General features: G+C 37.8%; 2 protein-coding genes across 3 annotated transcripts; one reads left to right on the forward strand and one right to left on the reverse strand.

The window, feature by feature from the left end:
- The first annotated feature begins 13245 nt into the window (after positions 1-13245).
- On the forward strand, positions 13246-14914 carry LOC122289441 (serine/threonine-protein kinase WAG1-like). The gene has a single exon (XM_043096425.1). The coding sequence runs from the start codon at positions 13350-13352 to the stop codon at positions 14823-14825; it is 1476 nt and encodes a 491-aa protein (XP_042952359.1). The 5' UTR covers positions 13246-13349; the 3' UTR covers positions 14826-14914.
- A 6469-nt stretch (positions 14915-21383) lies between these two features.
- Positions 21384-51999, reverse strand: LOC122289442 (ribosome-binding ATPase YchF). 2 transcript variants are annotated; one of them, XM_043096426.1, is made up of 11 exons: positions 51699-51998; positions 43467-43655; positions 43245-43298; positions 37078-37188; positions 32397-32459; positions 31208-31462; positions 30856-31002; positions 30749-30776; positions 30326-30396; positions 24615-24674; positions 21384-21760 (listed from the first exon to the last, which is right to left on the reverse strand). In XM_043096426.1, the coding sequence occupies exons 1-11, from the start codon at positions 51918-51920 to the stop codon at positions 21692-21694; spliced, it is 1269 nt and encodes a 422-aa protein (XP_042952360.1). In that variant the 5' UTR covers positions 51921-51998; the 3' UTR covers positions 21384-21691. The 2 variants fall into 2 exon arrangements, with proteins under 2 accessions (XP_042952360.1, XP_042952361.1); XM_043096427.1 differs by lacking the exon at positions 32397-32459 and having other exon boundaries at positions 51699-51999.
- Between the last annotated feature and the right edge of the window lie 20090 nt (positions 52000-72089).

Raw genomic sequence — 72089 nt, forward strand, 5'->3', positions numbered from 1 at the left:
AACAACCATTTTGAGCTATGATTTTAAGTAAGAATAGCTAGGGTTTTCATACCCAGATACATACAAAAAGCTAGGATTTTGAACAAGAACAGATCTCCAAATACATACAACCATGGAGGAAACCGAGATTGAGGGATATGAAATGCGATAGAGAAGCTCAGTGGCCAGCCATGGAGGATCTCGATTCTCACAAAGTCCAACCTGGAAGATGCCGAAACATAGAATGTGCGAGAGACAATGAGGGAATCCAGCCATGGAGGAAACCAAAAGTTGAGGGATGACTTACAATCATTGCAAAGACTAGATTGCTTATGAGGGAAAGGCAATGAATGAGGGCACCCAACCGTCCAAAACAAAGAAATGTGGGACATGAAAAAGAAAATTCATTTGGGGATGTACAGTTGTTCTCCAAATATGGAGAATTACTGTACAGACCAAAAACCCAATCCGCATTTTAGGGATTGGGATGGAGTGGCAATTTCCTTCAAAACACTATAATTTCCCCCATAATTATAGGGAAAACATCGATATGCGATGCTAATGAGGATGCTCTAATTGACTGCTCCAACGCATTCAATATAGATTTTCATATCATTTATCTTCTAGATCCTTATAATAAGAAATAAATATTGATGTCTATTTCTCTATGATATTTGCAATCATGAGTGTATAAGTGATGTACAATCATTTTAAAAAAAGTGAATAAATATGAGACTTATATTAAAAGAAATTAATTTTTTAATAGTGAATTATACTCTTTTTTAAAATGACTACACAGTACTTACGCACTCCATGACTGTATATAGGATTACTCTTTTCATATTGAAGGAGAGATGAGAAAATAGAAGGCTATCTCTTAGAGAGAATGAGAGAGGAGAAACTTGACAAGTCCCTATGTTTAGGGTAACACGTGGGCAGCACTTTTTGGGTGTAATGCTGATCAGTTGATGGAGAACAGTAGAAATGGGGTGCGTGTCATATATGGTGAAGCTGTCGGCTGCGAAGGTCTATGGTTCGTTTCATCAAAACAAAAAGGGAAAAGTTAAGAAGAAAAGGGTAGAAAGTAGAAAAGTAAAGTAGAGGCATTGATTGCATGGCAATGGGACAACGGGTGGCCTCACGTGATCGGTGACTGTGCACACGCTAAGGATATGAATGCTACGAAAGCTGAACATGCTGAGAATATGAACGCCATGAAAACCGAACGTGGTGTAGCTGGTGGAGGATACTGCATCACATGTTTAATGCAAAGGAGTGATGTGTGGTATAAACAATTTTAAACAAAATTATTAAAAAAAAAAAACTAAAAATGATGGAAAGTAAAGAAGATCAGGTGAATATTAGATGCAGCTAAAGAAGACCACCTGTGTAATATCTGGCGGCTAGTTGGCCATCATAACTACCATCTTTTTCCTCTTTACCATGAGATAACAAAGCAAACCCATTTCTTCAAGAGGTAGTCTAATTCTCCTGAGGCATGTGCTTTCTAGCATAGCTTTACATTTATTCGTTGTTTTACAGGTTCCTCAATCAATTATCAAAGAGCTACATTGTTTAATGAGCACTTTCTTTTGGGGAGAGGCTAATGGGCAAGGTAAAAAAAATGGGTGGCTTGGAAGCATTTATAACTAGTAGAAGAAGGTGGCTTGGGATTGCGTAACCTAGATGACATATGACATGCAGAAGGCCTTACATATGAGGTTCGCTTGGAATTTATTCCAACGTAACTTGCTATGGGCTCGTTTTTTCAAAGATAAATATATGGGTTCAAAACCTTGGCTTCTCATTGATACGCATAAGGGTACTAGATTTTGGAAGATGATTGCTAAGTGTATCCTATTGGTCATTGAGAATTCGAAGTGGCGAATCAGGGATGGTAATCTCTTCTTTTGGTATGATAAATGGCGGGATTGGGGTCCTTTATTTTCGATCTTCCAATTGTGGGTAGGCCTTTGCTTAAAGTCAAGGAGTGTGCTTTGTCAAACTCGTGGGATGTGGATTTGTTGGTTAGCTTGGTGGGGCAAGAAAATGTGAATGATATTATGGAATTTTTAGCAGTTTGCAAGGGAGGATCGAATGTGTTAATATGGATGAAGCAAGATAGTAGTTTGTTTTTCTACAAAATTATTGTGGGATTGTATCCAAATCAGGGGTTCTATTATGGTTTGGCATTCTTGGATGTGGCATAAACTACTTCCTTTAAAGGTTTCGGTTTTTATGTGGAAGGTTTGAAATAATTCTTTCAGTGTGGATGATCGACTCTGTCGTGTTGGCGTGCTGATTGTTTTTAAGTGTGATTACTGTGATGAGGGTAATTATGAGAATCAAAATCATGTTTTGTTTGAAGGGGACTTTGCTGCTCAGGTGTGGCACTGTTGCAGAGCTATTTTTGAGTTACCGCTTTGAGGAAATTGGAAAGAGACTGTGTCCATATGGTTTCGCCATACACCTTCATCTTCTCAGGTTGGTATTATTGTGGGTCTCTTTCCTTCATTTCTTTCTTGGCGTCTTTGGCATTGCAGATGTGTAGCTCGCATGGAAGGTCGTCTTGAATCCTTCACTATGGTTTGGCAGTCTATAATTCATTAGATTAGATCAATTTGTCAGAATATCCACAAAGTTTCGAAATGCTCAAGGCATGATTCTCAGATTTTACAATCTCTGCTTATTTAGTCTGTTTTATTGTCAAGGTGACGATCTAGTTTGGTGGTCTGGAAGAAACATTCTCAAGGATGGTTTAAGTTAAATACTAATGACAATAGCTTTGGGAATCTGTGGCCTTCTGGGACGGGTGGCATTATTAGAGATACTCATGGAAATTTAATTCATGTTTTTCCTCTCCTCTAGGTGTTGGTTTGAATAATAAAGCTGAGTTATTAGTTTTGCTGTATGGCCTTAAAGCTTGCAAAACTAGGAGGATTGGTTATGTGGAAATTGAACTTGACTCGCTAGTGGTGGTTTCGTGGTGGAAGCATCGGAGATGTAGAGTTTGGTATCTGGAGGACTTTTGGGAGGAGGTTCTTGGACTCATGGATTCTATGGTCTGTTCTGTGAGTCATGCCTTCAAAGAGGATAATAAAACTGCCAATTGGCTTGCAAAGTATGGCGCACTTGGTCATCACATGGAGCAACAAATGATTGGGGAAGTGTCGAGGTTGCTGAGAGGTTTAATCCCGCTTGGATAAGCTAGATCTTCCTTCTTTACGTAATTCTTCAATTGCTTATGGTTTTTTGCTTGCTTTTTGTTTTGTTCTATTTTTTGCGCTAACCTTGTTTTTGCAGGTTGATTGTGTTTCTGGCTTGCATTCTTGTGCTTCTTTTGGTTTTTCTTTTTCCTGGATGTATTTATACTGGTGTGTTAGGATTTTATTATTTTGATGCCTCGGTTTGGGTCTTATTGTTTATCTGTAACCCCTAGGTGTCCAATTTGTAACCACGGTTTTCCTCTACCACAAGTGAGGGTTATCAATAAAATTGAGGTGCCGTCCTTTTCTTAAAAAAAAAAAAATTCGGTAGCTATGAGTAATGTGAGCGGCCCCAGAGCTGCAGTTTGGAGCCTCAAAACTCCAAAATTAAAACTTCCTTCATTGCAATGATTGGCTGTGTAGTAGGAAGAGGTTGATTTTTATCAATTCGTATCCCATCTACATTCTACCCATCCTTTTATTATTGTATTTTTTTTTTTTTAAAATCTATTCATTTAAGGCGATGAATGGAAAAATTATTGTGGTTGATTATCCATATAGGTTGAGTGGTTTGACGAATGGATCAAGTTGCAGGCCTCCATTACCCAACACATTGTTAGAGAGATTGAAGTTCCAGGTATCAATTGTTTCACTTCAAACATGCATGAGAGGAGAACAAAGTAACAAACAAGGAGAGAAGTGATTCTTGGTTGGCTACCAAGTGATCATTCATGAGTAGGAAAAAGAAGAGAAGTAAGTTGGTGGTGGTTTAGCTGTGACATGCTACATCTTTATCCCTTGTCAAATCGGTTTAGGTTCTCTTTGGGATATAAGATGACAAACCAGCTCAGGAGTGCTTTAAGGGTTCACTAGGGATTGGTGGGAAGGAAGGTGGAGTGTGGTGGTCGCTTAGCCATGTGCACAAGTTGAAATCAAAACAGAAGCCAATTGGTTTCCATCCAACTAGTGTTTAGGTGCATTCAGTTTGGAGTTTTTGGTTTGGTTCTTGGAATCAATTCGTCCAAAGCTTGGTTTTGTTCTAAAGGGATGATGTGAGGTGTGATTTGTGAGATTGGAACTAAAAATAAGATGGAATTGGCGTGGGCTATGGGGCTGTTTTTGTGCAATGCACATGAAAGTGCATGTGTGAGTTAATTGGTAGATTTTGGGCAATGATATGTCTTTGATTCTAATAACATGTGTTGGGTCGAGACTAATCTTCTAATTTAGTCTAAGAATGATGAAAAATAATAATAAAAATAATAAAGATCAGATAAAAAAGGCTATAAAGATTTAGAAGGAAAATTGAGTTCAAAACATGGTTTAAAAATCATTAATCATGATTAAGTTGATCAATGCTCTTAAACCAAGTTCCAAAACTTAATTTTGGGTCCAAAGAATTTCTTAGGGACACGAAGTACAATATGGGCTTGAGGAAACCAATGATATAGTGTATGTGGGCTTCAAATAGAAGTGTGAAAAATGCAATACAAGCCTTTGGGCCTTGTTAGGCTAAAAAGGCCATGAGTGGGAGTTGCATGATTTATGGGCTTTGGGTGTGAGTTGATAGTAGGGGTGTACAAGAAACTGAAGAACCGTCCGTGACCGACTCAGACCGGCCGCCGGAGGCCGGAACCGGCCGCAACCGCCAAGGAACCGGTCGGCGGGCGGCAACGATTTAGAGAAACCGCCTATCGTCGGTTCGGCCTCGGGCCGGCTCAAACCGCTGAACCGGCCGATGTAATAACACTCTTTTTTTTTTTTTTTTTTTTCTCAATATGAAACGACGCCGTTCCACTTAAGTTTAAGTGGAATGGCGTCGTTTTACCCTAGGTGTTTGTCTCTCACACAGATTAAACGATGCCGTTTGTTATTAAACCAAACGGCGTCGTTTTGTCTATAAGGTGAGAAAAAAAATTAGAACGGCGTCGTCTGGTATTAAACCAAACGGCACCGTTTCAAAATTACACAGTCGTCGTCTTCCTTCTTCCCCGTTTCTGCGTTTTAGTAACCCTCTCTCTCTCTCCTCTGCAACTCTCTCTCTCTACTCTCTCATATGAACGACGCTGCCGGAGGGGAACCGAGAACCGACCGTAAACTGCCCGAGAACCGCCGGAGTCGATACGGCTGGTTGTTCTCCCTCCCGTCGACCGGTTACGGTCGGTCCGTCCACCGTTTTCCCCCTCATCGGTCGGCGTCGGTTCTGCCCAAAAACCGCGCCGAAGGGGTCGGTTTTCACCCCTAGTTGATAGGAGGCCTTGGTTCCAGATTCTAAAAGATCATGAGAGGCCTCAAGATCTACAAAGATAGGGCTTGAAAGGCTCACCTTATCATAAATAGACCATTGGTCAAACCTAACACCAAGTTAGGCCCAAAAGGCCTTATACCTTCCTCATACTTGGGCTAAACCTTTCTAAGGTTAATCCTCCAAGACTTAAACTTTTATAAGGCTTGGTTTAAGGCTTCTAAGTCTTGGCCCATAACATTATAAAGGTTTAAGGGCCTTAAGTGAAGCACTAATGGGCTTACTTACTAAACTGCTCAATCTTAGCTCTCAAGTTTAACCATTAATGACACTAAGTGCTATAGTCTAATCAGTAAAACAAGTCTAAAAATCTCCCTAAAAAAAATTATAATAAAAATTCTCATGCAATATATATATATATATATATATATATATATATATATATATATAAAGCCCAAAATTATAGGCTTATTCTAAGTGCAATTAAGGGTTAATACTAACGGGTAATTAGGCGGGGTGTTACATTAAATGAAATTATCATGATGTAAGGGAGCGATTAAGAGTGTATTAGTGTGCAATTGAGTGGATAGTTGCATGAGGAAGTGATTTAACCAAGTGATAAAACACTTAATCAAAACCAAATGGTTTAGGGTTTGGAAACCAAATTTAGGGTTTCAGCCATCACATGGGATTAAGGGTGTCAATTGGATTCTAATGGTTTGGGGTTTCGTTAGGGTTGAAATCCCTTCTTGGTTGACCTAATAGTGTTTGGATGGATAAAATAGTGTTTGGTGTAAGATGTATGATCACATGGCTTGAATCACACTCCATTTCATCACACTTGTCCTCCATTTGACATGTGTGCTAGGGCAAATAGAAGGCTAGAATTGTGCCATGTGTCCAACTAAAAAGTAATCCTAATGATCCTTAGTGAATTTGAACATCTTATATGGCAATTTAATAGCTGTTTGAACCAGTTGCCATGTTGTGCTCTCCTGGGTATTACTATTCACCAAAAAACTCTCGAGACTTTTTATTGCACTATAAAATTATAAATTTTTCTGTGAGTCTAGCGGTGCAATTTATTTTGCAAAATTCTACTCCCAAGTTCCTTAATTAAATAGAAAAGCACTCACTTCCACTATTCACCTAAGAAACATGAAACCTTTTATTGCACCGTAAAATCCTAAATATCTATCTGATTTTAATGGTGCAATTTGTTTTGCAAACTTATACCCTTAAGTGGCTTAATTAAATAAAAATGCAACTCCATCACCAAAGTGGATCAAGACCCTAACAGGTTAAAACTTAATCGGTTGCTTGATTCTTGAAATTCTTTTGGGATTTCACAATGTTTCTAAGGTCTAAAGACATTCGGCTATTGAATTTCTTTTGGCTCATTACAATATGTTTGTGATGCGACTTTCACTTGTTGAATTGACTTGGGTACGAGAAATGATATGTCATATGATGGTTTTGGGTACTGGGTGCTCGGTGATGTTTATGGTAAATTATAATTAATTTATTTGCTCGGAGGTTTGTATCTTGGTATACATATTTATAAATGTGATTTCCCTTTTTGGTACTTGAATTTTATTCATTTATATTTATTGTCATTTCTTGCATTGATTGTTGTTGTCTTGGGTTTTAACTTACAGAGATTTCCTCGAAATCTCACCATGGTAGTCCCACTACAGTTTTGCTCCTTAGAAATGTAGATTTTGATACAGATGTAGGACTAGAGGAATACTTTGAGGAAGGAGAACTAGTGAAACTCGAGGAATAGTATGGGGCCCAATCTGTGTTTAAGATCTCAATCTTCTTGCAAAATTTTTGGCATTTTATTTGTGTCAGACAATGAAAAACTCTTGATTTCTAATATTTTGATATTTGTGTGAACGTGACTTATGGATAATATTATTGTTGAGTGAACTACATAAAAATCCCGGGTACTCACATTTATAGTTTCTTAATAGTACCTTATGTGTGGCTTCCCGTCCCTCAATGAAAAACCTGGCGAGGATCCATAGTGCCAAGGGTGCCAGCCATATGACAACACCCAAGACTTGAATCGGGTTAGGCATGTGACATTCACTAGAAAGTGCACATGTGAGGAAAAATAAATGGTTCGCATCGGAAAAGTAAAGGTTTAGTCTAAAGGTTAAATGTTATAGTACCATAAGTTTGATAAAACTAGAAAATGCATTTCCACAATATGCACATGACACTTTATTTCTCAAATAATTATACACATGTCTAGCTGTTTGATTCATACACCCCAAATAAGGTCGATCGAACACATTTGGTCGTTTGACTACTATTTGAAAGTAAATCTTTCATTGACAAACAGGTCCCACAATAGTAAACAAGTCTACTCGCCTATTTCTCGGGCTGGGTTGGCTTTTCTTCCTCGGGTATCACTCTGGGATCTATTTCTGCATCAAAATATATGGTTCTAATATGGAAACAATAGGCATGTTAGGCAGCTATGATAAGACTGCAAATGAGCAAGAATGCTTGTAAATATGCAATGAATAATTTCATGTATAAAATGAGTGAACTCATGTATTAGTGCATGGCGAGAAATCCCCCTCTCAAGCAAAAACACATGTATTTGTAAACATCGTGAGGAAACCCTTTGAATAAAACATTTCTATGTAAGCATGATGAGGAATCACCCTTTGAGGAATTACCCTCTACACAAAATTCAATACATATGTATATAATTGTAAATGTCTTTGAAGCTAGGAATCACCTTCTTCTCCAACACGTAAAACCAATCCCATAGTAGTTCATAATTATCACATAGCTATTCGTCACAAAGATATTTCTCATGGTCCAACAAGGTATGAGCCACTCCACCGTTCAAAATCGAAGAATCTCTCACACTTAACCAACATGGTGTAATTCAACTTGCCTCTTCCCAATATAGGTCAACTCTCATATAGCGATATACATGTTGCACCGGGAAACATCTACCCAACCAATTAACTAAAAGACACCAACATGTGATACGCTTGGAGGATTCTTCATCCAGTGTACTAGGTCAGTCCAACATGATACTGCCCCCACCCCAATCATTATCGCGGACTCTCTCTCTCTCTCTACCTGTAGAAGCTCTAGGTAACGTCTCGTAGGAATTATTCGAGGAATTCTCTATCTCGTCTAGTCTCATGATGATTGACATGCGATAAATTACTTAGATAGAGATATAGATACTCACACATAGATAGCATCGAAAATAAATGCATTTAAATCTAAAAAATACGAAGTAAGAATATTCGTAAACATAATGGCAAAAACATTTATTATTTCATGATCAGAAAGAGAGAGATTATAGAGTATGCATATGCCAAAACTCCACAACATCCTCACACAACATTTACCCCCCCATTTCTCGACAATGTCTTAGAAACTAGTCTACCTCACTATTATAGAATCATGATGGTTCTGCACTACTCCTTTTTTTGTCTCCTTTGATGCCACTTGCTTTCTTTGAAGAATTTGACTCAAAGGGTCCTCAGGTGTTTAAGATCTCAAAAGTGAGATTTTGGCTTTTTTCTTAAGCCTTCTATGACACATGTTTGTCAAGTGTCTTTTGACTTTAGATGTGATTGAATAGGAGTCATTTAGTCTCGAGTGTCCTACTGCAAGATGTTAGAGACAAATTGGTAAGGCATGGTTTGCACATCCTTATGGCTTGCCTTATGTCCCATCCTCTATCTCTCTCCATTTGAGGGTCTCCCACTTGGTGCTAGACCATACCTATAGGCCCAGACAATATAATTTGTTGAGTCATAATTTTTTGAGTAAACCTACTCCAAATGTGACTCTTCAGATTGAGTGTGGGATTCTGTGTACAACACTGCCACCTTTCAGCATTTCCATGTAGTCCCAGAAAGCTCGTATTTGTTAACAAGGATCTTGTTCTCAACCGTTGCTCACCTTAAACTTGCTCCACCTTCGTACATTAGGCACCTTTTCTAACTCACTTAATCTAAGGGGAAAAGTCCTTTATTACCTTGCAATGGGATGTTCAATCAAGCTTTCTACGTAGTGTTGCTTGCCCATATGCTGAACTAGCCGCACTTTGCAGCACTTGAAGCTATTTTTCACCACACCCATAAAGTGGATTCTCATCTTTTCTTTTCACTTGCACTTTATTAGTGGTTTGTACCCTTGTGCTGGTGCAGCCTTCCCATTATGTTTTTACCGCTGCGACTTTTATACACACATGTGCCTAGCATACGAGCACACACAATTTCTATATTGCATAAGGATGCAAACCCATGTAGAATGCATTCTAAGCACTATGATTCTGTGCAAAACCACAATCGAGAGCTCCACACTATCTGCACATGGGAGTTGTAGAAGAGGAAGGGGTGCTCTTATGGGCATGCCCCTCCCTGTAGGGAAGTATGTCTAGGATTATGGTAAGTATGCCTAGATTATAGGTAGTAGGTTGTGTGTGCTTTGAGTGTGACTCTAGCTTAACCACCATGTGGACACAGAATGGTGATTGATTAGAGGTTGGGAAAATGGATATACTCGTGGAACAATTTCAACAATTAAGCTTGAGGTATACTCCTTTCGTTGTGTATAATTTTCTTGAGATCTAACAATATTTTTATTCTATTGTGACTCCTATTTTTTTAATCCTTTTATTTTAAATTAGTATAAATCCCTAATTTTAATAAGGTATGTATGTGATACCCTATAAAATTAAAATTCAAAGGTGACGGCTCTGTATATTAATTAAATAAGAGAGGGACAGTTGAGTCAACTTCAAACCAACTAGCCAAGCCAGAGGCCACAGCTCGATCTCTCTCCCTTATGACGAAAGGAGGACAGGTTCACGGTTTTTAGTGTCTGCATTATTAGTAGCATCACTTAATAGTAGCTTTGAAAGCTGAATACATTATTGCTGAATTATAAAAGTGGCAAACAAGTACATTTATATCAATACAATTAATGCACTATTATATTATAAATTAATTTTTATTTTTTATTTTAGTTTAAATGCAGATTCACTTAAGAGTGATGAACCAATTGAAATTATTCAGTGGTGTAAGCGATAATGATGGTGCACTGTTGACCACGTGGCAGACAGCATCCTCTTCTCTCCATGATCAGATGGGGCCTCCCCTCTCCGGCCATTTCAGTTCAATCATACCTAACAATTACCCAACGGAGAAGTAAATTCCATTTATATTTATGTGCTAATTGATTTTAATTAATATATACAAACTTCTAGATGATTTTTTTTTAAAATAATTGATATTTACAGTTGAGTATACAAGTTTCATATAATTCTTTTAAAAAATAAATAAATATAAAATTTATATAAAATTAATTAATTTTTTAATAATAAATTCTACTCTTTTAAAAAAAAATATGTGAGAATTACACATTTTAAAATTATATCCTACGTTACTTTTTTTTTAAAACAAAAATAAAATAAGATAAAAATGTACAAAGCAAAGCAAGCAAAAAGTGCAAGTCGGCAGCTGCATGCATGCATGAATGTTCACGTTGGAGTTAATTGGAAAGTGGGTGGTCACTATATATATATATATATATATGGTAATTACTAATTAGTTTCAATGTGGTTTAATTTGTGTATTAATTTTTTTTTTTCCGAATTATGCTATATACAAGCGAATTCACATATCGATCTACGTATCAATGCTGCTGCCTTCATATTTTAAATTCAAATTGATACTATTTTTATTAAAGTGTGACTTTCTGACCAATCATATTAGATGAATGCGCTTATTAATGCTCAGAATCGCTTATAACCAGCTTTTTTTTTCACAACCCATGGATATATGTATGCATGAACGATGATCTTATTATTATATATTGAGGCTGCCAGATCATAAGTAGACGTTGGTGATAAATAAAGTATAATTAAATCCATAATTCACCCTTTAATTAGTTAATTAATAAAACAAAACGAATAATACATGTTAGTTAATTTGTAATTAATTTTACATTATTGAAAATTAATAAGAAATCTTGTATAACAACAGTCCAAAAGAGCAGTTGCTTAATTGTATTAATTGGAGCACTGTGCTCCTAATAATTTTAAATTTCTGCATATATATATATTAATCAAGTTGGATATAATATTTACGTCGTTCCTAAAAAATAATAAAATGCAAAAAAAAAAAATAGAGACCGGCCAGGGAAGCCGTATTATGCATAATTAATCTAAATTAATATATATTATCTATTTGATTAATATTCTCAAGCATAAAAATATATTGGTGGATGGACTTGAAAAATAATGAAACGAAGAGCCATTTAAATTGATTGAGTGATTAGGCTGCGTTTGGTTATCAAATTCAGCTCAACTCAACTCAAATCATTTTATTTAATTATTACAATTTTTTCAACTTTCTAATACAAAATATAATAAACAATTCAATTTTTTCAAATCCGATTTCAACTTTTTCAAATCCTAAAAAAATAATAATATTTTAAATTTTCATCTTAACTCATCTCAATTCAACTCACTATCCAAGTAACCTTCATAAGCCAAAGAGAAGAAAGAAAAAAGAAATTTCAAGATAAAATATTAAGGTACAGTTTGGATAGTGAGATAATCAGATGAGATGGTTTTAGATAAAAAATAAAAGTTGAATAAAATATTATTAGAATATTATTTTTTAATATTATTATTATTTTCAACTTTAAAAAAATTGAATTATTTATTATATTTTATGTGAAAATTTTAAAAAAATTATAATAATGATATAAAATATTTTCACGATCCAAATAGGTCCTAACATTATTTCTAATGAAATACATTCCGTATTCTTAACATCCATCGATAAACAAAGGGGCCTAATTTTAAGCAAGGTCGAAATCTAAATTACTAAATTTCGTTATAATTAAGTAGTACTGTATAATATATATATATATATATATATATAATCTAATACTGTTAAAAATCGAGTTATTCTATTCTTAAAAATTTTTATAATATTAAAAAATTTCAAATATAAAATTATCTAGACTTACATTAATGTAGTCTCTAAATAAAAACTGTATATAACATTGCTGGATAAATAATTATATTCAGATTAATTGCATGTACCGGCCAACTCTCATTGACCCACCAATGCATGCCTTGGATCTCATAATCATCACATAATTAATTAGATAAACATCAAACTGTGTTCACGACAGTACTGTCCATATATATATATATATATATATATATAAAGAAAATTAATGATTTGAATAGGCTAATTCGAATGTAAATCTTGTGAAAGTACTCTTTAATAGTAATTTTTATTTATATAAATAATTTTGTACGGGAGTTACCACGCGCGCACATTAATGTATATGTATAAAGCATTACTTATGGGTAAAATTCAAGATCGCTAGCTGCCTGTAGACGCTCCTAAAGAATATTAATCAAGGTATGTAAACCTGAAAGAATAATGACACGGAGAATGAGGCACGTAAAATACAATTGAGATTAGGTAGAAAAACGTAGGATCAAAGTGATCGTGACGATGATCACCAACTGTTTGTGTGCAGGCGCAATTCATACATATATATATATATATATATAGATAGCCGACTAGCCGTTGCCTTTACAATCGATCACCGGCTGTTCTTTCTTACGTTATTTCTTGCGCACCCCGTCGACCCCGATACGAACGCGGCCCTTTGTCAGCACCAACTTCCACAAGTCTTTTATATTTATTTCTGCTTCCCCTTTATGTCTCTCTCTATCTATCTCACTCTAATTGGGTCAACGAAACACCTTCTTTAACCCTTCTACCTCGGCGGTAGGCCCCACCACAGAGTCCCACATCTCTCTCTCTCCCACTGTGTTAATTCATAAACCATATATACCCTCCGAAAGATCCTAATTGGTCAATAATTAGAAGAGCTAGCCAGCGATGGACGAAGACACCCTTTTTCCCTGCGAGGCAGATCTAGACCTTAGCTTCACCAGCTGCACCTCCACCACCACCGACCGCACCTTCGCTTGCTCAAGCGCTCGCAGTAGCTTAGCACGCAGCAGCTTGACTCTCAGCTTCAACGAGTCCCGCCTCTCAACTACCACCACCACCACCACCACCACCACTAGTACTCCCCACTACCGCCGTCCCCACCGCAACTCCGACCCACATTGGTCGGCCATCAAAGCTGCCACCAACATCTCCTCCGATGGCAAACTCCACCTCCGACACCTAAAGCTTCTCCAGCACCTCGGCACTGGAAACCTCGGGCGTGTCTTCCTCTGCCGTCTCAGAGACTATGAGCACGCCAACTTCGCTCTCAAGGTGGTTGACATGGATTCTCTTAGCACCAAAAAGCTTTCTCACGTTCAGATGGAGGCCCGCATCCTCTCCATGCTAGACCACCCTTTCCTCCCTACACTCTACGCCCACCTCCAGGTTTCTCACTACACCTGTCTCCTCATTGACTACTGCCCGGGTGGGGACCTTCACTCCCTCCTCCGCAAACAGCCCGGCAACCGGCTCCCGCTTCATGCCGTCAGGTTCTTCGCCGCAGAGGTCTTAGTAGCCTTGGAGTATTTGCACGCTCTAGGTGTTGTTTACCGGGATCTGAAGCCGGAAAACGTGTTGCTACGTGAAGATGGCCACATCATGCTGTCTGACTTCGACTTGTGCTTCAAGACCGACGTAAACCCCACACTGGAGAAGATCCGAACCCAAACAACCAAGTACAGGAACCGTAGAAGCACTTGCTTCGGCTCCACTATAAAAAAAGTCAACCGGATCCGGGAGGACGTGATGGCAGAGTTTGTTGCAGAGCCGACAACGGCATTTTCCAGGTCCTGCGTCGGGACCCACGAGTACTTGGCGCCGGAGTTAGTCTCCGGGAACGGTCACGGTAACGGCGTTGACTGGTGGGCTTTCGGGGTGTTCATTTACGAACTGTGGTACGGGACGACGCCTTTCAGAGGAGGGAGCAAAGAGAGCACCCTGCGTAATATAGCATCGAGCAGGCAAGTTAGATTCCCAGTCGACGTGGCAGAGAGAAAGGAGGATCAGGAGCGGACTGCGGTGGAGGCAAGGGATTTGATAGAAAAGTTACTGGTGAAGGACCCAAGGAGGAGGCTAGGTTGCGCCAGGGGTGCAACCGACATCAAACGGCACCCTTTCTTTCATGGGATAAAGTGGCCGTTGATCCGGACATACAGGCCGCCGCCGGAAGTACGGTGGCTTCTAAGGAAGGTAAAGACGAACATGAACGGAGACGTTAGTGTTGGGGCCAGCCAGACGATCAAGAGATCAAGGCAGACCTGGTGTTGGTGGAAGAAACTTGGGTTTCTGGTGAAGAAGAAGAAGAGGGCAATGTCTACGTCGAATCACAGTAACAGAAGCGATAAACTGCTCAACTCATGACAAGATCTACACTACTTACGTACAGTATTAAGTCAAAATGATATCGATCATTTTAGGAAATATTCATAAATTCGAGTTTCTTTATATTTTTCCCTTTCTCTTGTAGAGGTGGAGTTTGATCGTTTAGCATGGACTCGCCTCGGAAAATTATATGGTAAAAGGCGATATGATTTTTTGGTAAAAAGTTATATTCATAAGTCTCTTACACCGAACATCAATTTTTTTAATTTTTTTTCTCTTATTAAATATGTGGTATATAAATAATTAGTAGAAAAATTCAATTATTTTAAGAAGAATAAAACTAAAAAAAATTTAAAAAAATAAAAAATATAAAAATTATGTGATGTGTGGTGTAGGGGCTTATGAATAGCAAAGCTCTTTTTTGGTAGAGTCATTAATATTTTTTGTTGTCCAGTCTTAGATTTATGAAATATATTTGAATGATGGTTCTTTTTATTTAAAGTGAGCTTTACAAAATGCTCTATATATAGCCTTGAAGACTTCAAGTTGTTATCACTTTTCTCACTAGGGATATATATATATATATATATATATATATATATATATATATATATATATATATATATATATATATATATATATATAGAGAAATTATATTTGCAGTCTCTACTTGAGAATTGCATGTGCAGGTCCTTTATTAAATAAGAAAATGTATTATTTTAAGAGGGATATTTTTGTAATTTTAAAAAATTTTAAAGAAAAAATACTTAAGACTTATATTGTAGTATCAAAATGGAAACTGTATATAGAATTACTCATACATACATACATATATATATATATATATATATATATAATATATCAGATTGATTCCCAAGACCCTTCAATTCGTTTATTAAAAAATGAGGTTTACAAAATGACTTGATCCACTCTCTTTTTGTCTTCTAAACCATAAAAGCAGTTGTTTTTATTGATCTGAAGTTTCCAATTAAAAAAAAAAAAAAAATCATTAGGATTTGACGTACGTTGATAAAGAATGAAAGCAAGAGTAGTGTAGGTTATACGACTGAACAAATAATCTTACAAACGTACGTAATTTTATGTGATACGTCAAATTGAAAAAATATTTTATAAAATAGATCTAACGTTTCATATATCAAGTTATATCAATCTATATATTTATTTTTGTAAGATATTTTTATAGATATAGAATAATATCTCTTCCCGGCCAATTATGTTAATGTAGACTCTCAAACTATATATTAAACGAGAAAGTGTTACATTATGAAAAAGATAATTCATACAAATCACCATACAAAAAGATAATTCATACTTCTTTTTGGTTTTTTTCGTCATTGTAATAAGTCGATAGATTCAAAAACTAAAAAGGACGAGGATGCCTTTTAACCGTTAAAAAGTGGTGGTTTAGATAACATATTACAAAAAAGGCAATAGTTTGAAAGTACTCCATTGTTCGAAAATGGATAAATTTCAAAATTAGAGTGGGTTAGTATTTGCAAGTGCTCCTCACCAGTGCTCAAAATTTAAATTCTAGAAAACATAAGAAAAATAAAGGATCTAAATAGAAGGTATGTTGGGAGGTGAACGATTGTATCCATGATATTCATCTGATAGCGAGCACTTTGTTATGGCATTGTTCGCATACCATATGAGCTTATCCTTATTGCAAAGTTGCCCCTCTACACATGGGAAATTACAATTTGGCCCCCAAAATAAGCATTTTGCAAAGTAACTCCAAATCCTACCAAAATCTACATTACTCATATATATGTTTCCTAAATCCAAATATCAAATCAAAAAAATTTAAAACAAATCATAACTAGAAAAACTTCACTATGGCCGAACCACTCTAGGGTAAACATTAACACTTTGTTGCATACTTGACATTCAAACCCACTTTCATGCCTAAACCGATTTCACCAACTTCCAAAATCATATCCTTGATATTCTAAATTAATGGTAAGACATTAACATGTGCATTTCATAAAAACCATAAACTCCCCATATAAATAAAAATGCCAAAACACTAAGTTTTGGTCAAATAGAACAAATCCTTGATGTTCTTGATCTAATATTTTCAAATCAACTCCAAGGATTTCCAAAGTCCATAATCACACTCCTAATATGTAATCAATCAAACCTAAGTGCTAGCATGCTTGACCAAACAACCAAAATCACAAAAATGCAACGACCTACACATTCAGTTTGCACTAAAACACTAAAACCATATACCACATGCTAGGGTTATACTTTTGTGATTCTAATTAGTTAAATGAGTCTTTTACAGTTTGCTTGATCATACTCCATTGCTTTGGACTTTTGTAAGTGGACTCTCAACCTACCTTAGATAATATTCGTATATTTGTTGTGTGAACTTTGCATTTCGGTTGATTATTGTGTATGCTTGTTGTTGAGGAATAATCTTCTTGATGGTAATCGGATTTATATGATGAACTTGCCATGCTTATTGATGCTGATGTTTTCGGATTTATTTTGGTTTAAGTGGTTGAATATAACATGTTGTTACAAGTCTAAATGATTCAGCCATGACTACATGAATATGCTTGGATTTGAATAATGTTTCTCTACTTGGTATACGATGAGTGTTTCTATACATATTGTAAACTGTGTAATCAAATGTTCTAATATTTTCAAGCCATAACATAAGATATCCAACGTATGATTTCATGGTATTCATATGTTCAGGAGGTTTCTACAAAGAAAAGTCGTTACAAGTTTCATGTCATATGCATTTGGGTCAAAGTGTTTTCAAAGAAAAGAGTATGTACATGTTTTATCACGACCCCCCCAAATGCTAGGACGGGGTAATACCCTAACAGACCTCCTCAGTCTACTATGGAATGTCACAAAATGGAGTGATAGCCCCTGGGTCGACAAAGTACAGTTGGTAGACCTTAAATGGATCCTTGTGAAAAAAGATACCGAAGCGAGGTAGCACCTAAAGCTAGTGGGTGCAATACGGTGAAGGCGAAATATGCAAACTGCTGCATAAGATTAAGATTATGACATAGTCACCATGGTCAAGTAGGCCATTGGTTAATGCAATAACTAGCAGGGAACACATAGTGCATAAGGGAGCCGTGAGGTATCCAACCATATGAGATGTGAAATGAACAAGATAATGAGCTCAAAGATATGTTACATGTTTATGAATCAAAGACGAAAAGATAGAAAAGATGGAAAAGACATTTTATTGAAAAGTCAAAAGATCTCTATTACATATTGTTTTTGAAAAGTCAAAGTTACATAAATCAAGTTTTATGTCAGATACATGTCCATGCATTCATTTATGGTTTGCCCTTATATGTTTATGTTATCTGTTGTATGTTGTGTGTTTACTTATTAAGATTTCTCGAAATCTCACTATAGTAGCTAGTTGTTTCCACTATCATTCCCCACCCAGAATAGTAGAAGTTGTTGTAGGACAGTAAGAGACCAATCATGGAAAAAAGCAAGAGGCCAGCTCCCAATATAGTCTAGGAGGCCCCAAAGGGCCATGAAAGCTCGTCAGAGCCATCCCTAGTAGACAGGCTGGAAGCTGCCGACCAATTTATCACTGAAGTACTACAACTATTCGAAGAGTTAAGAAGGATTTTGAACAAAGACAAGGTTGAATAGGGATGACCTTGTAAGATTGGTATTTTGGAAAGGGACTGTGGGAATAGTAGTTGAAAAGAATCAAATTGGGTTTTGATATTATTTTTTATGATCCCTTGTTTTTTGGAGATATTTGGAACAATGTTTCTTTGGAGTACTTGATTAAAATTTAAAACTTTTGGGATATTTAAACTACGGTACCATGTTATTACATTTACTACCAGTCTTATATAGTTTATGAGAATTTTTCGCTGTAATTTATTGCATACTGCTAAATCGTTAGGTGCATTACATCTTATCCATCATGAACGAGGAGTATGTAACCTTGAGTTACATGTCCTAACGTTTCAGTCACCGTCCAATCCCAAACGGGGGTTAGGGGCATCACATTTTGCAAAATGAATTGCGCTACTAGGTTCATACGATTATTTATGATTTTATGGTGTAACGTTTATTTTCATCTTTTTCAAAGTAAATAGTAACACTCGGGATAGCGCCATCAGGCATCTAGTTCAGTCGATTTTCAAATCACTATGTGGATTGTATTAATCAGTCTTGAGGAGTTCTTAGTGGAGACTTAGCAAGATTTTAGCCACACTTGGTTTAGCACTAAGTGAAACCATGAAATGTGAAGGAGTGGAAGGAAAATTAAACATTGTGATCATGTCATCTAAGACAAACACTATTTTATCCAATCAAAAACTTTGGCACCATTTCCTACCATACAATACTTCTTATTGCGCCATTTGAATTGTGGCCTGAACGCTATTATTATAAGCAAATTCTATTAATGGCAATTGTTTCTCCCAATCACTATTTTCTTGCAGAACACAAGCTCTTAGCATATGTTCTAAAGTTTGTATAGTTCACTCGATTTGTCCATCTGTTTGGAGATTATAAGCACTATTAAACTTTGATTTCGTGCCCATCAGGCTTTGAAGACCTTGCCAAAATCGTGTAAAACATGCATCTCTGTCTGATACAATTGTCTTGGAAACCCCATGTAGGTTAACTATTTTAGCTAAAAACAATCGAGTCAACTTCTCCATAGAGTCTATGTTCATAACAGGCAAAAAGTGAGCACCTTTTGTTAATCAATCAACGACGACCCAGATAGATTATTTTCTGCTAATGTTTTCGACAGTTCAATCACAAAATCTATGAAAATATCCTCTCATTTCCATTCTAGAATTGGTAATGGTTACAACTCTTCAATTGGTTTATGATGTTCTGCTTTTACAACTCTACATACAGAACATTTATTTACAAACTCCACTACGCCCTTTTTCATACATTCCCATTAAAAATGCTACTTTAGATCCTGATACATCTTTGTACTTTTGGGATGAGCTGTGTACGGAGTCTAATGTGCTTCCTTCAAAATCCCTAACCTCAGGATTAATTGGGATTTCATTCCGATTCTTGAAGTACAATAAACCATCTTCTCTAATCCTGAATCCTTTTGGCCCTTCCTTTCTTTCCACCTTTTGTGTGATATCTAACAATTTTTTATCTTCTATCTGATGCTCCTTTACCTCCTCCAACTCTAAGGGTATAATCTCTTGTACTGCAACAAGAGTTGCATCTTGTTGGAGACATTCAATTAGCAAGTTCCTCATGCTGTTTAGAAGAGACTCCATTTTTGGGGTGGATTCTAAAAAACCTTTTGTTTGCATTCTATGACTTAACGCATCAGCCACAACATTAGTTTTACAAGGATGATATTTAATCTCACACTGGTAGTCACTAATCATTTCTAACCATCTCATTTGTCTCATATTCAAGTTTCTTAGCTGAAGAAATACTTGAGGCTCCTCTTATGGTCAGTGAATATCTCACAAGTTTTTCCATACAAATAATGTCTCCATATTTTCGAGGCAAAAATCACGGTTGTTAGTTCTAAGTCGTGGGTGAGATAATTCTATTCGTGGTTCTTTAATTGACAAGAAGCATAAGCGACAACCTGTCCTTCCTACATAAGCACGCATCCAAGTCCTGGTTTAAATGCATCACTAACCACATAAGGCTTATAAGGTTCTGTCAATGCTAGCAATGGTGTGGTTGTCTTCCTTTTCTTAAGTTCTAGAAAACTTTACTTAAACTTTTCCGTCTGAACATATTTGACATTCTTTTTTGTTAAAGGAGGGATCAGCCCTGAGAGTTTGGAAAATACCTCCACAAACCTTCTATAGTATCTAGCCTGTCCTAGGAAACTTTGGATTTCATGCACATTGGTAGCATGCTGCCAATTCATCACTGCTTCAATGTTGCTAGGATCGACTGCTACTACTTTTCTTGAAATCACATGCCCTAAAAATTTCACTTCAAGCCAAAATTCACAAGCCATGAGAAAGCATCATCAAACACAACCACAATCAGTAATAGAAAATGACATATGACCATCAAGCTGTTCCAAATTAATATTCTTTTTCTTTTCTTTCTGATCTTTTTTTTTTTTTTTTTTTTTTTGGGTTATCGTTGGCATCAAGCCTCTGGCGAGTTTGTTAACCTTCATTACACCTGTGGACATAACCATGTTGTCCGGGACGACTCAAGCTAGACAAGGTGTGGGATTTCCTACCATTTTCTAATCCAAAATTTTTTATAATTTGAAGAGAGGAGTGTGTGGACCCTACTCGATTTAAAGTTAAGATCCACATGTTGTGAGAAAGAAAAATGATACTTATAGTCGTGAGTGTACAAGCATCGCACAATCACTTTGAAAAAAGTAAATAAATACAAGACTTACATAAAAAAAAAAATAATAATAATAATAATAATAATAATAATAATAATAATTAATTTTTTAATAGACTTCACTTTTTTTTAAAGCGACTGCATATTGCATGGCACTTGCACATTTCACAATTATATGTAGCATTACTCAAAATTTCATGCCATTCTTGTCGTCTCCCCAAAGTATGGGCACAACAAGGAAGAAGATAATGAACAAAAATATAAAGTAGCGGAAAAAAGTAAATCATTGTCAAAATACTGCCCAATAAGCAAATACAGTACCAAAATGTTAGAAAGAACCAATAGCGATACCCCTAGAGGGTTACAAAGAAGTCCCAATACGCTATTTTTTTATTTTTTATTTTTTCTGCAGTAGGAGGAACATTTTCTGATTTTGTAATCATGGACATAAATTTAAACCAACTTTTACCCTGCAAGAAATACCTTCGTTTCTTCCCTATCAAAATTCTTGCCAGCTTACTGGGTTGAGGAATGATTAAATAACTACATCCACAACAATATTAGGCATATTATACATTGAAACGAAACAGCATTACATCTCCTTCCCGTACAATGTATTCTTTACCCTCAGATCGTAACTGCAAAAATCAAAAGGACACCATTAATGATATAAATAATGGAGAAGAGTATATTGCTCAGGTTTTTCCTTTCAGGCAATTTATGTGTGCACATATTGTACAGAGTGCCGGTTATCATTAATCATCTTATGTCCATCATGTCAAATATGAAATTAAAATTTTCATTCAATAAACTCACATCTCTTACTATGAAATGTTCAAGGAAGAACCCCCCAATTTCGAGTGCTGAAGGAACAGCTTCCAAATTCAATAAACTGGTAACTAGTGAGGATGGAAAGCAGGAATCAAACAGAACAGTGGGGAAACCTACAACGGTTTTTTTTTTTCTTTTTCTTCCCAAAATATTATCGCTAGGCTTCATAATATAAGGTCCAAAACTGAAAATCCCCAAACGGGTTACAGTCAAGAGAATTTATCTCGGTACTCAGATACTACACCAAGAAATTTGTGCACCACATTCTAAAGTATTGAGATTTTACAACAGTAAGCTTCGAGCAAAGAAGGGAAAAGACATGATGAAAGCATAAAACTAACCAAGAAAATCTAAAAACAAAAATGTGAGATCTCAAAAGAGCCTTCCTTCAAGTATCTTCAAGTGAGATGAGCACTTTCTTCCTTTCAAGCCTCCATCTCTCTCTCTCTCTCTCTCCAAACCCACCCCCCCCCCCCCCCCCCCCCCCCCCCCAAACACGACCACCACAACCACAACCCAAGCCCCCTCCCCACCCTGGCTAATTATGGATTTAGGTAAAAACTATGCCTTCTCATCTTCTAATGCACGCACCTAGTACTAGAAAGACGTAAACGACAAGCCAAAAATATAAAAGTTCAACTAGAACTCAATCCCCTAAAAGTGAAGTATAGCCTGGAGCAAACCACGACTTTTCTGAGGTGGCAATTGCAACTTTGAAGAAATCAAACACACCCTTCCTGTTGCATCAGGAAACCTACAGTTCCCTTTTGGTTTATATGACTTTGTTTGAATTATACTTTTGGTATTTTCATGGGTGTTATTTGTCTGAATTTTATTTAAAGTGCCCAGGATTGTTGAGTAGTTTTAAAAGGAAACATTAATCTTTAAAATCGAAAATCAGATCCTTTGCCCAAGTCTGCTGCTCCTCTCTAGAACTTCTCTAGCTCTGAAACCCAAACCTCTCAGGCTCAGAGACCCTAAGCCAGGAAAAAAAAAAAAAAAAAAAAAAAAGAGAGAGAGAGAGAGAGAGACACCAGAAATCACCTCCAGATCTGCAGCTCCCTTTGAGCTAAGAAATCCAATTGTTTTCATCAAATTCTCTGTTCAAGTTCCTTAAAAACAGACCCGAAAACGTTTCCCTAAAAATGTGTTCAGGTTTATTGTTATTTTCTGAAACCCAAATTGCAAGATGAGAAGCATTCTCTTCTTCCCTTGTTGCCACCACTACTGCACCTTTTTGTTTAGGTATGTGATGATGGGTTTCTCAAGCTGGATGGTGATTGAGACATCTTGAGTTTTCAGCAGATGAAGGGGTATCAATTAATCAAGATTTTTAAAAATATCAAAGGAAATTAGTAGTTCAGTATCTCTAGGCAAGGTTACTAGGAGCTGCTTATTGACCACCGTGGAGTGGAACCTTTGCTTCAGAAGGAGACCAAGGAGTTTGTTAAATCCTCTACAGTTGGCCACAGGGCATTTGTCACACAGAGAGGTTCTAAGATCAAGTGTCTCTATTTGGCCTTAGCTAACTATGGAAAGAGCGGAAGAAAAAGGACTCAATTGCTGTGCCAGGAGTTCGAAAGCGAAGATATGGGAAAGTTTTGCACATGAGCTCCAAAGGATCTGGGACTATTTTCAGTGCATTGTGGAGATGAAGCTAGGGCAAAACAATCTGCGAAAGCTGGTTTTGGGAGTTTCCCAATGTGCAAAAAGTCAAAAGCCGTGACTGCAGTGGTTGCAACTCATTGTGGGACCTCTAACCAAGTTTAAGGGAAGTTTTCTAAGTTTTCTTTACGATTTGAAAATCCTCTCTTTTGCTGCGAATGTGAAAAGTTCCTTGATGTTTTCTATGATATATCATATGGTATACCCTAATCATTGCAAGAAGGTAAAGATTCATTTCCTTGTGTAAGGTATTCAGGTGGATAAATTCTGTCAAATGATTTCTCCCCTATTGCATGTGTAAACTAGCTTTCACTGTCATACCCTTCCCTCGGTATTTGAGATAGTTATTAAAAATATAGGGTTCATCGGCCTTTCATAACATCCATAAAACTATAAAACTCATCACAAAAATATAATTATAACCTTAATGTAGCATTCCTTGACAAATTAGTTCACACACATGAAAATATTGATAAATGTCCCCCTACAGCTTTCTCTAGACTCTAGTTTGTCCAAAACAGGAAAATTATCAAAATTTCCTAGGTGTACACCATGCAGAGATTTCCTACATAAAGAAATTTAAAAAAATTGATTAAATGGAACACATATCTCTCTTACTTATTCATAAATTTCTTGTATCTATTTCTACTTCTTGACAACATGTCATCTCTTGTTTGTATGCATCCTGTGTACTTGGACTACGCCAATTTCAATTTTATAAATAAAATTTCTTTTACCTATCAAAAAAAGAACTCTTACTAGTACTCAGATCCCTAAATGGTCTCATTCCCACATGTAAGCATGCTAGTTGTTTAGTTCAAATTGGTGAATTGACATAAGCAGACTCCTAAAACCCATCATTGACAGATGAATATCCAATCCAATTCAATGGTAGGCACAATGAGTATCAGAAACAACAGAAAGTTGTCTTTTTCATCCTATCTTATGAATTTTTATATAAGAAAATAAATAAGAATAGTAAAGCAACAAACTCACAAGTCCTTTCTCCCTTGCAACAGCAAGTGAACCAGCAGCAACAAAATCATCATAAGCTACCTGATAAATAAAACAGGTTGTTACTATGCATATTACCAGGTAGAAGGCAAAATAAAAGGCCAGAAAGGATACTGGCCTTAGTAAGCTGAACCTCCATAGATACTTCAATGAGCAATAAAATCCCTAGTTTATAGCCAGATATACAATAGATCAATTTTTCTGAGTGCCTCCCTATTGACTAAAAAAGGCCAAGCTAACAGATCTTTGTTTTATCAGAAGATTCAGAACTATCATAGGATAAAAAATAAATCCATTTTGAAGCATGCATTTTTTTTCTTTGTGATATGTAAGATATGCACTCGAGAGGTCTTGAAATTGTGACACATAAGTTCCTCCACCCAATTCTTCTTTTTGGTAAGAGGGAAGCTCATTGGCCATTTGAAGCATACTTTTAATCAGGACACAAGAATGAGAATTATTCTCAACCAAGAATGCCCATAAGCTAGTGACTTCAATTGCATTCTGGGGTTTTTACCTATCGTCTGAAAAAGAGGCAGCGCCAATGCCATAATTTGGTGTGCTCAAGGTATGAAGTCAAAATTCATTTCAATCCTTACTGGCACTCATCCATCCCAATACATTACCCACAATGGAAGTAAACATGTTAGTAACAGAACCTTCTTCAAAAAGGTCTAAGGGGTAAGCTACATAAGCAATATATTGATTTTCTTCTCCAGCAACTGGCTCACAGAGAACATCTGATGAAAAACTCAAACACCAAGAGAAACACAATGCAATAGTATCTGCAATTCATCAACTACTTCATATCACACTGGAGTGTGAAAAGCTATGATCACAACAGAAACCCTCGTAATAGATCTATGGACATCAACGCAGCATCTCTAAACCGGCACTAAAACGCGAGGAAAATAATTAGGCTTGAGGTTGACATAAGGAACAAGGTTAGGATTCTATTATATGTGAAATAAACCTTTTCTTGAATTCGGGGCTGGAATATTTATAAGAGGCTACATCACTTTTAGGATAAATAAATTTTAAGTCATCGCAAGTATAATTATTTATCTCCAGCCACAAAAGAACAAGAAAAAAAAATCTGACATCACTCTAGGAAGAATCCTGGCACCACACCACAATAACAAGGTGTCAAAATAACTTCTGTTCATTTTGCTCAAATACAGGAAACGACTGTATGTACAGAACCAGTCAGGATCAACTAGACTAGACCAATACTTAGTAAATACACCCCCTATACAGAAGCCCAAAGCCAGCCTGCCAAGCTACTGGACACAAATTGAAAAGACTAAAATGCCTTTAGCACAAAATGACAAAAATAACTTTTTACATTAAAAATTTGAGTTTTTACAATATTCTAATTGCATTTACAGTCTAAATTACTGAAGCATAATTATACAACCCTGAAACCACAGTAACAGCCAATAAATTATTATTCTAGACTTGATACCTCTCATGGGGATCATGAGCTCACCAGAGAAACCTCTGGACTTGATTAAATTTTGGGGGAAAACTTGAGTTGCGGGACTCTCAGTGCTATGGTTCCTACTCTGTTGATGAGGAAAAGGAGAGCGGCGAAGAGGATGGGCTCTAGCAAATCACGGACGGTGGAATGGAAATGATGAATGACACTTATGCACTCATAGTTACCTAGGAGGAAGCTACCCCACTGACATCCTTGCATCCGAATTGTAACAGCGACTTAATGGTGTCTGATTGGGTGCTTCGCAAAGCAAATGAGATCCAACATTGTATAGGGATCTCATGTGTTGGTTTTGAGGACCAATTTATGGCCCTGCTCACTGCCATTGACGTGGGTCAGATGCGATCTAGCTCGGAAGTTGAGCCTAATTCATCCAGGAAAAAAGACAGAGAATTGAAGAGACTTACCTGTTCGATTAACTATGCTGCAAGAGACGGGAGCTCTAGTCGTGGGCGAATGAAGGATTGGGTATCAACAGGTATATTATGAAGCCTAAAATTATCTCATGGAATGTGAAGGGGCTCAACGAGAGAAGTAAGTGCCTAAAAGACAGAAATCAGCTCTGCAATTGGAAAGTAGATGTTGTTTGCTTGCAAGAGACGACGTTATACTTATCTCTTTAAGTACAATAAGAAGTTTGTGGGGAAGTTAACAAGTGGGCTGGTCCTATAGACTTCAGGGGGAGTATTGGTAATGTGGGATAGGATGGTGGTAGAAAAGATGGAGGGATGGGTGGGAGACTTTGCGGCCGTTTCATTTAAAAACACAGAAGATGGTTTCTTATGGGCCTTTGTAGGTGTCTATGGTCCAAACTCAGATAATACGAGAAAGCTTTTGTGGGATGAGTTGGCAGCACTATGTAGTCTATGAGGCATTTTGTGGTACATTGGGGTGACTTTAATGTCACTTGATTTCCAAGTGAAATATCAGGTGTTTCTAGCCTCAACTCGGCCATGATTGATTTCTCTGATTTCATCTTCAAGCTAGACCTACTGGACATCCCAGTTGGCAGTGCTTATACATGGTCTAATACTCGTGAGCATCCTTCTTGGTCGAGAATAGATAGATTTCTTGGTATCCCTAAATTGGGAAGTACACTACTTAGATCTAATCCAAAAACTACTTCCCAGGTTGTGCTCAGATTACTTCACTATTATCATTGATAGTGGGGAGATTCATGGAATTTGCATACTTCAAGTTTGAAAATATGTGGCTGTAATCTAAAGGGCTTGTTGATGGAGTTCAATAGTGGTGGTCCTCTTACACATTATTTGGCAGCCCTAGTTACATCTTGGCTTGTAAGCTTAAAGTGTTAAAAAAAGACTTATAAAGGCTTGGAATAAGCAGGTGTTTGACAATGTGGAACTCCAAAAGAACTCTATTGGAGGAGCTTCCATGTTTGGAAGGTGTGGAGGAGGTTAGGATTCTCTTGGATGTTGAAAGAGTCCGCAAAACTCAGGTGAGAATGGACCTAGAAAGGGTGATCCTAATAGAAGAAATCTCAACGAAACAAATGTTGAGGGCTTTACGGCTGAAACAGGTAGACATGTGTACCAAGTTCTTTCATCGTGTAGCTAACTCTCACAGGAATAACAGCATCATTGAAACGATGGTGGTGGGTGGTGCAGTCTCTTCAAATCTTCCAGAGATCACAGATCATATCGTTCAATATTGAGCACTTACTCTCTGAACAATTCTCTTGGAGACCAAACCTTGATGGACTTGCTTTTGATTCTCTTCAATCACAGGAAGCAAAATGGCTAGAAAGGCCTTTCAAGGAGGAAGAGATCTGGAAAGTGGTCAACAGTATGGCTAGTGACAAAGCCCTAGGTCCTTACGGGTTCTATGTGGCTTTCTTTCAAACTTGCTGGGATGTAATTAAAACCGAAGTCACTGGAGAGTTCCATGAGTTTTGAAGATTTGAAAAAGTCTCAATGCAACTTTCATTACTCTTGTTCTGGAAAAATTGGGGCTGGTAGAGGTAAAAGATTATCTCCCCATTAGTCTGGTGAGTGGGATGTATAAACTCATTGTGAAAGTCTTGACAAATTGCTCGAGCATGGTGATGAAGAAGATAATATCAAAGCCCCAAAATACCTTTGTAAAAGGTAAACAGATTCTTGATTCAGCAATCATTGCTAATGAATGTTTGGATGGCAGGATCAAGTTGGGAGTACCAGGTTTACTTTGCAAACTGGATATTTCAAAGGCTTGTGTTCCATTGAATTGGAACTTCTTGCTTCACATGCCTGAGCGTTGTGGTCTTGGGGAGATCGGGTACTTGGATAAAACATTGCATTTCCTCGGTCCGCTTTTCTATTTTGGTCAACGGTACACCAATGGATTTTTTTTAAAGCTCCTGGGGTTAGACAAGGTGACCCATTATCCCCATTACTCTTTGTTTTTGTAATGGAAGCTTTTAGTAAAATGATCTTAGGTATTGTGGATGGCAGATTCCTATCTGGATTTTTCAGTGAACACATCAGATATCTCTCACCTTCTATTTGCATATGACACTCTCATCTTTTGTGGAGCCAACCAAGATCATATTCGAGCTTCAAGAGCCCTTCTTTGTTTTGAAGCTGCTTTGAGAGTGAACCTAGCCAAGTCAGAATTGGTTGCAATGGGTAATTTCTCTAAGGTAGAGATTTTGGCCAACCTCTTGTGATGCATGGTATCTCCTTTGCCAATAATATATCTCGGCCTCACCTTGGGTGCCTCATTCAAGTCTTTTTTCTATTTGGGATGGGGTGATTGAAAAAATGGAGAGAAGGTTGGCTAGTTGGAAAAGGATGTATCTATCCAAAGGTGGGCGGGTTACTTTGATCAAAAGTACTCTTTCCAACTTACCTACCTACTGCTTATCTCTGTTTCCACCACCCACCAAGGAGGCTCTCTGCTTAGAGAAGCTACAGCGGGATTTTCTATGGGGAGGTATGGACAAGGAGTTTAAATTCCACCTTATGAATTGGCCCAAGTATGACCCTGATATCGAGTGGCAGTTTGGGAGTTTGAAACTTGCTGGTCCTCAACAAAGCTCTTTTGGGTAAGTGGTTGTGGAGATACCAATTAGAAAGGGGGGCCTTATGGAGAGCTGTTATTGATTCCAAGTTTGGTGGGGCTTGGGGTGGATGATTCTCAAACGAGGTGAATGGACTACATGGGGTGGGGCTTTGGACCCATATAAGAAGAGGATGGGATACTTTCTCCAAGCACACTTGTTTCAAGGTGGGTGACAGGTCCAGAAAGAGGGATTTGCTGTTCGTTCATTCTACAAGTCTCTGATCACATACAACACAAACCCATTCGGCTATTCCCTTGGAAGTGCATTTGGAAGACTAAGGCACCCCTAAAAGCAGCTTTTTTTTGGTATGGACAGCCTCAATGGGGAAAATTCTCACAAAAGATAATCAAGGAAAACGCCGGTTTATTATTATGCATTAATGTTCTATGTGCAAAAAGAGTGGAGAGACTGTTGATCACCTACTACTTCATTTTGAGGTGGCCATGTCACTCTAGAACGATTTCTTTGGTAGAGTGGGATTAGCTTCAGTGATGCCAAGAAGGGCTGTTGACTTCTTAGCAAGTTGGAATGACCTACATTGTAATGCTCAGATCGCAGCAATATGAAAGATGGTCCCAAATTGTCTGTGGTGGTGTCTTTGGAAGGAGAGGAATGAAAGAAGCTATGAGGATCGCCAATGGTCAATGGAAGAGCTTAGAATTCTATTTTTTAATACTTTATTTCATTGGTCAATTGTAATCAATTTCAATGGCTTGAATAGGCATGATTTTCTCTTATCATTGGACACTCATGCTTAGGTGTCGCTCTTGTATGGGTGCCGTGTACTCAGGCTATGCCTACTTATTTCCTCAATAAAATACTTCTTTTACTATCAAAAAAACTCTTATTCTCTCCACTTGTCACGGCCCTCTTCAATCCATCACTATGCACCAAAAGCTTTTACAGCACATTGTAATTGACCCTGAACATAAGTTCTCTCTCCCAATACTTAACTGGTGTGACGTTTAAGATTCCATGGAAACTAAAGTTCCCTTCTTTTTCTCCCCCAGGAATATTACCTACTGTATTTTAATTAACATTTTTAAAATGCTAAAATATTAAAAAAATACACTGAATAATTTTCAGCTAAGGGGGAAAAAGTAAAAGAAAGGGAGCGATCAGAATGCTTACTGTCTCGGCTCGAATGAAACCTTTCTCAAAGTCTGAGTGGATAACTCCAGCAGCTTGAGGTGCTGTCATTCCTGAACAAACAAAGAATAACGATCAGACAGATATCCAACAGAATCACAGTGTCCTAAAGGAATAAGTTACTACTGAATATCCTGAATATACATCGCTTAATGCCCACGTTATTCCAATGGAAAAGTTCTTCTCTCATACATCTACTAATCAAACTTTTTTTTTCTTTTTTTTTACAAGTTGTCCATCATATCTGACCCACTCCTGGCAGAAATGTGGTACGTGCTTGGAACAAGTCAAGGCCCACCACTTATATAAAAATAAAATAAAAAATAAAACAGATGTCAAGGCCTACTAAATAGAAGTTATCATCATTGTATGACATCTTTGAGATGCAGCAGTACAAAAGCTAACCTGCAAGTATGGTCCATGCTTTTGTTTCCTGCACAAAACAATGGAAGACAGTTGTTTTAATATATGAAGGTAATATAACATTAATAATATAAACTTCTCCACATCACCTTCTCGCCAGAAGTGAAGTATGTGCGCAGCCCCAGAAGGCTATATGTTGCTCTAATTAGGTTTCCAAGACCACTTTCACTGACACCAAGAGACTGTAAGTACTCTACCCTTTCTTCAGATGGAAGTTCAGTAAGTTCCGATTCAACCTGCAAGTAGGTTGCTAGTTTACTTGCCTGATGTAATTGTTAACATCGGGAAGACCCCCATCACCCAAGTGTTCATAAAAAAACAAAAAAGAAAGCTGTCTAAGCAGAAGATAACATTAGCATGCCCTAGCTCGTACGCAAAAACATGCTCAGAGACACCATCTTTTAAATGATAAGAGTTTCTGTTCAAAAGTAGTCACCAGACCTGTGCTGAGATTGTCACCAGTCCAGAGTTCAACGCAGATGCAAGATTCTTTACTTCTGTGACGTGAGAGTTATTTTCAGGCTTAGCTAGATCAGTCTCCGCAACATTTGCAACATATATGACTGGTTTCATTGTGAGCAAGCAAAGCTGCTTCACCGAATCCTTTTCAAACTCTGTTAAAGTTACTGATCGTGCTGGTTTTCCATCCATAAGAGCCTGCTGAATTTTTTCCAAGGCAGACTTCTCTGCTTCCTCCTGGAATAATGAAGGTTGCATGTATAAGACCATAGCCACTTTACATACTTTAAAGCATATCAAATAAACAAGGAGCGAACAAAAACAAATCTGGTAGGTAGTGAAAAACTGGTATGTTGAGAGTCAGGTATGCTTAAGACAGACTTCAAAAAAGACTCTTTGATAAGATTCTTAGCTTTCGACAGGTAAATTTATACCACAAAATTAATCACGTGTGGAGTACTTGAATGTAGAGAGGAATCGTTAGGCAAGCTAAGATCTCAAATTCAAAAGGAATGTTGATTGCAAACATTCTACCCTCCATGAAGGTTTTCACAAAATTTCATCAGGAGAAAAACCTGAGATCAAAAACTCTCTCCCAGAAACAGAAGATATCAAACATGATGATCAGCCCGCAGCAGTGCCTAGAATACCACCTAAGCTTTTACAAGGACTACCCTGATGCTTCCTTGGAAGATTTAGCAAAGCCTATGGACCTATGCAGGAGAACTCAGTTGATTTAGTCAAAGAAACAAGTATAAAACACGCCAAGTTGAAGACACAAGAAGATGACTTTTATTAATTATATAAAAAAGGGGCTAAGGGTCCATGACCTTCTACTTTATATTGTAACCTCTAACTAGGTGTTCTTCATGTATACTTCCTGTGTACCCGGGCTTTGCCTATTTCTCTCTCTTTTTTTCTTTTTTCTTTTTTTTTTTTGATAGGTAAAGATGAAAGAGAGACTTTTCCTATTTCTATGAATATAACTTCTTGATTACCTATCAAAAAAAAAAATTTTGATAGGTGAAAAAAAAAAAAATTAATGATATAAAATAGCACTGTGCTGCTGTTCCATGCGAGGGGGAGGAAGGGTGCACAACAATTACAAGCTACTTTCTGCTTGAATGGTAAGTGGTAACTTGTATGATAACTTGGAATCATTATTAAGTACCTTAAGTTTAGATTGTGAATCCTTTGCCTTGCCTTTCTTGAGCTTCTCCATCCTTTTCTCAATCTGCACTACTTGTAGACAGTACAATTTAGTTCTATTTGTTCACCTCACCCTTGTGAGCTATCATGTTCAATGAAAAATCAGAGCTCATATAGATTAATCAGAAGGAATGTATGTTTGCAAAAATAAGAGGAAAAGCTCTCAACCAATGTACTTGAAGGCAAAATGGCAACCAAAATGTTGAAACGCCCTCTACGTACTTAACCTGGGGGTTGTCTCTCCAAGAAATCCATTAAAAAGGAAACTTTTTCCCACAAGAAAACAGTATTGCACGTGGGGGCATATATATATATATATATATATATATATATATATATGTAGTAGAATCAAGTCTAGATGAGTGCATACATGGTTACCCAAAGTTCTAGCAGAACAATGAGAAAAAACGGGTTGAAGGCATTCAAATGAACTGAGTCCTTTTTCAGACAAGTAAAATGATCTTTATTTTATAAGTAAAATGACTTGGGTTAAACAATGGTATGTTTACAAAAATTTCTTGACTATTTCTTGACCACGTAATAAGAGGACGTATGGGATGATCCCAATGCACTAGCTAAAATATTATGATAAATAGTTTTAGCTGAACCCAGCATAGAATAACTAGTTTGAACATTTTCCAAGTAGACAGTTTACTAACTCATAATGGTACCAAACAATGAGGCACTCATCCAACTAGAACACCAGATAAATGTTTTTCGATCGGAAAACACTAGGCAAATGTTAACAGATGGCAACACGAAGGCCAATTAAGAAATTTCTAAAATTAGAAACTTCAACTCAAAACCATTTTCTAACAATTACTACAATGTATTCAGAGGCTTATAACCTACATCCTCTAAAAAGCAGAGAAGCATCACAGTATACACGGCTAATGCACACAGTCAGACATAAAAATAAAATAAAATAAAATAAAAAACCAAATAGGAAAACCATTATTTTTTTTATATAAGTAAACGATTATATTAATAGAATAGACATAGCCCAAGTACACAAGATGGTATACAAGAGAAAACGCCTATCTAGGATGAAGGGAAGGAAACAAGAAAATCATGCAGGCTTAGACCAATGAAATCTACAGCTATGACCCATAGGAATAACGTTCTAACAAAAAGAGATCTAAGATCCTCAAAAGAGTGCGCGGGGCTTACACACCTTAAGACTATATCTAACATTACTCTTTATAGATCTCTTATAACCTGCATGATGGAAGCCCCACTTGCGCGTAGGTGTTACGGTCGTATTGGATGGATGAATCAAGGATTACCTCGGGGCAACACCAAGATCTGAATTGTTTGGAATATGAAAATCAAGACTATCTCAGGCTAACACTCAATTCTCGAAAATAAGAGATAAAACTTTCATTCAAAAAATAGCTTAATGAAAATACAATATAAAACCGAAATAAATAGAGCTAGGGGTTCGGCTAGCCCTCCCCCAATCTAGATCTCAATCCAAAATAATTCAAACTCTTAAATCTAAGGGAAACTATCCCTAAAATTAATGAAATAAATCTACTACTTAACAAATTGGTAAAATCTCTAATTTAAAAAGCATTCAAATGTCCAACTTCCTCCAAATTGCCTCATCCCCTAAAATCAAGGGATTTGCCAACAAACTTGTCTAACTTCCTCTAAATCACCTCATCCCCTAAAATCAATGGATTTGCCAACAAACTCGGTCAACATCTAGGTGGTAAGTGATTGATCCTTCTTGCATCTCCATCAGTCCTCCCCCCTTCAAGACCGACCTTGTCCTCAAGGTCAAACTCTAGAAATTGCTCCTTGCTCTTCCTCCCCTAAGTCTTCCTCCTCCTCCAACTGTATCTCAATGAGAAAATTTTGCTTCACCTTACATTTGTGGCCCATTGTGAACCTCTCATTGAAACAAAGCCCCTACTCTCTTCGTCGTTGCATCTCTTCCCATGATAGACTCTTCACGCCTGCGGGTAATGGTTTGACTCCATTTGATGCACCTCCACTAAGGCCTCCCGGTGAAAAGTCCTTGCTAAAAGTTTTGTTTGCACCAAACTTGGAAACCATTAGGGGTGGTTTCCTTATCTCAAAGCGGCTATTTTTCCTCAAATCTTGGAGTTGATCCTCCTTAATCTGTGCAACCTCCAAGACTTGCATCAAGATCTTCAGCTTCTTAAGCTTTACCTCCACTGCCAATTCACTCTTCAAGCCTCTCACAAAAATTCCAATGAGGGTTTTTTCCGACCACCTGTGTACCCTTGTAGACAAGTATTCAAACTCCTTTTGATAATCCCTTAAAGATCCGGTTTGCATAATCTTTGAGAGAGCCTCATGATAGTCCATATATTCGGTTGGCCCGAACCTCCCCAAGAGCTTCTTGACAAATTTCCGCCATTTCAATTCCCTTCTTTGAGCTCTATAGGTCTTCCTCATCCATTGTCACCATTGGTTAACCTCCCTTTCAAGGAAGTAGGCAGCAATGGATACCTTAGCATGGCCCTCCATGTGATTATGCTCAAAGTATTACTCAGCCCTACTTACCCAAGTGCTCAGGTCATCACCATTAAACTTGGGAAAGTCCATATTAGGTTTGATGGCTTCCCCCCTTGGCCTTCCATTACGAAAACCTTTTCTCTCACCTCGGTTTTCTTCTTCCCTTTCACTTTCCTCAGTTGATTCCTCTTCAGAGGTTGAGGAATCTTTATTAGATAAATCCAAATCCCCCACCCTCTCATGGTGTTGGCTTCTTCTAAACCCAACGGAACCCTCGGGACTATGGTGTCTCTCAGCCCTTCTTCTATGGCACCTTCCACTTCCATTTTTGGGTACCCTCCTTTGGTTCACCAAATGGTGGAACACCTCCTATATCCTTCCAAGCCATTCATTGGTGGCAGTTTATTGTGCCTCCAAAGTGGCTTCAAGGTTTTCAATCCGCTCCCTATGCATCGGTTATTAATCGGCCCTGATCTTCCTCCTTGGCTTCCTCTCCACGAGTTGGGCTACTCTCAATGAAAGCACCAATGATGGAAGCTTCACTTGCGCTTAGGTGTTTACAGTCGTATTCGATAGATGAATCAAGGGTTACCTCGGGGCAACACCAAGATCCAAATTGTTTGGAGTATGAAAATCAGACTAACTCGGGCTAACACTCAATTCTCGAAAATAAGAGATAAAACTTTCATTCAAAAAATAACATGATGAAAATACAATGTAAAACCAAAATAAATAGAGCTAGGGTTCGGCTAGCCCTCCCCCAATTTAGATCTCAACCAAAATAATTCAAACTCTTAAATCTAAGGGAAACTATCCCTAAAATTAATGAAATAAATCTACTAATTAAAAAATTGGTAAAATCCCTAATTTAAAAAGCATTCAAATGTCTAACTTCCTCCAAAATGCCTCATCCCCTAAAATCAAGGGATTTTCCAACAAACTTGTCTAAATTCCTCTAAATCGCCCCATTCCCTAAAATCAAGGTATTTGCCAACAAACTCGATCAACATCTAGGTGGTAAGTGATTGGTCCTTCTTGCATCTCCATCAGTGGCGGCCCATGCAGGTTTCGAGAGGGAGATGCAACATCTAGGTGGAAGAGGGTGTTACTGGGGTGGTTACGGATTGTTACTATGAGCTAACTGAAAAATTCCCAAAGACAACACCAACTGATCACAAGAAACCTCCTCGATGTATTTTCACATCATGGAATTAGAGAAAACTTCGCAACCATGAGTCAAATCTGGTGTCCACCTCTAGAACAATAAAAACAATGAAAGTGGTGAAGACAATTGCAGACAAAATTGCCTTCACATACCTTCTGCCACTGAAATGAAGCCCAGCAACACAAAATGCCAATCTCTACCAGCCAACACAAGCTTCATCACACTATGTTGAGGGTTAGCATGAAGCAAGTTTTGGACTGAAGCCTTTATTACCACACTGGTTAGGTTACCAACAGCTCGGGTGGAACAGTGTAACAAGTAGACACACCATAAGGAATCCATAAAAGATCAAAAGAGATCCACATGTTGCACTCACATCGTGTTTGGAAAAAAGGGTGACTTAAGGGCATCAGCATTAACAGCACTGAATAAGGGAGCACCAATTTAGTTGTATAAATGCTGCTGAATCTCAAAATAATAAGACGTATAATGGAGAACGTACAATAGAGAAGGCAATGTAGCCTAGAGCGTAGATCTATTCCATATTGGCTAGGTGTTTACAATGCAAATATTCTTGTACGTCAATAACACCCTTCTATCATTTTTATATATCTACCAGCTTGGGACTGCTAGTCAGAGATGGAAAATGAAGCCAGGACCCCTCATAAGCTAAAATGATATCGACTTCAACAAATAATGAGGAATCTACTAGATCGGGTATCTTATAAACAAAATGTACCGCATAACGGTGAAGTAATTCAAACTAGTTCTATTTATGGGGAAAAACTGAGAAGACTCCAGAAGAAATTATGCATACAAAAACAAATGCAAGCCATAGAATCAAGCCAAAGATCCATTTTAGGTCAATCCAGTCAAATTGTAATAATGACAGGAAACAATAATTATAATCAAATTCAATATAATGCTGTGTGATTTGAAATTTGACGAGCTCCTAATTTTGTCAGAAAAGTACACAGCTATAATAAGATACCTGGTCCAAATCTGAGAAAACAAGCTCCAAGTTGATAACATCGATATCAATTTTGGGGTCCACTTTGCCATTGACATGAACAATGTCATTATCTTCAAAACAGCGCACAACCTGAAAAATAATTAGTAGGCCTCTTATGATATAGAAGTGGAACAGACCAATGGCACCAACTTACCCTTAATAAACAGACAGGGTTGTCCAAATTATTGGTTTTGCAACTTCCTCACATAAATGATAAGATAATTTATCAAAGATGGCACCAAGATAAACGGGATTGGCGGAATGGGCTAATTAAAAACAATTTAATGGCACCAACTTACCCTTAATAAATAGACAGGGTTGTCAAAATTAGCTCTCTAAGTGGAGAAGGTTTGTAGCCCTCTCTCGAGTGGTGGCTTGGGCATTAGAAATATGAGATCTTTTAATCAAGCACTACTTGGCAAATGGTTGTGGAGGTATCATAAGGAACCTGAAGTCCTGTGGAAGATGGTGATTGAGAGCAAATATGGGGGTCTTTGGGGGGTTTGGTGCACAAAAGAAGTGAGGGGCGTATGGTGTGGGGTTGTGGAAAAATATAAGACGAGGGTGGGAGGTCTTCTCTCTCCACACTAGACTTTGTCTAGAAGAGGGAACCCAAATTAAATTCCAGCATGACACATGGTGTGATAATGTAGCTCTAAAGGATTCTTTTTCTTCATTGTTCCAGTTTGCAAGTGATATAGATGTTTCAGTGGCAAAAGTATTGGTGAGATCGGGGGAGCAAATCCGGTGGAACATCAATTTCAGTAGGGCTGCACAAGATTGGGAGATGAGCAGTTTTGAAGCTTTTTTCAGCCTTTTGTATTCCTGTAAACCGAGTAACTCACAGGATAGGTTGTAGTGGATACCTGCAGGCAAAGGTACTTTCTCGGTTCGCTCTTTTTATAAGTCCTTAACTCAAGAACCACATATCCAGTTCCCTTGGAAAAAGCTGTGGAGACATAAGGCGCCACCAAAAGCGGCGTTTTTGTGTGGACTACCTCCCTAGGTAATATCCTCACAACTGATAATTTGAGAATCATAAGGTAATTATCGCAGATTGGTGTTGCATTTGTAGGAAGGGTGAATCTATGGACCATCTCTTACTACACTGTGAGGTAGCAAGAAGGTTGTGGAATGAAGTTCTTGGTAAAGTTGACTTGTCTTGGGTTATGCCTGAGACTGTGGTAGCGGTTTTGGCCAGCTGGACAGAGTTGAGAGGTATCCAACAGATTAAAGCGGTGTGGAGGATGATCCCTATATGCATCATATGGTGTTTGTGGCAAGAGAGTAATGATCGGACGTTCAATGACAAAGAGAGATCGATGAAGGAATTGAAAGCTTACTTTACTAGAACTCTTTGTACTTGGGCCATTACAATCGACTTGAACGGCGTAGATTTTCAAGACTTTCTTATATCTATTGCTCCTACTTAGCTAGGGCAACTATACACTGTATCAGGCTTTAACCATTCTTTGATTAATATATTATCTTTACTTATCAAAAAAAAAAAATTATTGGTTTTGCAACTACCTCACATAAATGATAAGATAATTTATCAAAGATGGCACCAAGATAAAAGGAATTGGCGGCATGGGCTTATTAAAAACAATTTATTGATACCGTTAAAGTCCTTTATACATATAATAAGTTTTATTCGAAAAAATAAGGGTGATATATCTGTACACTGAGACTATACAAGAGATACACCTAGATAGAAAAAAGAAATAGATCTAGAAATCCTAGAAGCAAGAGATAGAAAAGCAACAATATAGTGGACCATTAACCAATAATAAAGGGTGCCGAGAATCTTGAGGTTCATCATTATTCTCACAATCTACCTCCCCAAACCGCAAATAGCTCTACCATCCTTTGAGGCATCACTCACTAAGGCTCAGTTTGGATACTAGAAGTGTTTCATCTCATCTTATCTTATCTCATCATTACAACTTTCCCAAATTCTCATACAAAATATAATAAACAATCCAACTTTTTCAAATCCTAAAACAAGAATAATATTAAAAAATAATATTCTAACAATATTTTATTCAATTTTTAGCTTTCATCTCAACTCATCTAGGTGAAAAATCGACACTCAGAAATCGAAACCTCATAATGCTTTTGTTTTAAAGGAAGATAGATATTTGACTTGGTGTTTATTGCTAATGAATGTCTAGATAGCATATCTAAATCAAGAGAACCAGGACTACTTGAAAACTGGATATGGAGATGGTCTATGATCATGTCACTTGGGAATTCTTACTCTATTTGCTTGGTAAACTTGGTTTTGGGCAGAAAGGGTGAGCTCTGATTTGTCTCCACAGTTTTTTTTATTGGTGCTAATGAATGGCACTCCAATTGGTTTCCTTAGTAGCTCTCGTGGGTTGAGACTGGGTGACCCATTGTCCTCGTTATTGTTTGTCATTGTTATGGAAGCTCTTAGCAGAATGCAATCAGCTACTGTGAGGTATGGTTTTTTCTTACTAGATTTTTTATGGGGGATAGTAATGGTGGCACTCTCAACATTTCCCATTTACACATTCATAGATGACACATATTCATAGATGACACATTGACATTTTGTGGGGCGAACTAAGATCAAATCAGCTCCCTAAGGTCAGTTCTATGCTTTAAAGATGTTTCTAGACTATATGTGAATTTACCAAAGTCAAAAGTGGTTTCGGCCGGCATTGTCCCCAACGTAGGAAGTTTGGCTAGCACCTTGGGATCAAGGTATCTTCTTTGCCTATGAAATACCTTGCAGGGTGGAAAATGATGTATTTATCGAAAGGGGGTAGAATCACTTTAATCAAGAGTACTCACTAATCTTCTCACTTATTTTCTATCCTTGTTTCCTTCGCCGGAAGGAGTGTCCATGCGATTTGAAAAGTTATTTTGAGCTTTTTTGCAGGGTGGAATTGTGTAGGAGGCCAATCCATTTAGTCATGTAACGCCCCAATGGAAGGTCCAAATCACATGGCCTATACTCCAAAAGAACTAGTCAATGATACAATTAGAGCCCCATTGGAACCTTATAAAGAGCAAGAACTTCTCCTTTCCAAACAATGTGAGATCTCATACACCACCTACCATTATCCCTATCATATGGGGTATCACAATTTCCCCCCTTAAATTCTCGACAGCCTCGTTGGGCCAGTCCATCATAGGTGACACGACTCATGTCCCACATTTCTGGTTGAGATAAGTTCTGATACTATTTGTAACACCCCAATGAAAGGCCCAAACCACATGGCTTATATTCCAAAATAACTAGTCAATGATACAAATGGAGCCTCATTGGAACCTTATAAAAAGTCAGAACTTCTCCTTTCTAAGTAACGTGGGATCTCATACACTACCTATCATTATCCTTATCATATAGGATATCACAACTAAGTTGGAACAAAGTTTGCTCTCCAATTTCTAATGGTGGATTACAGGTTTGTAATTTGAAGATGTTTAACAATGTTCTTCTTAGGAAATAGTTGTGGAGGTACCACCTGGAAAGGGACTCTTTTTTAGAGGGAAGTTATTGGTTTCAAGTATGGAGCTTTTTTTTGTATTGGGAGAGAGAGAGAGAGGGGGGTTTTCAAAGGAGGAGAGGGGCATGCATGGAGTGAGTTTATGGAAAAACATTAGGAAGGGCTAGGAGGAGTTTTGCACTATCATGTTTGTTTTGTGGTTGGATAGGGATCCAAAATCAGATTTTGGCATACAGATGATCTCGCTCTCAAGATGGCATTTCCTTCCCTTCTTTGTATGGCTTATGATCAGGAGGCCTCAGTTGGACCTTTTGGTCAAAACCAATCGTTCTTATCAATGGAAAGTTTGTTTTACTAAAGATGCCCATGATTGGGAAATTGGTGCTTCTTTTTTTAGTTTTTCAGGTCCTTGTATGCTGAGTATTGACTGTTTTGAAATGAATAGGATGCTTCGGAAGCCTAATGGGAGGAAGAAGTTCACCATTCAATCCTTTTATAAGATTTTGACCTTCTAGAGGCATATTTCTTTTCCATAGAAGTATATTTGGAAGAGTAAGGTGCCTTCCAAAGTTGCTTTCTTTATTTGGAATTCCGCTCTTGGTAAAATCTTGGCCATGGGCCATAAGGCCACGCTTTATCAGATTATGTGGATCATTTATTATTGCATTGTGTGGTGGCTAGGGCGCTTTGGGATCAGATTTTCAGCAGATCGGGTATTGCATGGGTAATGCCGTAGAGGATGGTGGATCTCCTAGCGTGCTGGAATGGTCTTCAAGGTTGCCCCCTTGTGCTGCAGTTTGGAGAATGATTCCTTCATGTCTTAAGTGGTGTATTTGGCCAGAAAAGAATGATAGATGCTTTGAAGATAGGGAGCGCACTTTGGAGGAACTTCAAAGGCTTTTTGTGCACATTACTGCTTTGGATTTGTGCTATTGTACTTGATGGAACTACTGCTCGTGATTTTCCTATTACTTTTTCTGGTTCATAGAATGTAGTAGGTGTTTTCTTTTGTATACTTCATGTGTACTTGGGCAATGCCTATTTCATTCTCATTAAGAGCTCCAGCATTGGCTTAGCAAAATGCCATTGGGGTCCATTAACTGGCTAATGAAAGCCAAAGGCACAAAATCAACTTGCATTGGATTAGACAAGATGAAATTATACTAACTTTTAGCTACAGTAACTGAAAGAGGTTCAACAAATTGGTCCCAACTGTACAAAGGTCATCTTAATTTTTTATTCTTATTTCACCCAGCCAAATGGTACAACTTACAACTTACAAGAAAAGTTTGTACAAAATTAAATTAACTTCATAGAATTATAGATATTTACCATTAGCTTCTCACTTGCAAATAATAATCATTATAAACATAAGCGAAAAACAATAATTTAATTAGAATGAATGATATATCCATTATGTTTCAAAAGAAAAAATCATCAGGAAAATGTGCCTTATAAATTATGATACTTCAAACAAAATATATTTTATATCAATAAAATCAAACCATTAGATTTGCAAAATATGATGAAAAAATTATTAAAAAAATAAAAAAAATTAAAGGTAATATTTTTTTATTATATTAAGTTTAGATAGATAATCCAACGTGGTTTAGGTTTTGCATGGGATAGGCAAAAGGCAAAAGTGTCATATTAGGTAAAGTTTGCCTAATGGGATAGCCAATCCAATGCTAATGCTCTAATTTACCTATCATAAAAAAGGACTGTTTTCTTTGCATGAATAGCTACTTTAGGGAAGATCCTAATCATAGACAACATAAGGAAATGATGAATCATTCATTGTAATGGATTGGTGCCGGATGTGCAAAAGAAGTGGAGAAACAGTGGATCACTTGTTGCAAGATTGCAAGCACCTTGTGTAATGATTTCTTTAGGAGAAATTAGCATTGGAAATGACCAAAAGGGTGGTTCATCTTCTCCCACACCGGAAGATTAACATCGTTGCAATCTCCAAGTTGCAGCAAAGTGGAAGATTGTCCCCCTATGTATTCCAAAGATCGTGAACGGTCACCAGATAAACTTAGAAATCTCTCCATCAATACATTGTTTTTATGGCTAATAGTTATAGATTTCAAAGGGCTAAGTGTCCATGATTTCATTGTAGTGGTGGCAGGTGGCAGTGGTAGTGGTCGGAGAAGCAGCAACAAGAGGGAGCAAGAGAACGAGGAGCAAGAGGCAGAGGAGGAGAGGAAAAAGGATTTTTTTTCCTTAACATATATATCTATACAGGCAGGGGCAGGAGGGTTATTACCGGGTGGGTGAAATTCCCCCCCCCCCCCCCCCCCCCCGCGGGGCCCCCCCGGCCCAATTTCGAATAGGTTGCCCGCCTGTTGTCCTAAGGGGCAAGCAGGAGGGCGGGCAGACCGGGTACTAAGTATTCAACTCACATCTATTTGCTTATATAACTGTCCAAGTGAGGATAATTATGATGATGGATCTATGAAACCAGGCATAGCTCGAGGGGCTAGACTGGATCTTGAAATTTTATTATGACTTTTCAGAAATTTTAAATTCATGCTTTTCTTGTAGGTAGTGAAAATCACGACTTGGATCTTAAGTAAAGGCCATTTATGACTTATAGAAGAAAACAATTGTTTTTTTTATTGTAAAGTCATGTACGAACGCAAATATTTTATGATGTGCAAAAACCTGAAGTATGGAGTCCACCTCGCGAATATGTGATAAAAATTTATTGCCCAACCCCTGCAATGAGAAAATCGAAAATATATTAGTTGATGCATACGATTCATTTGCAATAGAATCTCTATAAGACAAACCATGGTCAAACGAAAAAGTAAGTAAACAAGTCAACATTGACTATTAGATGACACCAAAAGTAAACTAGAACTGGTAAAAGACAAGCAATGTCACCTCCCCTTGACTTGCACCCTTCACAAGCCCAGCAATATCTACAAACTCTATGGATGCAGGGACTGTCCGCTGAGATTTGCTGAGATCAGAAAGCACTTGGAGACGTGGATCTGGAACGGCAACAATCCCTACATTTGGCTCTATTGTGCAAAAAGGAAAATTAGCAGCTTGAGCCTTTCCATTCTCAACCTACACATCCAAAACTACCATGTCAAGAACACTGGTTAGGAGCATAAATATTACAAATCCACAAATCCAATATTCACATTATCAAGTAACTTGATCAATAAAGTAATAAAGGAGATACATAGTACAATGTGAAGTAAGAAGACGTACACAAACCACTTGAAAAAAAAAAAAAAAGAAGTCGTACACAAACCATATACTTGTCTAGATTGGTGCGTTAATTTGCCAATGCAAGGCCCTATTTATTTGCACCAAATCATAACTCTAGTCCACATATGAAAAGTATTGAGTGTTGTTCCATCTTGGATCTAAGATTCTATCAATAAATCAAAATATAAACCAACTGAAATATACGGTCACACATGTGACTTTATGAGAATTTTGTTAATTTGTGTGTTTAATTCTAATTACCGTTGGTCTATGTTTTGGGGCTTCAAAGAAGAGTTAAAAAGTTATTCAGACCCTAGAATTGAAAAACAAGAAATCCCAAGCAATATTGGTCTATATTTTGAGGCTTCAAAGAAGAGTAAATAGTTATTCAAACAGTAGAATCAAGAACTAACAAGGCCCAATCCATGTGCTAATAGGAATAGTCAAAAGAATGAAATAGAAAAAAAAAAAAAAAAAAAAAAAAAAAAAAAAAAAAGAATCCTGTTAGTGTTGGATAAGGATTCATCTTGACTAAGCTGACTGCCAGCCGTATTTTTAGCTAAAACCCTAGAATTTAGGACTCCTTTACTTCTAAAATTGTTGCCAGGTTTTCCTAGAGAGTCTAGGCAAAATTCTAGCAGCTTTTTCCAAGTTTCTCTAGAAGAAAAACCTAATTCTCCAAAGAGTCAACACCCCTATTTGCTGTTAGCCTTGATGAAGAGCCGAGAAAGCCAAAATTTTAGAATATTCCTTGCCCATAATGGGCTGCCAACTTGACATAGGCATATTAGGAACTCTATGAAATATTAATTTCATGGAAACCTAGTCTTATTTCATTAGCCTTGATGTATCCCGTAATTATTCATGCAAGTATTGCCTAATCTCTTTGGACCTCGGCTATTGTTTTCAATGGGGCTAATTTTCATGATTCTCTTGTATCCATCTCTAGCTCCTAATTGTAACTAGGTGTTCTCAATCGTATACTTCCTATGTACTTGGGCTATGCTTAGTTCTTAATTTAAAATTTTGGCACCTATTTCAGATACTTGCACACAAAGGAAGAGAGATCATCATTACTATCAGAGATGCATAAAACTTTCTCTCTCTCTCACTCTGGTATAAAAAAAACATCAGTACACATCCACGATGGAAAATTTGTTCCGGTAACCTCTGCCAGAATCAATCTTTTTTAGTTTTCCTGATTATTTCAGAGTTGTGGGATAAATATGGGCTTCCATAAACATCTTTTAATAGAAATAAAGGTGTTCATTCTCTTGATAGAGGGAGGAAACTTTTGTCAAATCACAGAATGGGGTAGGAAGGTAACCAAGGAGATGGTGCTCATCCATGCCAGTGTTTGTTGGCTAGTGAACACATTAGAAGAATGTACACTGTCGAGGGGAAGGATAGATTTCTACAAAACTTATCGGGACGACATTAAAGCTCTATTTGCTCATAGGCAGTGTAATGCATATGGACACTTCCTGGAAGTAATAGAATACGGCAGTGGCAGTGGGGGTCGTGGTCTGTTAGCAATCCCAGAAGGGGTGGAGGGGAAGGGCTGGAATAGTCTAGCTATGAAGCTAAAGCAGGTTATGCCAATGCCTAAGAAGGCTCTAGTTTTGGCTCCAAGACTGGACGGAGAGATGGATAAGGGGAAGGCTGTTGTGACAGAACAAGTTGTACGCAGAGGTGGCGTTGGGTGGTGTAGGGAGTAAGGCGGCAGTGCAGGGAGCTACGAGCCACCCATTGGTGTTAGAAAAAAAACAAAAAAGGGGGAATGGCAGGGGATGAGAATACTAGAACATTGGGCAGACGTGATTTACCTAAAATGGGAAGTGGAACTCTGTCCCATATCTGTCCAGAAGAAAGGGAGCTGCAGAAGGCATTGTATAGTTTGAAAAAGGAAGTTGTCAGTGTGAATGAGGAATTAGAACTATTAAGGACGGAGATAAAATCCCTGATCTCTAAAATGGACAGAGATTTGGGCCTAGGCTTGGGCCAAGACCAGCAGAAACCAGGAAAAAGGAAGTGGGTTAGGCTAGATAAAGGGAAAACCCCAAGTGGTTGGCCCAAGTGGTGAAGGTCTTAGTCTTGGGATCTCACTCCTTTCAAGGTCCAAGGTTCAACACCTCATGGGTGCAAACAATCCTCTAGGGCCACACCCCTTGGTGAAAAGCCAGCGATTTAACCAGTTCCGTGTAGGGAAACTTCCGAGGGTGCAATACACGGGACCGGGGTTTACTCTGCAGGGGTGGATCCAAAGGACTCTGCCTTGGAGAGGTTCCCCGACATAAAATAAAAAAAAATAAAAAAGATAAAGGGAAGGCCAAAAGTGGTTTGGGCCAGATAAGCCCAAGTTTGAAAAGGAGGATCAACAAAAAACACAGGCCTATTTTCGAAAAGGGCACAACATCGGGGCCCATCCAGTCAACTGGGCCTGGGCCCATGGACCCTGGCCACCGGCCTGTGGAGCCTCTCACCTCGATGCTAGTAACCAATGTCGGCGATCCCAGCGGATCTTATGCAAACTTACTCTCGTCGGGACCAACTGAAGCAGAGCAACTTTGCGCGCAGGTGTCCATGGAGCAAGTGGGTGGGCCATCAAAGCTCGGGGTGACACAGACTTTGTCGTCGGCGTTGTTTGGGCTAACTCCCGTCACCACGGCGGCGAATACAACGGCAATGACCTTGGTGACGACTTCGGCTATGTTTGTTGCAATGGAGGAGACAACAAAGGCGACGGAAGTCTTGGAGCACGGCAGGATGTCACAGACCTCATCGATGGACTCTGATCTGGTTGCCAACAACCACTCCATGCCGGAAAAAATTTCTTCATCCCATTTAAAAGTGGTTGTTGCTCCCGGATGTGCAGAACCAGTAGGTAAAATGGGGGGAGGATGATATGGTTGGTTCACTGGTTCGGTTTGAGGCTACTAAGGATGGGGAGGAAGAACCTATCCCTTTAAATTCATTTCACCCCCAGGTGTCAGACTGGGTTATCCAGAAAGCGATGGAATTTAAACATTATGTAGGGATTACATGTGAGGGATTTTAAGCTGAATTTATGGCTTTACTTACAGCCATTGAGGCAGGGCATGCTCAGTCTAAATCCGAGCAATCCCTTAACTTGGATAAGAAGAGGGAAAGAGAACTCAAGAGGCTTACGTGGGCTATGAAAGATTATTGTGGAGAGAAGAGCTCCAATCGGGAGCGTGGCAAGGGGAGGGGTAAGAAGGTTATTCCATGAAGCCAAAAATTATATCATGGAATGAGATAGGGCTGCATGAACTTAATAAGCAGCTCCAAGTGAGAAATTTACTTAAGAATGGAAGGGAGATATTATTTGTTTACAGGAGACCAAGTTGGAAACTATTACAAGCCAACTAGTTTGCAGCTTATGGAGAGGGCAACACGTCGGGTGGTCTTACCTGCCATCACAAGGAGCATCTAGGGGAGTCCTAATTATGTTTGATAAAAGGGTGGTGGAAATGGTGGAGGATTGTGTGGGTGAATTCACAGTTGCATGCTCCTTTGTGAATATTGAAGATGGCTTTAAATAGGCATTTGCAGGAGTCTATGGCCCAAATCTTGATTGGGAAATAAGGCTATTGTGGGAAAAATTGGCGGGAATTCTTAATTGGTGGGACTTACCAAGTTGCATTGGGGGTGACTTTAATATAACCCGATATCCAAGTGAAAGGTCGGGTGTATCCCACATCACTTCTACCATGAAGGATTTCTCTAATTTCATATCAAAACAGGAGCTTATGGATATCCCACTATCAGGAGGCATGTTCACTTGGTCCAACAACCAAGATTTCCCATCTTGGCCGAGGATCGATAGATTTTTGTTAACTCCTGAATGGGAGTCACATTACCCAGATGTTGCTAAACGAAGATTACCTCGTCTATGTTCTGATCACTTCCCCATCATCTTAGACTGCGGAAGCATCCAAGGGGGTAGAAGGTATTTTAAATTTAATTGATGGTTTTGTAGACAGGGTCAAACTATGGTGGACTGCTTACAACTTTCAAGGTTCCCCAAGCTTCATAATGACAAAAAAGTTGAAAGCGCTGAAACAAGACCTCAAGCAATGGAATGAACAAGTTTTTGGCAATGTATTACAACAGAGGCGTTCTCTTGTTGAGGAGCTACAGGGTTTGGAGGGTGAGGAGGAAGCTAGAACACTCTCTGAACCTGAAAAAACTCATAAGAGTCAGGTTGTCACTGAACTTGAAAGAGTAACTCTGATGGAGGAGATTTTATGGAAACAGAAATCTATGGCACTATGGCTTAAGGAGGGGGATAAGTGTACGAAATTCTTTCATAGGGTGGCTAACTCTCACAGGAGGAACAACGCTATTGATACACTAATGGTAGATGGGGCAATTTCTTCGGACTAGGCAATAATAAAACCATATTGAGTAGTATTATCTACAACTGTTATCTAAAGAACACAATTGGTGACCAAAAGTGGACAGGTTAACATTTTCAGCAATAGATCAACAGAGTGCAGGATGGCTAGAGAAGCCATTTGCAGAAGAGAAAGTGTGCAAAGTAATCAAAGGTATGGCTAGTGATAAGGCTCTACGTCCAGACGGATTTACTATGGGATTCTACCAAGCTTGTTGGGAGGTTATTAAGGAAAACCTTATGCAAGTCTTTCATGATTTTCATGCTAATGCTAGTTTCAAAAAGAGTCTTAATTCTACCTTTCTGGCACTCATTCCCAAAAAGACGGGGTCTGTGGATATTAGAGTCTATTGCCCCATTAGTCTTGTGAATGGGGTGCATAAGATCCTCTCCAAAGTGCTTGCAAATAGATTGAGCTTGGTGGTGGAAAAGCTAATTTCGAAGCCACAAAATGCATTTGTAAAAGGTCGACAAATCCTTGATTTTGTCCTCATTGCAAATGAAGTTTTGGATGGATGATTAAAATCTAGAGAACCCGGGTTGCTTTGTAAACTAGACATGAAGGAAGCTTACGACCACGTCAATTGGCAATTCTTACTTTATCTTCTTGCAAGATGTGGCTTTGGGGGGAAATGGCATAAATGGATAGAATTATGCATCTCTTCAGTATGTTTCTCTATTTTGGTGAATGGATCATCGATGGGTTTCTTCAACTCCTCTCATGGCTTGAGACAGGGAGATCATCCTCTTTCCCCCTTACTTTTTTTATTCATCATGGAAGCTCCAAGTAAAATGATTGAGGGCCTGGTAGACAGGGGGTTTCTTTACGGTTTTCCAGTGGGGAATGGCGATCTTAACATCTCTCACCTGTTATTTGCCGATGACACTCTCATTTTTTGTGGTGCACATCTTGGCCACATTCAAGCCTTGAGGGCGCTACTCCTTTGCTTTGAAGCTACATCAGGCTTGAGAATTAACCTTTGAAAGTCCGAATTAGTGCCAGCGGGGGTTGTCCATGAAGCGGAGTCTTACGCTACACTCTTAGGATGCAAGGTATCCTAACTACCTCTAAAGTATCTTGGCTTACCATTGAGTGCCTCCTTTAAATCTGAAAGGATTTGGAATGGCGTAGTCGAAAAGGTGGAGTGTAGATTGGCTTCTTGGAAGAGGTTATATTTGTCAAAAGCTGGTAGGTTGACCTTGATCAAAAGCACTCTTTCAAACTTACCCACTTACTTTTTGTCTTTGTTCCCACTTCCTACAAGGGTAGCTAACCGCATTGCGAAGTTACAAAGAGATTTTCTGTCGAGTGGATTGGGGGATGAGTTTAAATTTCGTCTGGTTAATTGGTCAACGGTTTGTACTCCTATTTCTGGGGGACGTTTGGGGATTCGCCACTTAACAAAATTCAATCAAGCTCTGTTGGGTAAATGGTTGTGAAGGTACCAATCCAAAGGGAGGCCCTATGGAAGTCGGTTATAGACTCTAAATTTGGAGAGGTTTGGGGAGGATGATGCTCGAATGAGGTACGAGGCACGTATGGAGTGGGGCTATGGAAATATATAAGGGGACATTGGGAGACCTTTCAAGGACATGAACATATTGTGGTGAGAGATGGTTCTCGCGTCAGATTTTGGTATGATAATTGATGTGGTGACCATATCTTTCAAGACACCTTCCCGGTTATTTTTGAGCTTGCAAGAGAAAAGGATGCAGCGATTGCCGATCTTTTGGTCCTTTCAAATGGCCCCCCTCAATGGAATATAGACTTCATTAGGGCAGCTCAAGATTGGGAGGTGGAGATTTTTTTAGAGTTCTTTGCGACATGGTATTCAGTAAGTATACTAGGAGATACCGGGGATAAGATGCACTGGAGTCATTCTAACAAAGGCAAATTCCCTGTTAGATCATTTTACCAAGCTCTCACGAGTCCTGGATTGACCATGTTCCCGTGGAAGAGTATATGGCAGACGAAAGCGCCTTCAAAAGCAACTTTCTTTGTTTGGACAGCATCACTGAACAAGACCTGACTATAGATAATCTGAGGAAACGCCGAGTAATTGTGATTGATTGGTGTTGCATGTGTAAGAAGTATGGAGAATCAATAGATCATTTGCTTCTACATTGTGAGGTGGCCAAGGTCATGTGGGATTATTTTTTCACGAGAGTCGGTTTGTCATGGGTCATGCCTCTTAAATTGGTGGATTTACTTGTAAGTTGGCAAGGCATTCAGGGTAACTCACAAGTGGCAACCATTTGGCGTCTGGTTCCTATTTGTATGTGTTGGTGCATCTGGAGGAAAAGAAATGCAAGAAGCTTTGAAGATTGTGAGAGAACAATGGAGGTACTAAAACTTTTCTTTTTTAATTCATTTGCTTTTATGGGCGGGAACCATTGTTTGTAACGATCTAAATGACTTTCTTTTTTCGTTTGTAAACCCTAACTAGGTGTTTCTCATATATACTTCCTGTGTACCTGGGCTTTTCCTATTTCTATTAATTAAATTTCTATGATTACCTATCAAAAAGTTCTTAATTTAATATAACTTTACTTTTACTTATCAAAAAAATATCCATGCATAGGTTCTCATGCTAATCTCACAATAGAGGCCCAGGTTCGAACCCGAGCACAGACACCTAGATTTCCAAATTTTATACCGATTAAAAGAAAAAAAAAAAAACATTGATGCAAATATTGAGTCATACAACAAACAAATAAACAAACAAACAAACAAAAAAAACCATTGCATAAACAGAACCAAGACTAACTTTGTATTTTTGCTTTGTTCAAAACTGTTTCCCAAATATTGCAAGCAATGTTTGGGACTTCTCAAAAGAAAATTTTCCCAAATATTGCAAGCAATGTGATGGTACCACAAGAAATCACCAGAAACATGAACCCAACTTTCTTGAATCAAACACAGCCAAGTTACATCGTTGGCCGGAAAGCCACAATTGCTAGATTTTAACAAACACGAATTATCATTAGCAGTTACTTATATGAAACAAAAATTCCATACAATTTCCATAAAATTCCACAAACTCATAATTTTTACCCAAGACAAAATGAACTACCTCGGGAAATAATGCAAATAATCTGATAGGCCATAGTTGAAGGGAGGACTTGTGTTTCTCTGTATCATTGATTAAAAAAGTAAAAACCTCCAAAATTCAAATTCTCGAAATTTTCTTTAGTTTCCCTCAACCTTCTCAGGCAACAATAAAGCTTTAGAGCATTACACATATTCTCACATATTCTGTTTTTTTGGATTTGAGAAACTTTAGCAACTCATTATCCTAAGAATGTAGCACCCTCTTCTGAGCGGAGCATTAGCAATCAAAGAAACTAAGAGGAATCTTTTCTGATAAACCAAATACTTCGAATCAGCAGAACATTGGTCTCCTACATTTTTCCCAGAAACCAATTATAAATACATGCGTGTGTGTGTGTGTGTGTAGAGAGAGAGAATGAGAGCTTACGACTGCGTTGAAGAGAGTAGATTTGCCGACATTAGGGAGGCCAACAATGCCGGCTCGAAGGCTCATGCTTATTTTGGAGGATGAAGAAGAGAACCTCCGGCTGAACCCGAAAAAGCCTACAAAGTGAGACTTCTCTGTGAGGAGAGAGTGGTTTCTGGAGACGGATGACTTCAATGGACGAACCAATGCCGGAATTACGTGACCACATGCTATTCTCACCATTGTTTCGGCGTGGAGAGATAGAGCGAGGGAGAGTACAAGGCTTTATTATCTCAACCCTGTCCAAAAAACACGGAGGGAAAGGATGGCCACGCGTCTTTTATTACTCTCCTCTTTTTCTCTTTTTTTTTTTTTTTTTTTTTTGACAAATATTACTCTCTTTTTTTTAGCTTTTAATCGATTTTTATAATAATAATAATAGGAAAATGATAATATGATTACTAAATATACTCACTAAATATATCTATTCATATATTTTTTATGCTTAAGAAAGTGACTACTAGTGAATTTATATTCTTTTTTATTTTTTTCTTAATAGTTAAGGATGTTTAAAAAATAATTAAAGGAAAATAAAAAAACCCAGTTGTACTAGTGTGCACATTTAGTAGTTACTCTAGTATTATCCATAATAATTATAATAGGTGTAGCAATGTGTGTTACGACTCATAAATTCAATATGAATACAGCACGAAATTAGCCGAATTGATTTTGATGCAAAATAACTTGACCTATTAAGATATAATTAATAAACGGATCAATAATTAGTAAACCCGATTAACAGAAAATCAACCCGCAAGAACCCGTTTATAAGCAAATGATGAGAGAGAGAGAGAGGTTTCAATTTTGGCAAGAACATACCACTTGGCTTCCATGCTCATATGAGACTAAGTTTTCAAGAGAGCAATAATAATGGAGATATAGGGAGATTTCGGCCGGTGCCACTTGGCATTCATGGAAAACACCTCTTGGTTCCCAAAGGAAGTAATCATGAGTGATGAAGAGGGTGCTCGGTTTTGTGTAGGGATATGCCACTTGGCACTCATGCAATGTATTCAAGTTTCAAGACAATCATGAGAAGAAGGAAGAGTGGTGCTCGGTTTGGCCTGACCTTGGCATTCATGCAATGGTTCCTTAAGTTCAACATAGAAAGAAATGGGGACAGAAAATTGAGAGAGAACATTTTGGCATGTGACCCTTGGGTTCCGAAAATTTCTGACAACAAGCAAAGACAGTGGGGTGAGATTGTAATATAATGATCCTCAAATTAGGGCATAAAAGTAATTTTAGTCTATTTATTTACTTTTAGTTAATTTTGACATTATCATTAACAATTTGAGTCTTGCATTAAATGAACTGCTAAAATATATTTTTAAATTCCAAACTCTCTTATTCAATTATAATTGACCGAGTTACTTTGAAATATACTACCCATTTTCAAATGAAACTCTCACATCCCTAAAATCCCTAAAAACTAACAAGTCAATTTTATACGTTCATTTTTATCCCAAAACTTCCCAATGCCAACAACTATCATCAATCAATTCACACAATTCTCATTATGCACAACTTTCTTGTACAATTCAGATTAGCACAAACCCCATGCTCGTCACCCTCCTTATCTTCTCAATGACCATAATTGACCCTCACTTTACGGCAGTCACATATAGATTTCCATTCAAACATGTCAACGCCTTCCTTCTATCTATATATCTTCCCTCTCTATGCAAATTCTCCACAAAAACTTCATCCTCAGCCATTAGTGTGAAAAAATCACCAATTCCCATCATCAACTACAAACCACCCATGATGAAACAAACCACCCACGATGAAACAAACCACCACAAACCTAGTGAACCCACTCTCTCAGGAAAGCCACCATAGCATTCTCCTTCAAATCGAGACATTTACCACACTAGAGACAACCACAAAAAATGCCAATGGGAGGTTGGAAGCTCTCGATCCCAAAAATAGCCAATTGACCACCTCCATCACCCTGCATTACCCATCATTGTTGCCACCGTGGTTCTCAGCCAGCCACCAGCGTGACACATGGTCTCTCTCTGCACTCGATAAGGCTCCTTCTCTTTCGCTCCTATCTTTCTTTCTGCAATTGCTGAATATGAGCCCTCATATCTCTCTCTCTCTCTCTCTCTCTCTCTCTCTCTCTCTCTATTGCTCTTTCTTTTTCTCTCACTTTCCTCCCTCACAATCATGGCACCGACCCTTTTATACTCTGTTTTCTTAGTCCCTTTGCTTCTCCAAAGCATATCATTCTTTTTCAATGGATAGTGGAGGCCTTTAACCTTTCAGTCAAACATGTGCATTATTACATCATAGCCTTCTTGTATAAAGAGCATGTTAGACTTCAATCCATGTGCTGCATTTATGTTATTATTTGAACTTTTACATGATTTCTTTAAGACCTCGTTTGGAAGTTGGACTAAACTGAGATCAGTTCAGTCTAATTTTAAGCTAAATCTAACATCTAAATACTCAACTCTCAAATTACTAAACTCATCTCAACTCAAAACTTCTTTACACGTGGGACATACAACATTTTTTAACTCAACACCTCTTTATACGCATGACCCACAACATTTTTCAACTTTTCATAAATATGTCTAAACTTATCTTAACATCCAAACACATCTAAATTCATCTTAGGTGGGTCTCACAAAACTCACTCCACCATTTTAGCTCACATCTATTCATAAATAACTCAATTCATTTCAACTCAACTTAACATCCAAACGGGGCCTAAATCAAGAGACATGCTATGATGACTTATTGGTTATTATTAAAATGCCATTATAGGTTTGTATAAAAATGCCTGTTATGCCTTTACCACACAGCCCTTTATATTCATAAAGTGAACTTTTGCTCTTTCAGGAGGAAATTGTCCCTTTCGTAATCCTAAAACTCATACATAGACTTTTAGTCTATGTTATGTTGGGCTTATCTTACCATGGGCTTTCTTATGTTCAAGTGTAAGATAAGATAAGATCAGTTAATAAGATGGTCATTCATATGCATGGTATCAGTGCAATTTATGGATAGATATGCAAGTCATGGACCTAAATGTGGTCCACAATAGTATGCTAGAATTCGATTAGTGGCTCCCATTGTGGCCACAGGATGTGGGGCTAGTGCACAACTTCACATATAGGTTTAAGTGTGTTAGTCAGTAAGATAAGTATGATAAGCCAGATAAGTAAAATAATTTAAAACAAGTCATCCATATTATAAGCATATGTATGAATAATCATGATTTTAAACTTTTGGCATGAAAAAGTTTATGAAAAGTCCTTAGGTTTATTATTTTTACGTGTGATATTTTTACTGAGTATTTGACTCATTTTAGTTTTATTTCATATTTTTAACCACACAATTGAGGATGATGATAATTACGAGCAGGCAGGCCAGGCCAGGTTTAGATGGAGCAGGTGATTTAGTCACAAACTTTATTTATTTATTTTGATTTATTAAATTATAAAATCTCTTGCCTAGCTATTTTTATGAAAATGCGTGACATCCTAACCTGCGAGAATGGGTTGTTACAGAGACACATGGCAAACATGCATTTAGACTATTAGTATTTCCAAAACAAGCAATCATGAGGACAAAGGCAATAGAGAACCAATGGGTGTGAGGGTACTTAAAGGGAGGCATTTATGGCACTCTGTTACACCCCTAGAGGAGAAGCTGAAAGGTTATTTTGGTGCCCATCAGAATGTCAACACACTCCCTTCCCCATTCTCATGCCCATCTCTAAGGGGAAAAAAAAACCGTAGGTACTTCTTCCATCAACACAGGTCATACATGCCTAACTTGTTTCAAGATTTGGAGTTTTAGAAGTCAAGTATCTCGAGGAGCCCTAATTAGGTAAGAAAAACTTCTTTCTTCAAAGTTCTTTTCAAGGTTTCATGAGTTTCAATCAAAGAGTCCTCAAGGTATTGAGTTCTTCTTTGGCTTTGAAATCAAGAGAGAAAATTAAGGAAAGTGTATTGAACTCAGTTCTTTTGCATATACCACTTGTTTGATCATTTTCTAAAGATGGTTTAAAAGGAGATTTGGTTCATTGCACACTTAGTAATATTCGGCCTATTAGGGTTTTTTTTCATGTCAGGGTAAAACTTGATGACAAACCTATTGTCATTTGGCCTCACCAGGGTTTTTACCTTGTGTGTGTATGTGAGTATGCCAAATGTGTGATTAAAAGAAGAGATTGGAAGGGTTGATAAACTCCTATGGCTGAATAGGGTTGAGAGTTGATAGTACGTGAATTATGGATCCTCTAAATACTTGGGTTAGTGTGTAAGTTCAAGAATTTCTTTCAAATCAAGTTCTAACGTTTTTAGAACATATATTTTTCATCTTGCTTTTTTATCGGCATGATTATTTAAAACAAGAGTTTTGTAAGTTAGCCTCTAACGTACTCTTGGATAATATGTTCATTTAAAAAAAAAAAAAAAGAGCCAAAAGTCACCTGTCCAATAGTGATCCTGCTCCAATTTTATTGATAAGTCCTCACTTATGGTGGAGGAAAACTATGGTTACAGACTGACACCTGGGGTTACAAGGTAAGCAAGAAAGACCCAAAACCAAGTGAAGAAAAAAAACACTAGAAGCCACTAACCAAAAAACCAAGGAGAACATAAATAACAAATCAAGAAAGGAAGACCACGCCTTCAAAAAAGACATTAGGACAAGAAATAAAAGAAATAAAAACTTACAAAATCAGCACGTCAAACAAACACCACATGAAAGATGACACTAACAGCAACGCAAATATGAAAAACCCAGTTTATTCAAGCAAATTAACCCTCGAAGAAACCTAGGCACATCCCCAACAATATTCCATTCCTTGTTAAGACCAGCCGCACCACTCCAAGCCAACTAGTCAGCAGCTTTATTTCCCTCCCTATAAACATGCCTAACAATGCAAACAATAGAATCACTAAGGGCAAGGATATCCTCCCAAAAATCCTCCAAGTACCACATGCCACATCTTCTCCTGGTCCACCACAAAACCACCACGTGAGAGTCTAATTCTATATCCACAAAATTGAGGCCCTTCATAAGAGCTAACAATTCAGCTCTATTGTTTATGTTTATCATGCAAACATTGCATATATGTTTTGTTGTTTAAAATATGGATTGATTCACATGATTTATATGCAGTCAAGCTATGCTATGTTATTTGATAATAACTTTCTTGTTCATGATATGTTCTATGATCATTGTGAATACGCTTAAGTGATTGTTCTAATTATTTCAAACTGTTCATATATCGGATTCATTAAATTTTATGCCATGCTGCATGTCATTCACATGCTATGATAAGATCACATGAAAAAGTTACATGTTAGGGTACTGTATTTAGAAGACTTTATATGTTAGGATTGAAGAATATCCTAGTGAAACTCTTATGTCTACTCTAAAGTGAGTAAAAATGGAGTGGTAGTCCTGGACTGACAAAATACAGTCAACGAGTTTCAAAAGAAATCAAAAAATTTCTGGAGTGAAATTGTAGTGCCTAACTTTAGTAGGTATGAAAAGTAATAAGTATGGTGAAGGTAATGCAATCCGTCGTATTGATTGCCAGCTTTTGGTGAAGGCGGGTTGATATATCAAGAGCAAATAGAGGGCTCATGGTGAAAGCAATTTGGTCTGCTTGGGTGCCTCAATTATGACGTACTCATAGCTGGTCAAAAGGCATGTGATGTGATGCGATAACTAGTAGGTGCACACAGTTGTGGGGTGGCCATGAGGTATCCATAAGTGTGTATAATATAAGAGTCTATGAATGAATATGGAAATGAATGATCTATTGTCTTTCTGAATGGGTAAAAAATACAGTTTATGAAATTACACGTCCATGCTCATGCACCCATGTTCATGTTTACCTTATGCATGCTTATATTATCTCTGTATACGTTTTTTACATAACTTGTTGGGATTTCTCGAAATCTCATTGTGATAGTTTCCACTACCATTCCCCCTCGAATGTTAGAAGCTGTGACAAGACTAGAAGATTGGGAGGAGGGTGGGGAAGCGTAAATCCCATTGGCCGCCAGGGTTTAAGAAAAGTTGTTTGTACGCTCATCACCTCAAAGCGATTGAGAAGTTCATAGAAAATATTTTAAAGTTGATAAAGGACATCCAAGAAATCTTAGAAAAGAAATGATAATATTTTGGACTATATATTTCCAGACTATGTTTTGTTGGTTTTGAAGAGGTCAAGTTTTGAGACTATACTTTTGTAAAGATGTCTTAACTTAATATTTGGGATACAATAGAAGTTTTAATTTGGTACCAAGTTTATTGTTCAACCCTTTATTTACTTTTCTGCTGCAATATATTCATACTATTAAAAATATGTTAGGCATATTACATGTTAACTATCATGTACGTTGTGTATGTAATTTTGAGTTGCATGTCCTGGCATTTTAGTTTTTGTCAAATCCCTACCGAAGGTCTGGGGGCATCACAATATTAGAAATCTAACTGGAATGCATTTGTTGATGCAAAAATTAATGAGTAAAACTAGGGTTATGGTAAGGGGTCATAAGGGAGAAGTTACAAGGTTTGTTTAAAAGGCATCTAATTCAAAAGTGATTTAAAAAAAAAAAAAGACGCAATATATTTGTGGAAAAATATCATATTTTTTACACCTTTCACAACATTATTTATGAACATGGAAAAAATAAGACAATTACCCAAAACTCCATTTTCACCATTGCTAGCTAAGTAGTTGTTGCAACGATGCACCGCATCATGTGTTATTGATTATGCACGGTAGAGCATGCCACACCTCCCTAGTACAATAAGCTTTACATGCCACTCCTCCTAGGTGTGCGTTGCTCTATCTCCTATAAAGGGTGAGATAGCTACGTAGTGCTCCCAAATCTACATGCAGTAGAAAGCGTGACACTTCCATGTGCACGATATTCTGCTCGTAGTAGAGTATATTGCTCCCATGCAATGTAATGTACCGTGCTGCATGACAGTGCACAAGGTGTGGTCAGTGCATCTACTGTAACTCAGGTGCTCAAGCTCCTTACACACACGCAACTCTCTTTTAGCCCTAACACACAAAGGTGGTTGGTACACATTGTCACACCACTGTGGTGCGGGAGATGCAAGAATGCTAGGTTGCAGCATTGGTTGGCACAGAATCACAACTATAGAGGTGTCATACCGTTTGGTGGAACAACACCTTGACAAGCGTTGCACCTCAAGTTCATGTTGCTGCCTCATCTGTTCATAACAACAATGTGTACAACAACTCCAGGTGTACAAATATTTGTTGTCTTTCATGTGTGGTTGTCGCCATTATCTATACTGCAATGATTCTGCTCATAAGATGCATTAAGGTACTAGCAAATTAAGATTTTATTTCAATGCCCCAACTTTTGACCCTTCACTAAAGTGCTAGGTTCTGTGGCTCGGCATCCCCACTTCTATAGGTATTATCGCCTCGATGCCATAAGTTAGGACAAATGGTGTCTCTCTTGTCGGGGGATTTTGATGGTTGTCTTATATGCTGACAATACCTTGGAAAGCTCTTTGGTCCAAATTTTCTTCTTTTCCTCTAGTCTCTTCTCTAGTATGATCATTATTGTCTTGTTTGTTGGTTTAACTTATCCATTGGCTTAAGGGTGTCTAAGGGATGAGTATTTAGCCTTGATTCCAAGCTCGACACACCAGTTCTGATAGTGGTTAAAGTCAAATTGTCTATGATTGTCAGAAATGATGCTCTACGGTACCTTAAATCAATGATTGAGCTGAATTATTGCATTTTTAATGCTTTTGGAACCAATATATATTAATTCTTTCATTACTTTATCATTGGTTTTATATGGAAAAATGAATAAATCAAAGTTGTGATTTTAATTGATTAAAAGCATGAATTTCTGCTCTAATTTTATCAACTGTTGATTAATATGGATTAAGGTATAATTTGCTCGAGCGGCGGCTTCTGGCCGCTCGAGTGAAGTCAGGCAGATTCAAACGCTCGACTTCCGCTCGACAGTGGGCTCGAGCGAGTTTCGGGAAAAGAGATCGCTCGAGCGAAGGCATTTGGCCGCTCGAGCGAATTCAGGCAGAGTCGAACGCTCGATGTTCACTCGACAGGCCGCTCGAGCGAACTTAGGCAGAGTCGAACGCTCGATGTTCGCTCGACACTCCACTCGAGCGAATATCGCATTTTTACAGATCAGGGTTCATTCCACCGTCAGAGTATATATATGTTTTTTTTACATCTTAGGACGATTTTTTTGGCTGGAAAAACTGGGTTTTAGGTAGAGAAACACTTAGAATTCATTTTTTCCACTGATTTTCATTCAGATTCGGAGAGGAGGATTCATACAATTGATCATTCACTCACACTGCAGCAGATTGAAGAACTCCTTGAGGGGTCCAATTGCCACTGCAGCTCAGCCTCCTCCACCGCTTCGAATCTTCATCTCCATTCAACTGGCTTGATCTTTTCAATTCCCTACTTGCTATTTCATTTCAGTTTTGAGTTTCTGAATTATTTCAGAGAATTTTGATTTAGACGTTTGAGTAATTTATTTGTTATTCATTTAATTCGTGTTATTTATTTTTATCGTTTCGTTAAGCTTTCATTTTAGTAGTGATTACAATTACGGTGATTTAATTTGATAATTTGTGATTTGAATATAATGATGAACCCTAGAACATTGATTTTGGGGCTTTTCAATTTTCAGTGCATATTTTGTCAATGACTTCCTAATTTAGTTTAATTCTTAATTTAGTTTTATTAATTTCTGAGTTTAATCTATTAGTCATTTACATTCCAATCCGACAATCAAAAATCTAAAAACATGAATCTAGTCCATGACTAGTACCCTTTTCCATCCTTTGCACATACCATCAATTTATTTTCTCTTTGTGAAGTTTTTCACCTTTTTCAACGAGTTTGATTTTTAAGTAAACTTTCCCTGAGGAGACGATCTAGGAATTTATTCCTAATTATTACACGACATCCTCCTGCACTTGGGATAGTTTTAGTGCTACTCATTTTTGAGTGAGTCAAGTTTTTTGGCGCCGTTGCCGGGGAAAGTATTTTAGCTTAAATTTAAACTCGTTATTTTTTTTGTTATGCTCTTTACACTGATGTTTCATGTCATGGGTGAGGGACAGTTCAAATAGGTTGCATAGAGTCACATCGAGTGTTGAGAGTAGTATACACAGTTTGGAGATAGATAGCTCTTCTGTCTTTTCTATTAGTGAGTCAGGTGAGGAAATTGAAATTGAACCAGAAAACATGGCTGCACCTGCACCACGCACTCTCAAGGATTATTTGCAACCCACTCGCACCACTACACCATCACGCATAGTTTTACCTGAAAATGCATCAAATTTCTCTATTAAGCATGGCATGATGTCAGTGATACCTCAGTTCCACGGGATGGATTCTGAGAGCCCTTACCAACATTTGACAGACTTTGAGTTGGCTTGCACCACCTTTATCACTAGGGCTGTTACTGATGAATTCATTAGACTTCGTTTGTTTCCTTTCTCTTTAAAGGATAAAGCGAAGATTTGGTTTAATTCTTTAAGGCCAAATTCTATTTCTAGTTGGTCTGATATGCAACGAGAATTCTTACAAAAATTTTTTCCTTTTCAGAGAACTCAGTTTTTGTAAGAGCAAATCAGCCAGTTCAGTCAGAGACCTGATGAGACCTTCCAGTCCAGTTGGGAAAAATTCAAAGATTTGGTGAACATTTGTCCACATCATGGTTTTGAATCTTGGAGGTTGGTGAGTTACTTTTACACTGGTCTCACTCCAGAATGCAAGCAGTTTGTTCAAACAATGTGCAATGAGGAGTTCTTCAACAAAAAACCTGATGAAGTTTTATCATTTTTTGACTACCTTGCTGAGAGCGCACAACAGTGGAACACTCGTACTGATCGAGTTCCATTAGCAGCACAGCCACTGAGGGCTATTTCTGGAGGGGGCAGATATGAGCTTAAAGAAGACACTGATGTTCAAGCCCGAATAGCTGCATTGACTAGAAGATTAGAGGTCATGGAAATGGAAAAAGTGAAGGCCGTGAAGGTAGTAGAGGCATGTTCTATATGTGCTGATTCAAACCATAAGACCCAAGACTGCCCGATTATGCCAGTATTTCAAGAAGATGGGTCTGAGCAGATGCAATCAGCTAACTGGGTTAATAGAGTACAGAATCAGCCTTTCTCCAACACATATAATCTGGGGTGGAGGAATCACCCAAATTTCTCATGGAGAAATGATCAGCCTGGTCGGTCCCCACCACCTCAGCAGCAACCATTTAATCAGGGTGCTCCTCAGTACCAGTATCCACCATATCAGAATCCTCAGAGCTATCCTTATGTAGCTCCTCCTGGATTTCAGCCTCATGTAGCTGCACAGAGTTCTCAGCCTTCATCATCTGCAAAGAAGACTCTAGATGACAGTATGGCTCAGATGACCAATACACTTCAGCAATTCATGCAGATTCAGGCCACCACAAATAATCAGAACACTCAGGCCATAAATGAGTTGAGAGGCACTATAAATAAGATGAGCACGACCTTGAGCACCCTAGAGAAAGGGAAATTTCCAGCACAGCCTCAGCCTAATCCTCAAGTATACAGGCAACAATAACAGCAAGTGCATAATGTCTCAGGGGATGTTATTGAGACAACAAAGGCAGTTCTTACTTTGAGAAGTGGGAAGGAAGTTCCCCAACCAGAGATGCCTATAGACACACAGGTAGTTGGTCCTACACCTGAAGATGTAACAGAGACTGATGAAGTTGAGAAAGAACCAGAGGTAGTGAGACCAGAGCTGAAGAAGCCTGTGAGTGCAGATGTTGAGACTAGTAAGGGATACCAACCTGTGGTTCCCTATCCTCAAAGATTGGCAACTGGCCAAAAGAACAAGTATCACACGGAGATTCAAGAGATTTTCAAGCAAGTGAAGATCAATATTCCACTCTTGGATGCCATACAACAAGTGCCTTCATATGCAAAATTTTTGAAGGACTTGTGCACAGTGAAGAGGAAGCTGAATGTGAAGAAGAAAGCTTTCCTAACGGAGCAAGTTAGTGCATTGATATTGAGCGAGACTCCTCAAAAGTTTGGAGATCCCGGCTCTCCCAACATTTCCATTATGATTGGTGAATCACGCATTGGGAGAGCTTTACTTGATTTGGGGAGTAGTGTGAACTTGCTACCGTTCTCAGTATATGAGCAGTTGGGATTGGGTGAGCTGAAAAATACCTCCATCATGCTACAGTTGGCTGACAGATCAGTTAAGGTACCGAGGGGTATTGTAGAGGACGTGTTGGTCCAGGTGGACAAATTCTACTATCCAGTTGATTTTGTGGTTCTTGACATGCAGCAGCCGGTCTCCACTATTTATCAAGCTCCTGTTATCCTAGGAAGACCATTTCTAGCTACATCAAATGCATTGATCAATTGCAGAAGTGGAGTTTTGAAGCTTACCTTTGGGAACATGGCACTTGAGTTGAACGTCTTCAACGCTTGCAAGATGCCAGCACATTTTGATGACACGAGTGATTTGAATGCTGTGGAGAGTTTGACACCAACAGATTTTATTTGCTCAACTTCTCCATTCTCTGATGATGATTATATTTTTCAAACACCTGAATTTTTACTTGATGAGAAAATTGATCATATCAATGAAGATGACTTTGATTTTTTTGATTGTTTTGCAGATTCTTCATTACCACTTGAAGTACAGTTTGCGGGAGCAAGATGGAAACCCCAGTTTGAAGCTCTACCACCACCAGACATACTTAAATCTTCAGAGGAAGAAGTTCCCCAGTTGGAGCTGAAACCACTTCCTCAAGATTTAAAGTATGTGTTTCTTGGTCCTGAAGAAGGCACTTTTCCGGTGGTGATTTCCTCAAAGCTAAATCAGAAGGATGAAGCCCAGTTGATTGAAGTATTAAGGAAGCATCGAGGCGTGATTGGTTGGACAATAGCCGACATCAAAGGCATTGATGCCGCTGTATGTACCCATAGAATCCATCTTGAAGATGATGCTAGACCGGTTCGTGATGCTCAACGTAGGCTTAATCCTACCATGAAGGAAGTTGTGAAAGAGGAAGTGCTTAAGCTACTCGCAGTGGGTATCATTTATCCCATCTCAGACAGTAAGTGGGTAAGTCCAACTCAAGTGGTACCAAAAAAATCTGGTTTGACTGTCATAAAAAATGATAAAAATGAGTTGATTCCAACTAGAATGGTCACTGGCTAGAGAATGTGCATTGACTATAGAAAACTTAATTCAGCCAGTAGGAAGGATCATTTTCCTTTACCATTCTTGGATCAAATTTTGGAAAGAGTAGCTGGTAATGCATATTATTGTTTCTTGGATGGCTATTCTGGTTATTATCAAGTTGCTGTAGCGCCTGAGGATCAGGAGAAAACCACTTTCACCTGTCCTTTTGGCACTTTTGCTTTTACTAGAATGCCTTTTGGTTTGTGTAATGCTCCAGCTACTTTTCAGAGATGCATGATGAGTATTTTTTCTGATATGATTGATGACATTTGTGAAATATTCATGGATGATTTCTCTGTTTTTGGAAAATCCTTTGAGAGTTGTTTGCATAATTTGGCACGTATTCTCCAGAGATGTGAGGAAAAAAATCTTTTACTTAATTGGGAGAAATGCCAATTTATGGTCACTCAGGGCATTGTATTAGGGCATATTGTTTCTTCTGAGGGTATAAAGGTTGACAAGGCAAAGATTGAATTAATATCTAAACTTCCTATTCTCAGGACGGTTAGGGATATTCGTTCTTTTCTTGGTCATGCTGGCTTTTATAGGCGGTTTATTCAAGGGTTTAGTTCTATTGCAAAACCTTTGTGCACTCTTTTACAAAATGATATTGAATTTGTTTGGACTGATGAGTGCCAAAAATCTTTTGAAACCCTTAAGAAATCGCTTACCACTGCACCTATTGTGCAACCTCTGCAGTGGGACCTTCCCTTTGAGATTATGACAGATACTAGTGACTATGCCTTAGGAGCTGTTTTGGGGCAGCGGGTGGATAATAGGCCATTTGTGATTTATTATGCTAGTAGAACCTTGAATGATGCCCAGAAAAATTATACCACTACTGAAAGAGAATTGCTTGCAGTGGTTTTTGCACTTGATAAATTTCGGACTTATATTCTTGGTTCTCCTGTTACTATTTTCACTGACCACTCTGCTCTTAAGTATTTGTTGGCTAAGAAAGATGCAAAACCACGCTTGATTCGCTGGATTCTATTACTTCAAGAGTTCAACATCAACATTAAGGACAAGAAAGGAGTTGAGAACGTGGTAGCTGACCACCTCTCTAGATTGTCATCATCTCTTTCTTCAAATGTCAGCCTTCCTCTTGATGATAGTTTCCCGGATGAGCAGCTGTTTGTGGTTGACAAAGCTCCCTGGTATGCTGACATAGTCAATTATCTGGTGACTGAGCGAATGCCTTCTGAATGGTCCACCCAAGATAAGCGTCGGTTTCTCTCTGAGGTACGACACTTTTATTTTGATGATCCATATCTTTTTAAATATTGTTCGGACCAATTGATTCGAAGATGCATTCCTGATGATGAGTTTTCTTCGGTTTTGAGATTTTGTCATATAGGTGCATGTGGTGGTCATTTTTCAGCAAAGAAAACAGTTTCAAAAATTTTGCAAAGTGGTTTTTACTGGCCTTCCATGTTTAAAGATGCTTATAATTTTTGCAAGGCTTGTGAGCCTTGTCAAAAATTGGGATCCATTAGCAAAAGAGACATGATGCCTCTTTCCCCTATTCTTACTTTAGAAATTTTTGATTGTTGGGGAATAGACTTCATGGGACCTTTTCCAGTTTCTTTTGGAAACACATATATTCTATTGGCTGTGGATTATGTTTCAAAATGGGTGGAGGCCATTGCTTGCAAAACAAATGACCATCATGTTGTCCTGAAATTTTTGCAATCTTTGTTTGCTCGTTTTGGCATGCCAAAAGTTATTATAAGTGATGGGGGTTCTCATTTTTGCAATAAACCATTTTCTACACTTGTGAAGAAATATGGTATCACACACAAAGTTTCTACCCCTTATCACCCTCAAACAAATGGGCAAGCTGAATTGGCAAACAGAGAGATAAAAATTATTTTAGAGAAAACCATCAAGCCTAATAGGAAAGATTGGTCGGTTAAACTTCTTGATGCTTTGTGGGCTTATAGGACAGCTTTTAAAACAAATCTAGGGATGTCTCCTTATCGATTAGTTTATGGTAAAGCTTGTCATTTACCTGTTGATATTCAGCATCGAGCTCTTTGGGCCATAAAACATGTTAACATGTCACTTGATGAAGCTTCAGGGTTGAGAAAATTGCATATCAATGAATTGGATGAAGCTCGTCGGAATGCTTATGACAACGCTCAGCTTGCAAAGGAACGCATGAAAATTCTGCATGATCAGAAAATTCATCCAAAGCATTTCACACTTGGCCAGGAAGTTCTTCTTTACAACTCTCGCTTGCATATTTTTTCTGAAAAGTTGAAATCCCGATGGAGTGGGCCGTACATTGTAAAGACCGTTCATCCTCATGGTGCGGTAGACATTGTCAATCCGAAGAATGGTAATAGCTTCACTGTCAACGGACAACGTCTAAAGTCATTTCTGAAGGTCTTTGATCCACATGAAGAGATCTTGCTTGTGCAAGACCCCAGGGAAGTGTTTTGATTTGCTTCTCCTTCTTTACAGTTTTCTTTACTTGCTTTGTTTTTATTTGTTCTTTTGCTTTGATTTTATATTTCATGTTGATTGTTTGTTTTTCTTGCTTAGTTCTGTGCACTTTTTTTTTTCTTTCGTTCGACTCATTGAGGACTATGTCTCTCACTAGTTGGGGGTAGCATGTGTGCACAGTTAAAAAAAATATAAAAATATAAAAATAAAAAATAAGATTTGTGAAATTTGAGCATCTTGGTGGAGTAGTTGAGCGGGATCATTTGTGAAGATTTATTTTCAAGCTTAAACATAGAGCATGATTTTTGATACATCATATTTTGTTGATATGTGGCTTGAAACACCGGGATGTTATGCTTATTGAGATGAAACTTGATAAAATTTTTATAGAACGAAAGGCAAATTTTGAAGGACATTTTGCACATGCTTACGCTTGTAGTGTTCCTTATTTACCATTCATTGATTTAACACTGGAGAAGTAAACTGCAGGACTACCGAGCCATGCCAAAAAAAAGAAAAAAAAAAAAGAAAAAAAAAAAAGAGAAAAAAGAAAAGAAAAGAAAAGAAAAAAAGGATTTGAAAAGAAAAGAAGAAAAGAAAAAAAAAGAGAGAGAGAAAATGAATAAAGGCGACTTAGTGAACTTTCCTAAGTAAAAAGGGCTAGAAACAGTTACCCAAGACTTTGGGGGTTGAGTGTCCAACCTTTAAAAACAGAGCTGGCGTGAAAACTGCTAGACCCTTGGGCTTTGAGGTAGTTAGAATCAGCAATGATTAATCTTAAGGTTGAAAAATCCTATGGCAAATCATGGCTAGTAATGAGGAACACACAACCGATCTAGCTCCACACACACATTTGAGTTCTGAGACATTTGCCTTAATTCTATGTGAAAGATTGTTGAGATAGTCTTGGTGGGTATAACCCTTGGGGGTTGAGTAGTAACGTGTCACTTTTGTGAGAATTCAGAATTGTGTTTGATTGTTTTTGTTTGAATTTCGATCTTTATGCAATATTCATCTCAATTAATTTTCACTATTTTGCTCAAGGATTAGCAAAATGCTAGTTGGGGGGTGTGATTGAGCTGAATTATTGCATTTTTAATGCTTTTGGAACCAATATATATTAATTCTTTCATTACTTTATCATTGGTTTTATATGGAAAAATGAAAAAATCAAAGTTGTGATTTTAATTGATTAAAAGCATGAATTTCTGCTCTAATTTTATCAACTGTTGATTAATATGGATTAAGGTATAATTCGCTCGAGCGGCCAGAAGCCGCCGCTCGAGCGAAGTCAGGCAGATTCAAACGCTCGACTTCCGCTCGACAGTGGGCTCGAGCGAGTTCCGAGAAAAGAGATCGCTCGAGCGGAGGCATTTGGCCGCTCGAGCGAATTCAGGCGGAGTCGAACGCTCGATGTTCGCTCGACAGGCCGCTCGAGCGAACTTAGGCAGAGTCGAACGCTCGATGTTCACTCGACACTCCGCTCGAGCGAATATCGCATTTTTACAGATCAGGGTTCATTCCGCCGTCAGAGTATATATATGTTTTTTTTACATCTTAGGACGATTTTTTTGGCTCGAAAAACTGGGTTTTGGGTAGAGAAACACTTAGAATTCATTTTTTCCACTGATTTTCATTCAGATTCGGAGAGGAGGATTCATACAATTGATCATTCACTCACACTGCAGCAGATTGAAGAACTCCTTGAGGGTTCCAATTGCCACTGCAGCTCAGCCTCCTCCACCGCTTCGAATCTTCATCTCCATTCAACTGGCTTGATCTTTTCAATTCCCTACTTGCTATTTCATTTCAGTTTTGAGTTTCTGAATTATTTCAGAGAATTTTGATTTAGACGTTTGAGTAATTTATTTGTTATTCATTTAATTCGTGTTATTTATTTTTATCGTTTCGTTAAGCTTTCATTTTAGTAGTGATTACAATTACGGTGATTTAATTTGATAATTTGTGATTTGAATATAATGATGAACCCTAGAACATTGATTTTGGGGCTTTTCAATTTTCAGTGCATGTTTTGTCAATGACTTCCTAATTTAGTTTAATTCTTAATTTAGTTTTATTAATTTCTGAATTTAATCTATTAGTCATTTACATTCCAATCCGACAATCAAAAATCTAAAAACATGAATCTAGTCCATGACTAGTACCCTTTTCCATCCTTTGCACATACCATCAATTTATTTTCTCTTTGTGAAGTTTTTCACCTTTTTCAACGAGTTTGATTTTTAAGTAAACTTTCCCTGAGGAGACGATCTAGGAATTTATTCCTGATTATTACACGACATCCTCCTGCACTTGAGATAGCTTTAGTGCTACTCATTTTTGAGTGAGTCAATCAACATACAATTATTTTCCATAGAAAATTGGTGACATGATGTGAAGTTACAATCACCAATCCTTGGATCCGTTGTACATCTCGACTAGTGAAATTTTGAACTTTGGCAGGAGTGGTAATGCCATGATTTTTACGCTATATGGTAAGTCAATGCTAGTGAGAAGTTGGTTTATGGACGAGGATGCACTTATCTTCAGGGCCATTTCTACATACTTGTCCAAAAGACTTCGTAGATTGTGGTGCATTTTTCTTTTCTTGTCATCATTGTCAAAGGACTTACTTGTACTTTGCAACTCCACTTGATCAACATGGCCTAGCACGGTGTCCTCCCATGAGGTGATGCTCCTATTATTCAAGGCCTATTTCTCATGCTGGTAAACCTCCATTTCTGTTGTCATTCTTCTCATTTTTTCTTCCATTTCTGCTAGTCTTCCCTCCATGGTTATCAAAGTGACTTCCTAGTCTCAGATTACTTGAGAGCATGTTGTCAAAAGAAAGTGGAAGGCATGTTGAGATGCAGGCATCCCACAGACGGTACCAACTATAGTTGATGTGTTTCGCACCCCCATAAACACCATTAACAAACCTGCACCAGAAAATCTAGAGAAGACCTGAAGGATATTAAACGCCTTTGGTGCCTAAGTCAGATTGTTTGTATAATCTCTTTATGAATCCAAGACTCAAATCAACTTACCTTAAATGTGAATTTTCACCTTCTATATATGGAGTGTAGGATGGAATGATAGGGCTTTTGCAACAATACAACCCTCTATTGGAAATAAAACCCACGTTAGTTATTATTTGAATTACATACTACCAAATAATGCGTGGATAGAAGGAAGACATTTTGGGTCTTCAAGCTGCCCTTCGAATATGACTATATCCATGGGTAGGCCTCTTAATTCAAGGTTTGTTACTAATGTACCCGTTGGTGATTATTTTGTATCTGATATTGGATGGTGGGCTTTGATAGGCCCTGGGCCTTTAAAGAGTAAGGGTGGTCTATAGGCGAGGGGAGATTATTGTCCCTCTACTAATATTTAAACCTTATTTTGTTAATGGCTTAATAGCTACTTGTACTAATTATAGGAATATTTTCCAAATGATACAAAATGAAGGGAATCTTCTTGTGTTAATGATAACCGAGTGACTAAATGAGAATTGATGTATCCAAAACTTTGATAACAAAGTCTAGTAAGATCCAAGCCCAAATCGAAGACAAGAAGAGCTTGAGCAAACTTAAAACAAATTGCTACCATCAAGATTGCCGCCATTGTCTCATTTGGAATTGCCATTCTTCTCCACCAACTCGATCGCCACTCAAAAAATACCTACATCTTGCATCAACTTCTCCTTGTAAGCTTTTTCATGAATGTGTGACTTAGAAATGCTACTGAGCTGGCAATGTTGAGTATGGTAGAGTCTAGGCCTTTGGGATAGTGACGAAAGGGTTTAGGTAGTAGGATTGGTTGGGTCGGGAGGGTTTGATAGTGTGACGAAAGAGTTTGGATAATGAAATTATTGGTGGATGAGACTAATTTTAGGTTTAGAATCGACTCTGTAGGGAGATTAAGGGGATGCTTGGGGAATGTGATAAGATGAGAAATCTATTAATAGTAGTGAAATGGTTTGTGAATAGTGGTAAAATGGTTTCAATTATAATATTTTATTGAGTTTTGAAAAAAGAGAGAGAAAAAGTTAAATAAAAATATTATAAAGTTAAAATATTATTATAATATAATTTTTTAATATTATATTTGTTTTGAGATTTGAAAAAGTTAATTTATTTTTGTATTTTGTTTGAAAGTTTGGAAACGTTGTAATGTTTAGTTTGAAAGTAATTGTGTTTGACTGATATTTGGGAAGGAAATGAGATGAGATAAGATGAGATGAAATGGGATGAGATTAGATAAAAAAAAAATATATATTACCAAACACTCCCTAAGGGATACTTAAAGTATTTTAGAACTTTGTGAATAGTAGTCAAATAGTTTAAGTGAAGATGTTTTATTGGGTTTGGAAAAAGATATAAAAAGTTGAATAAAAATATATTTTAAAACAAATATTGTATAGAAGTTTGTGAAAGTGAATAGATAAACTTGACAAGTTGCTTGAATATAATGTTTTAATTACTTTTATTTTGAAATTTGTAAAATATGTATTGATTTTTGTATTTTAGTAATGATTAGGTATTGATTAGATAAAAAATTAAAAATTAGAAATGAAAATATATTTTGTGTTTAAGTAATTTTTGAAAATGAAGTTATGAGAAATTTAAAAATTTTTAAGATACTTTCATGTTTGCTAAACATGCACTCAATGTTGTCCGTCTAAAAAAAGGTCTAGAAAGTCTAGTTTAGGCAATGAGAGCCTCTTTGTGCTGGACGCGGTGTAAAACTAAGATTTATATCCCTAAATGAGACAGAACATTGTCAACTTTCTAATATTGTTGCAACGGATGCAAATGTAGTAGAGCAAATGGAAAGCATCTATCAAGTGTCAAGCCTGTCGTTCAAGCTCTCTCCCCACACTTTGCTCTCTCTCTCTCTCTCTTCAAAATCACAAGGCCAAGCTAGCTCGTCGATCTCTCTCTCCTCAGGTAACACCCCGCCTAATTATTCATTAGGATTTAACCTTTAAATACTCTTAGAATAAGTATATACTTTTGGGCTTTATATACATATATATATATATATATATTTATAAGCATTATTTTTATTTTATCGTTTTAGAGATAGATAGACCTGTTTTACCCATTAAATTATGGCACTTAGTGTCATTAATGTTTAAGCTTGAGAGTTAAAACTAAGCGGTTTAGTAAGCAAGCATAATAGTGCTTCACTTAAGGCCCTTAGAACTTTTAGAATGTTATGGGCCAAGACATAGAAGCCTTATAAGAGTTTAAGTCTTGGTGGATTAGCCTTTGAAAGGGGTGGCCCAAGTGTGTGGAAGGCATAAGGACTTTTGGGCCTAACTTGATGTTAGGTTGGACCCATGGCCCATTTATGATAAGGTGAGCATTTCGAGCCCCATCTTTGTGAATATTGAGGCCTCTTTTGATTTCTCAAAGTCTGGAATCAAGGCCTCTCATCTACTCATACCCAAAGCCCATGAATCATGCAACTCCCACTCATGGCCTTTTAAGCCCAACATGGCCCAAAGCCTTATCTTGCATTTTTCACACTTCTATTTGAAGTCCACATACACTATACCATTGGTTTCCTCAAGCCTATATGGTACCCTGTGCCCCTAAGGAGTTCTTTGGACTCAAAATTAAGTTTTGAACTTGGGT

This window comes from Carya illinoinensis, chromosome 12 (assembly GCF_018687715.1).
Source record: "Carya illinoinensis cultivar Pawnee chromosome 12, C.illinoinensisPawnee_v1, whole genome shotgun sequence".
NCBI lineage: Eukaryota > Viridiplantae > Streptophyta > Magnoliopsida > Fagales > Juglandaceae > Carya > Carya illinoinensis.

Excerpts from the sequence above, each read along its gene's own strand:
- LOC122289441 (XM_043096425.1), top strand. The coding sequence starts at position 13,350 with ATGGACGAAGACACCCTTTTTCCCTGCGAGGCAGATCTAGACCTTAGC.
- LOC122289442 (XM_043096426.1), bottom strand. The coding sequence starts at position 51,920 with ATGGTGAGAATAGCATGTGGTCACGTAATTCCGGCATTGGTTCGTCCA. Across the intron at positions 43,299-43,466 it reads AGGGTGCAAGTCAAGGGGAG|GGGTTGGGCAATAAATTTTT; the intron begins GTGACATTGCTT and ends TTCTCATTGCAG. Across the intron at positions 30,777-30,855 it reads ACTTCACTTCTGGCGAGAAG|GAAACAAAAGCATGGACCAT; the intron begins GTGATGTGGAGA and ends TGTTTTGTGCAG.